The 72,089-nt window shown below is 41.4% G+C and overlaps 4 non-coding genes across 4 annotated transcripts; 2 read left to right on the forward strand and 2 right to left on the reverse strand.

Annotated features, from left to right (window-relative positions):
* The first annotated feature begins 11,154 nt into the window (after positions 1-11,154).
* Positions 11,155-11,258, forward strand: LOC148547859 (small nucleolar RNA R71). Its single transcript, XR_015898684.1, has one exon. It is a non-coding gene; the product is annotated as a small nucleolar RNA R71 (small nucleolar RNA).
* A 13,580-nt stretch (positions 11,259-24,838) lies between these two features.
* LOC148547860 (small nucleolar RNA R71) lies at positions 24,839-24,942 on the reverse strand. The gene has a single exon (XR_015898654.1). It is a non-coding gene; the product is annotated as a small nucleolar RNA R71 (small nucleolar RNA).
* Positions 24,943-35,536: 10,594 nt separating this feature from the next.
* LOC148547861 (small nucleolar RNA R71) lies at positions 35,537-35,643 on the forward strand. Its single transcript, XR_015898096.1, has one exon. It is a non-coding gene; the product is annotated as a small nucleolar RNA R71 (small nucleolar RNA).
* A 9,548-nt stretch (positions 35,644-45,191) lies between these two features.
* On the reverse strand, positions 45,192-45,295 carry LOC148547862 (small nucleolar RNA R71). The gene has a single exon (XR_015898783.1). It is a non-coding gene; the product is annotated as a small nucleolar RNA R71 (small nucleolar RNA).
* Positions 45,296-72,089: the final 26,794 nt, after the last annotated feature.

Genomic DNA, 72,089 nt, shown 5'->3' on the forward strand with positions numbered 1-72,089 from the left:
GGTCGATCTTTTCTGAGTTATTTTGTAATCCTCTTTTTTGGACCTTTGTCAGGTCTCTTTCAGGGATTATTTTTATAACTTGTTTTTGTTGGGGACCGACTTCGTTAGGTCGATCTCTTCTAAGTTATTTTGTAATCCTCTTTCTTGTACCTTTGTCAGGTCTCTTTCAGGGATTACTTTTATAACTTGTTTTTGTAGGGGACCGACTTCGTTAGGTCGATCTCTTCTAAGTTATTTTGTAATCCTCTTTCTTGGACCTTTGTCAGGTCTATTTCAGGGATTACTTTTATAACTTGTTTTTGTAGGGGACCGACTTCGTTAGGTCGATCTCTTCTAAGTTATTTTGTAATCCTCTTTCTTGGACCTTTGTCAGGTCTCTTTCAGGGATTACTTTTATAACTTGTTTTTGTAGGGGACCGACTTCGTTAGGTCGATCTCTTCTAAGTTATTTTGTAATCCTCTTTCTTGGACCTTTGTCAGGTCTCTTTCAGAGATTACTTTTATAACTTGTTTTTGTAGGGGACCGACTTCGTTAGGTCGATCTCTTCTAAGTTATTTTGTAATCCTCTTTCTTGGACCTTTGTCAGGTCTCTTTCAGGGATTACTTTTATAACTTGTTTTTGTAGGGGACCGACTTCGTTAGGTCGATCTCTTCTAAGTTATTTTGTAATCCTCTTTCTTGGACCTTTGTCAGGTCTCTTTCAGGGATTACTTTTATAACTTGTTTTTGTAGGGGACCGAATTCGTTAGGTCGATCCCTTCTAAGTTATAGCAATTCCTCTTTAATAGGGTTGGCCAGACCTCTTTCCAGGGATTCGCTGATAACTTGGGTTGACTTGGTCCGACTTTTTGATGTCGGCCAGTCTCTTTAAGTTATTATATTAGCTATCCGTAAGACCTCGTCAGGTTCTTTTTTTAGATTGCTTTCGATAACTTCTTACATTATTCTGTGTTCATTTTTGCCGATTTGTAGAAAGTGGTTGCCATATCGAGCTCATCCTTTGGGTGAATCGCGTTTTCACCTTTATCGGACGATTTGTCTTTATCGTGGTCGTGCAGTGAAATTGTCTTTCACTTTTTGCCGACCTGTAGCTTTATAATCGGACGATGAATGCTTCAGAATAATGCGTCTTGAAATCTTGTAGAATACCTAGATAATATTTTATTTAAAGGAAAATGCAAATATATACATGTGGGATTTTTCTCATCCTCTTAAGTTGGGTATGGTCTGGGTCTCGACCTGGTGCCTCATTAAAAAACCGCTTCAGGAAAAAGAGCGCATCCACTGGTGAGATCCTTTACCCTTTCTAACTGTAGTACCTTCTTAGGTTGCAGGCATGCCATGACCTTGGAAGCTCCCGTCCGTCGAGTTCGGATATTCTGTAGTAGCCCTTCCTGAGTACTTCTGTGACCCGGTATGGTCCTTTCCAATTGGCTGCCAGCTTTCCCTCTCCGGGTCGAGTTGTTCCTATGTCGTTTCGGATTAAAATGAGATCGTTCTTAGCGAAACTCCTTGGTACTACCCTTTGGTTATATCTGGAAGCCATTCGATGTTTTAGCGCTTCTTCCCTGATCCGAGCTCTTTCCTGGATCTCAGGTAGTAGGTCGAGTTCTTCCCTCTGAAGTTGGGGGTTTGCTCCCTCATTATAATGGACTGCCCTGTGCGATCCTTCCTCAATTTCTACTGGAATCATTGACTCCGTTCCGTATGTTAACCGAAATGGGGATTCCTTTATGGTAGAATGTGGCGTCATTCGATACGCCCATAGGACTTGTGGAAGTTCCTCTGTCCAAGCTCCCTTTGCATCTTGTAGTCTTCGTTTTAACCCTGCTGATATGACTTTGTTGGCGGCTTTGGCCTGTCTGTTGGCTTGAGGGTATTCGACAGAGGTAAACTGGTGCTTTATATTCAAGTCGGATACTAGTTTTCTAAAGCCGGCATCTGTAAATTGGGTGCCATTGTCTGTGGTTATCGAATATGGGACCCCAAATCTTGTGACAATGTTTCTGTATAAAAACTTCCGGCTTCTTTGGGCAGTGGCGTTGGCTAAGGGTTCTGCCTCGATCCACTTTGTGAAGTAATCTACCCCTACTATGAGGAATTTAACTTGCCCCGATCCCTGGGGAAAGGGGCCGAGAAGGTCGAGTCCCCACTTCGCAAAAGGCCAAGGTGCGGTCACACTGATGAGTTCTTCTGGTGGGGCATTGTGGAAGTTGGCATGCTTCTGACATGGTGGACATGTCTTTACGAACTCTGTAGATTCTTTCTATAGAGTTGGCCAGTAAAACCCTGCCCAGAGTATCTTTTTGGCAAGAGCCCTGATGCGCATAAAACTAGTTATGCTACGATTAGGAAATTGCACGATCGGCAAAATTCCTTCCGGCAAGTGCACCGGTTATCGTCGTCAAGTAAAAACTCACAATAGAGTGAGGTCGAATCCCACAAGGATTGGTGGAGTGAGCAATTCGGATTAGAAGTTTGTTCTAGTTGAGCGGAATCAAGATTTGAGATGAGAATTGCGGAATGTAAAATTGGCGGGAAAAGTAAATGACAAGAAAATTAAATGGCTGAATCTTAAATTGCATGAATTAAAGAGCAGAATGTAAATTGCTGGAATAAAAAGGGAATGGGGATGATTGCAAGAATTAAATTGCAGAATGTAAAGAGAAAGTGGAAATCAGAAATGGGGAATTCATTGGGTTAGGAGATATTGAAATCTCCGAATCAAAACATGTAAATCTCTTCCTCAACCAATGCATTCATTGAATTTTGCTTGGCAATCTTATATGATTGGATCCCAATTCCTTGGCTCACCAATGCTCTCTAAAAACAAACAAATTCCCAATCCCTTGGTTTAAATGTTCATAAGAAGAGATGATGCTTGATCACTGATTATACCACACAATTTCATGAACCACAATTTGGTAGGATTACATGTCACAATATCCATCCAAACCCCAATCCAATCCACTGTGAGAAAGCTTCTCTAGCATGAATCCTCCATTCCTTTCCCAAGGCTCCGAAGGATTCCAAGTATGAGTAGTTTCTTTCCCAAGACAACTACTCAATGGAATTAGATCGAGAAGCTTTCTAACAAAATTCAAGAGAAAAGATTGAAGAAGAAGATAAACTATTATTGATTCATTGAATTACAATAGAGCTCCCTAACCCAATGAAAGGGGGTTTAGTGAATCATAGCTCTGAATTCAATTACAAAGAAAAGGAAAACTAGCTAAAAGTGCAAGTAAAAGTCCCTTCTTTAACTTAACTTCTATCCTATTTATACACTTTCTATATTGAGCTTCAGTTGTGCTTCTTGGGCTTTGAGGCCTCTCCTTGCTTTCCTTTTGCCTTGGGTTTATGATCCATAATCTTGATGAGGTTGTTGATCCAGATCCTGTAACATTTATTGAGCCAACTTAGTGATAATCAAATAATGACACATGACTCAATAAATTGAGATTTCAAACTCATCAATCCTTCAGGCCCAATCCCATAAACCATGATATTCAATTGGGTTTCATACCAAAGTAAGTTTAAGTTAATAATTGTGCTCAAAGACTAACTTAAATCACAATATTTTTGGCCCAGAAACCCTTTTCAAGAGTGGCGTTTAAGTTGTAGTTTAAGCTTAAACTGCAACTTAAACGCCAGACACTTCCAGTGAGGCTATTTGTAGAAGCACGTTTAAGCTTCAGTTAAGGTTAAACTGAAGCTTAAACGTGGAAATGGAAGAATGGTAGCCCTGGAGAGTAATGTAGTCGAACACGTTTAACCTCCAGTTTAAGGTTAAACTGGAGGTTAAACGTGGAAAAGGAATGAGGCAATCCTGGAGGTCGAACACGTTTAACCTCCAGTTTGAGTCAAACTGGAGGTTAAACGTGGAAGCTTGGAATGGTGGCCCTGGAGGTCGAACACGTTTAACCTCCAGTTTGAGTCAAACTGGAGGTTAAACGTGGAAGCTTGGAATGGTGGCCCTGGAGGTGTCGAACACGTTTAACCTCCAGTTTGAGTCAAACTGGAGGTTAAACGTGGAAGCTTGGAATGGTGGCCCTGGAGGTGTCGAACACGTTTAACCTCCAGTTTGGGGTCAAACTGGAGGTTAAACGTGGAGATGGAGAGAGCAACCCTGGAGTGAAGAAACTATCGAACACGTTTAAGCTCCAGTTTGAGTCAAACTGGAGCTTAAACGTGGAATGGCCCCTGGTACTCTTCCTGGTTCTGGCGTTTAACCTCCAGTTTGAGGTCAAACTGGAGGTTAAACGTGGAACTCCTCCCTGGGTGTCATACTCATTCTGGCGTTTAACCTCCAGTTTGAGGTCAAACTGGAGGTTAAACGTGGAATGCTCCTTAAGTGAGGCTTTTCATTCTGGCGTTTAACCTCCAGTTTGAGGTCAAACTGGAGGTTAAACTTCAATCCCAGCATTTCTTATCCTTCATGATTTTGGCGTTTAAGCTCCAGTTTAGGCTTAAACTGGAACTTAAACTCCACATGTGATATACAAGCTTCCTTTATTGATTTTGTTGCTTCCTTGCTTAGCCTCTTCTTCCCTGAAATCATCCAAACAATTGCATCAAAGTCTTGCAAAATTTCATGAGAAATCTTTCATTCATAGCATTTAAGTAATATAACTAAAACTCATGGAATTTGCATCAAAATCATATTGTTTGGATGGTTCATTACTTTGTTCTTCATTTAACCATTTTTGGTTACTTTAAGCTCAAGAAAATGCATAAAACAACTAAAACTAACAGAAAAATACTAGTGAAACTAGCCTATGATGCCTTGGCATCACAACACCAAACTTAATACTTGCTTGTCCCTAAGCAAGTCCTGAGTTAATTGAGAAGAAAGTATGAAACAGAAAGCAATTACATTGGCTATATTAGCAAGCATTTGAAGTTCATCAGAAGGGTTTTATGCAGAAAGTTGCAGCATCACTTTTTCATACTTATCAGGTAAGATTATCACTTTTTCATTGCATCCATCAAAAATTGCTATGGCCTCTTGTTATTCTTATGTCCTTGGCACTTTTCTCTTCTTTGTTTTTCTTTTCTTTTTCTTAGAGCTTCTTTTGCTCCTTGTTTGCTTAGTGTTATGTGTTGCACAAGCCTTTGGCAATTTCTTTTTCTTATCAGTGCACTACACATATCCACCTTAGGCATTTTAGTTCACATTTCTTCTTGAGACATTGGTGCCCAGCACCTCTTTGTGTGACTAAATGTTTTGTATTTAGGTTGCTCTTTATAGTGGACTTTTGGTTGATAATCCCGGGTTAGTTAACCCAAGTTACCAAGTGTTGAAACACTCCTCAGAACCTATTCATCCAAGCATATCCTTAATACATAAACACCACAGGCATTTGTCTCAGAAGTTCAAACCATTGGTGCCTAGCTTATTTTCTCAATTTTTTTGCTTTTTGGTTGCCTTTTTCCGTGGCTTTTTCCTTTCCTTTTTCTTTCTTTTTCATGGCCAAAGACATTTATTCATCAAGATCCATAGACAATTTGTACGTCTACATAAAAAATGATAATTCTACATTCTAATTTTAGTGATGTGACTAACAATCAAGCATGCATACCACCACTTAATTCTACTTGATTTGTCACTAATTTAGCCAAGTTACTTTTGTTCAAACTTTTCTTTTATTTTTGAAACAGAACAAGCATGGCACGCACTTGTTTAAGAAGGTGAAGTTATATCCAAACATCTAGGCATTCACTTTATTCAAAGCAATTAACAAACAGACATACTAAAACAAACTACACATTCCAGAAGATTCAACATTTACAGTTTAAACCAGAACACGCATGCTTTTGTTAACCATTTTAAAGAATTATCAAGGAATAACACCACCTTGTGAAATTCCTTGTTTTCTCTTTGTTGTCAGGAAACACTTTGATTTCTCCTTCTTCTTCCTAAATGTTGCTTCTTGCTTTAAGGTTCTTGTTTCCTTTCCTGCAAAGAGTAATGAAGTTGCTTGCTCCTCAAGCACTTAAGTGGTTAGCTCAACTATGTGTGGGTAAGTATCGGAATCTTAAGTTGGTGTGTGAACACCAAACTTAGTCTCCCACTTACTTCTCTGTGTTCTTTGAATCCTTGAGTTATCTTGGAATGATGTTGCTACTAAGGGTTTTAAGCATTTCTGTGACTGCTTAGAATAGTTGTTCCTTTCACATAATTCAAAGGTTGTTGTGTTCAGTTGATCTTTATGGTGGAACACCAAACTTAGAGTCACGCATTCCCCTTTGACTTATGGAGCCATGAATTCATTGTTTGGTGTGAAACACCAAACTTAATTCTTTGCAATGCACAGAAACTACTTTACCCCTTTTATTGAAACAAATAAAAGAAACAGCAAAAAGGTATTACCTCAGGTTGGGTTGCCTCCCAACAAGCGCTTGTTTAACGTCATTAGCTTGACGGTCAGCTTCCTCAGTTGAGGTGATATTTAACTTTGTCCTTCTCCTCCACATCTCCCAAGTAATGTTTAAGTCTTTGACCGTTAACAATGAAGGTTCGTTGCGACTTTTCTTCCATGATTTCTACTTGTCCATAGTTGGAGACCTTGGTGACAAGGAATGGTCCAGACCACCTTGATTTTAACTTCCCTGGAAATAGCTTTAGCCTAGAATTGTAGAGCAATACTTTTTGCCCTTCTTTAAATGTCCTTGGGGCTATGTTGCTGTCATGCTTCTTCTTTGCTCTTTCTTTGTAAATTTTGGCATTCTCATAAGCTTCCGCTCTGAATTCTTCCAATTCTTGAATTTGCAACATCCTTCTTTCTCCAGCGGCTTTGTTGTCCAAGTTCAGAAGTTTCAAGGCCCAGTATGCCTTGTGCTCCAACTCCAGTGGCAAATGGCAAGCTTTTCCATATACTAGTTGGTAAGGAGACATTCCAATTGGTGTTTTGAAAGCTGTCCTATATGCCCAAAGAGCATCATCCAGCTTAATCGACCAGTCCTTCCTTGAAGTTCCCACAGTCTTTTCCAGGATTCTTTTGAGTTCTCTGTTAGATATTTCGGCTTGCCCACTTGTCTGTGGATGGTATGGTGTGGCCACCCTGTGTTTGACTCCATATTTTAGAAGCAATGCCTCTAATGGTTTGTTGCAGAAGTGGCTTCCTCCATCACTGATGATTGCTCTTGGAACCCCAAAACGGCAAAAAATGTGTTTTCTGAGGAAGTTCATGACTACCTTATTATCATTGGTTGGAGTTGCTAATGCTTCAACCCATTTGGAGACATAGTCTACTGCCACAAGAATGTAATTGTTTGAGTATGAGGAGGGAAATGGTCCCATGAAATCTATCCCCCATACATCAAACAATTCAAGTTCCAGAATGAATTGTTGTGGCATTTCATTTCTTCTTGGCAAGTTCCCAGCTTTCTGGCATTCATGGCAGTGCTTCACTAATTCTTTTGCATCTTTGAAGATAGTGGGCCAATAAAAACCACACTGCAACACCTTAGCTGCTGTTCTTTCTCCTGCAAAGTGCCCTCCATAAGTGGAGCCATGGCAGTCCCATAAAACTTCCCTTCCTTCTTCCTCGGATATGCATCTTCTGAGTATGCCATCGGAACATTTTTTGAACAAATACGGTTCGTCCCAGATGAAGTATTTGGCATCATTTACCAATTTCTTCCTTTGATGTTTGTTAAATTCCAAAGGTAAACTCCCAGTGGCCTTGAAGTTTGCTATGTCTGCAAACCAAGGTGCTTTGTGAATTACCATGAGTTGTTCATCAGGAAAACACTCATTTATATGTGTGCTTTGTGTGCTTCCTTCTTCACATGGTATCCTTGATAAATGATCTGCCACCTTGTTCTCTACACCCTTCTTGTCTTTGATTTCAATGTCAAATTCCTGCAACAAAAGAACCCATCTAATAAGTCTCGGTTTAGATTCTTGTTTGGCAAGTAAATATTTTAAAGCTGAATGATCAGTGAAAACAATGACTTTAGATCCAATGAGATACGCTCTAAATTTTTCAAATGCAAAGACTATTGCCAAGAGTTCTTTTTCAGTGGTTGTGTAATTCCTTTGGTTAGCATTCAAGACTTTACTGGCATAATAAATCACATGTACCAAATTGTCTTTCCTTTGTCCTAACACTGCCCCAATAGCAAGGTCTGATGCATCACACATCAGTTCAAACGGTAAGTTCCAATCAGGTGGGGCAATGATAGGTGCAGAGGAAAGTTTTTGCTTCAAAAGTTCAAAAGCTAGCATGCAATTTCCATCAAATACAAAGGGTGTATCAGAGACAAGCAAGTTACTCAAAGGTTTGGCTATTTTAGAAAAGTCTCTAATAAACCTTCTGTAAAAACCAGCGTGGCCCAAAAAGCTCCTAACTGCCTTGACATTACTTGGTGGAGGTAGTTTTTCAATGATTTCCACCTTAGCTCTGTCCACCTCCATGCCTCTATTAGAGATTTTGTGGCCAAGGACTATTCCTTCTGTGACCATGAAATGACACTTTTCCCAGTTTAAGACTAGGTTAGTCTCTTGGCACCTCTTAAGCACCAAGGCAAGGTGGTGTAGGCAGCTGGGAAAAGAATCCCCAAACACAGAAAAATCGTCCATGAAGACCTCAATAAATTTTTCAATCATGTCCGAAAAGATGGACAGCATGCATCTTTGGAAAGTGGCAGGTGCATTGCACAATCCAAAGGGCATGCGTCTATAAGCAAAAACTCCATATGGACAAACGAATGATGTTTTCTCTTGATCACTAGGATCAACTACTATTTGGTTGTATCCTGAATATCCATCCAAGAAACAATAGTAAGCATGTCCGGCAAGCCTTTCAAGCATCTGATCCATGAATGGGAGTGGGAAATGATCTTTTCTGGTGGCTTCATTGAGCTTCCTGTAGTCTATGCACATCCTCCACCCAGTAACAGTTCTTGTGGGTATGAGTTCGTTCTTCTCATTTGGCACCACCGTTATGCCACCTTTCTTGGGAACTACATGGATGGGACTAACCCATGGGCTATCAGAAATGGGGTAGATTACCCCTGCCTGCCATAACTTCCTCACTTCCTTTTGTACCACTTCTTTCATGACGGGGTTCAATCTTCTTTGAGCTTGAATGGAAGGTCTAGCATCTTCTTCTAACAAGATTTTATGCATGCATATGGATGAACTTATCCCCTTCAAATCAGCTAGGGTCCATCCAATGGCATCTTGATGAGTTTGCAGCACCTTGATCAATTCTTCTTCTTGTTCTTGGCTTAAGGCCGAGCTAATGATAACAGGGTGACTCTCATCACTACCCAAGTATGCATACTTGAGATTAGGGGGCAATGCTTTGAGCTCAGGTTTTGGTGCTTCCTTTTCTTCTTTCACTTTCTCTGGCTTGCTTAGCATAGTTGTGTCAGCATCCTTGATATCACTAACTTCAATATCCTTAGTGAACTCCTCCTCTGCCACTTCCTTTATTGTTTCCTCAAAAGTTTCTCGTACTGCAATGTCCACTACATCAACCCTCATGCATTCCCTTAGTGATTCTGATGGATAGCTCATTGCCTTGAATACATTAAACACCAATTTCTCATCATGGAGTCTAAGAGTGAGTTCACCCTTTTGTACATCTATGATGGCTCCAGCAGTAGCTAGGAAGGGTCTCCCCAGAATTATCGAAGCCTTGGCTTCTTCCTCCATATCTAACACCACAAAATCAGCAGGAAATATAAATTCTCCCACCTTCACCAACAAATCCTCAACTATCCCATGAGGGAATTTAAAAGATCGATCTGCCAATTGGAGGGCCATTCTGGTTGGTTTGGCTTCTTCAATCTTCATTCTTTTCATCATTTTTAGCGACATCAAATTGATGCTGGCCCCTAAATCACACAAGGCCTTCTCCACCATGACTTCTCCTATAATACAGGGGATTTGGAAACTGCCTGGGTCCTTCAATTTTTGAGGCAATTTGTGCTGAATGATGGCACTGCATTCTTCAGTTAACAACACAGTTTCCTCATTTCTCCAGCTTCTCTTCTTGGTCATCAATTCTTTTAAGAATTTTGCATAGAGTGGCATTTGCTCTATTGCTTCAGCAAAGGGAATGTTGATTTGAAGCTTCTTGAAAATCTCCAAGAACCTGGAGAATTGGCTATCCTTTTCACTTTTCATCAAACGTTGAGGATAAGGTGCTTTAGGTGTGTAAGGCTTCAAGACCTCTTTTTCTTTTTCTTTTGTTGCAAACGGTGTAACAGATTGTCCTTGTTCTTTGTCTTTCACATTTTCCTTTGCTTCATCCTCTGTGGTTTCCCTTGAAATCTCCTTTAGATTCTTTCCACTTCTGAGGGTTATGGCCTTACATTCCTCCCTTGCAATAGCCTTGGCAGCATGAGAACTGCTTGTCCCAGGGGCTTGCTTAGTCAAATACACAATTTGATTCTCTAGCTTCTGGATGGCAGCTCCTTGGTTTTGCAAGTTAGAATTTACTTCTTCCTTAAAAGCCTTCAATTCAATTATGTCTTGGCTCATGGTTGCAAGCATTCTTTCCATCCGGTTTAATTGATCTTGAAATTGTTGGTTCGGATTAGGTTGGGAATGTTGATTATTTTGGCCATGATATGATGATTGGGGGTAAGTGTTTTGTGTGGCTTGGTATGATCTTTGGTTGGAGTTTTGGTATGTGGAATTGTTTTGTTGGTTGTGGTTGTAAGGTTTGTGGTTTTGTGGTTGGGTTTGTTGGTTTCCCCACCCAAAGTTTGGGTGGTTTCTCCAGCCTGGGTTGTAAGTATTGGCATGTGGATCATATGATTGCCTTTGTTGGTTTCCCACATAATTGGCCTCTTCCCAATCACCTCCTTCAATGCCTTCTTCCTCTTGATCTTGTGTGTGTATTGCAGCCACTTGCTTTGTTTCTAATTGCCTGGTAAGCTCTGCTAGTTGCTTGGCAAACACCTTGTTTTGGGCTAGAATTGTATCAACATGGTTCAGCTCCATGACTCCCTTAGTGTTGTGCCTTTCTGATGCATAGTAGTACTCATTCTCAGCCACTGTCTCGATCACTTCAATGGCTTCCTCCACGGTCTTTTTCTTGTTCAATGAACCTCCTGATGAATGGTCTACAGCCTTCCTTGATTCATACGAGAGCCCATCATAGAAGATGTGCAATTGCACCCAATCATGGAACATGTTTGGTGGGCATTTCCTTGTCAAGTCCTTGAATCTCTCCCATGCCTCGTAGAGAGTTTCACCATCTTGTTGTCTAAAAGTCTGAACCTCAGATCGAAGCCTATTAACCTTTTGTGGAGGGTAGAAACGTGCCAGAAACTTGCCTTCCACCTCATCCCATGTGGTTAGACTCCCCCTTGGGAATGATTCCAGCCACTTAGCTGCCTTGTCCCTAAGTGAAAATGGGAACAAAAGCAGTTTATAAGCATCTTCCTGGACTCCATTAGACTTCACAGTGTCACAAATTCTCAGGAACTTTGTGAGATGTTGGTTTGGGTCTTCATTAGCACTTCCTCCAAAGGAACAATGATTCTCCACAAGTGATATTAGCTGTGGCTTGAGCTCAAAATTGTTGGCCTGAATGGGTGGTTTCTGGATGCTACTACCACAATTCCCTGAGGTTGGGTTTATGTATGAACTCAGAACCCTCCTCTCAGGGATGGCATTGTTTCCATCAGCTCTCTCATGGTTATGAACTTCTCTATCCATGTTAAGATCTAAAGCTTCCTCAAAATTGTCCTCAGATTCTCCTTCAGATTCCTCTTCTCCCACTACTCTCTTCCCTCTTGCTTCCCTTCTAAGTCTATGAAGAGTCCTCTCTGGTTCAGTATATGGAGGAGTTGATGTCTCTCCTCTCCTACCTGTCATACAAGAACACAACTCAAACACAAACAAGTGAAATACTCTTGGTTAATGGAAGAGTATGGTTAGATCAATTGAGGAATTAAATCAAACAGTTAGTGAGTCAGTGAGTTAGTTGCATGAATCTAAAGGCGTAACGAAGGAAAGCATGTAACCAAGTGCAGAAATTAAAATTCAACAAGTATCTAGAACAGAATTAACAACGCAAGAGAAAATTGCTCAATCTAGTTAGCTTCCAATTTGAGAATTGTCAATCGAAAACCAATCCCCGGCAACGGCGCCATAAACTTGATGCGCATAAAACTAGTTATGCTACGATTAGGAAATTGCACGATCGGCAAAATTCCTTCCGGCAAGTGCACCGGTTATCGTCGTCAAGTAAAAACTCACAATAGAGTGAGGTCGAATCCCACAAGGATTGGTGGAGTGAGCAATTCGGATTAGAAGTTTGTTCTAGTTGAGCGGAATCAAGATTTGAGATGAGAATTGCGGAATGTAAAATTGGCGGGAAAAGTAAATGACAAGAAAATTAAATGGCTGAATCTTAAATTGCATGAATTAAAGAGCAGAATGTAAATTGCTGGAATAAAAAGGGAATGGGGATGATTGCAAGAATTAAATTGCAGAATGTAAAGAGAAAGTGGAAATCAGAAATGGGGAATTCATTGGGTTAGGAGATATTGAAATCTCCGAATCAAAACATGTAAATCTCTTCCTCAACCAATGCATTCATTGAATTTTGCTTGGCAATCTTATATGATTGGATCCCAATTCCTTGGCTCACCAATGCTCTCTAAAAACAAACAAATTCCCAATCCCTTGGTTTAAATGTTCATAAGAAGAGATGATGCTTGATCACTGATTATACCACACAATTTCATGAACCACAATTTGGTAGGATTACATGTCACAATATCCATCCAAACCCCAATCCAATCCACTGTGAGAAAGCTTCTCTAGCATGAATCCTCCATTCCTTTCCCAAGGCTCCGAAGGATTCCAAGTATGAGTAGTTTCTTTCCCAAGACAACTACTCAATGGAATTAGATCGAGAAGCTTTCTAACAAAATTCAAGAGAAAAGATTGAAGAAGAAGATAAACTATTATTGATTCATTGAATTACAATAGAGCTCCCTAACCCAATGAAAGGGGGTTTAGTGAATCATAGCTCTGAATTCAATTACAAAGAAAAGGAAAACTAGCTAAAAGTGCAAGTAAAAGTCCCTTCTTTAACTTAACTTCTATCCTATTTATACACTTTCTATATTGAGCTTCAGTTGTGCTTCTTGGGCTTTGAGGCCTCTCCTTGCTTTCCTTTTGCCTTGGGTTTATGATCCATAATCTTGATGAGGTTGTTGATCCAGATCCTGTAACATTTATTGAGCCAACTTAGTGATAATCAAATAATGACACATGACTCAATAAATTGAGATTTCAAACTCATCAATCCTTCAGGCCCAATCCCATAAACCATGATATTCAATTGGGTTTCATACCAAAGTAAGTTTAAGTTAATAATTGTGCTCAAAGACTAACCTAAATCACAATATTTTTGGCCCAGAAACCCTTTTCAAGAGTGGCGTTTAAGTTGTAGTTTAAGCTTAAACTGCAACTTAAACGCCAGACACTTCCAGTGAGGCTATTTGTAGAAGCACGTTTAAGCTTCAGTTAAGGTTAAACTGAAGCTTAAACGTGGAAATGGAAGAATGGAAGCCCTGGAGAGTAATGTAGTCGAACACGTTTAACCTCCAGTTTAAGGTTAAACTGGAGGTTAAACGTGGAAAAGGAATGAGGCAATCCTGGAGGTCGAACACGTTTAACCTCCAGTTTGAGTCAAACTGGAGGTTAAACGTGGAAGCTTGGAATGGTGGCCCTGGAGGTCGAACACGTTTAACCTCCAGTTTGAGTCAAACTGGAGGTTAAACGTGGAAGCTTGGAATGGTGGCCCTGGAGGTGTCGAACACGTTTAACCTCCAGTTTGAGTCAAACTGGAGGTTAAACGTGGAAGCTTGGAATGGTGGCCCTGGAGGTGTCGAACACGTTTAACCTCCAGTTTGAGTCAAACTGGAGGTTAAACGTGGAAGCTTGGAATGGTGGCCCTGGAGGTGTCGAACACGTTTAACCTCCAGTTTGGGGTCAAACTGGAGGTTAAACGTGGAGATGGAGAGAGCAACCCTGGAGTGAAGAAACTATCGAACACGTTTAAGCTCCAGTTTGAGTCAAACTGGAGCTTAAACGTGGAATGGCCCCTGGTACTCTTCCTGGTTCTGGCGTTTAACCTCCAGTTTGAGGTCAAACTGGAGGTTAAACGTGGAACTCCTCCCTGGGTGTCATACTCATTCTGGCGTTTAACCTCCAGTTTGAGGTCAAACTGGAGGTTAAACGTGGAATGCTCCTTAAGTGAGGCTTTTCATTCTGGCGTTTATCCTCCAGTTTGAGGTCAAACTGGAGGTTAAACTTCAATCCCAGCATTTCTTATCCTTCATGATTTTGGCGTTTAAGCTCCAGTTTAGGCTTAAACTGGAACTTAAACTCCACATGTGATATACAAGCTTCCTTTATTGATTTTGTTGCTTCCTTGCTTAGCCTCTTCTTCCCTGAAATCATCCAAACAATTGCATCAAAGTCTTGCAAAATTTCATGAGAAATCTTTCATTCATAGCATTTAAGTAATATAACTAAAACTCATGGAATTTGCATTAAAATCATATTGTTTGGATGGTTCATTACTTTGTTCTTCATTTAACCATTTTTGGTTACTTTAAGCTCAAGAAAATGCATAAAACAACTAAAACTAACAGAAAAATACTAGTGAAACTAGCCTATGATGCCTTGGCATCAAGCCCTCGCTCCGAGATGATTGCCGCAGATGTCGCTGTGTACCTCTTCTAGCACTTCCCGGGTGTGGGAGGTCGGCACACACTTTAGTAATGGCACCGATATCCCTCTTTTGTAAAAGGTGTTGTTTATAATGGTGTAGTATTGTGCTTCCCTTTTTAGCTTCTTTGCTTCGTTTTCTTCTGCGGGGAGCATTCCTGACTTGAGGTAGTTGATTATGGGGATCATCCAGTCTTGGTCCTGGCCTGTTATGGTTAGGACTTTTTCTGTTTCCGAGATTGATGGGTTCTGTAACATTTCCTGGATGAGGCTTCTATTATTGCCTCCTGGTTTGGTGCTGGCCAGCTTTGAGAGTGCGTCAGCTCGAGCATTTTGCTCGCGGGGTATGTGGCAGATCTTGTATTCCCTGAATTGTTCGAGCTGTTGCTTGGTTTTATCCAGGTATCTTTTCATGATGGGATCTTTGGCTTGGTAGCTCCCTGCTATCTGTGATATGACCACTTGCGAATCACTATAGATGTTGAGTTTTCGCGCTCCCACTTCTTCAGCCAGTTTCAGGCCAGCTAGCAACGCTTCGTATTCCGCCTGGTTATTTGAAGCCGGGAATCCGAACTTGAGGGAAAGCTCAACTTGGGCTCCCTAGTTGCTTTCTATTATCACTCCTGCGCCACTTCCTGTTTTGTTTGAAGATCCATCCACATACAGATTCCACTCTATGGGGGCCTCTAGGGCATCTGTGAACTCGGCGATAAAATCGGCTAGTATTGTGATTTGATGGCGGTCCGAGCTTCATATTGGAGGTCGAATTCTGACAGCTCGACTGCTCATTGTAGAATTCTGCCTGCCAAGTCCGTTTTCTGTAGTATTCCTTTTAAGGGCTGATTAGTTCGAACTTTGATGGTGTGGGCCTGGAAGTAGGGGCGGAGTCGCCGAGATGTTAAGATGAGAGTGTAGGCAAATTTTTCTATTTTCTGATAGTTCAGCTCGGATCCCTGTAGTGCTTTGCTAATGAAGTAGATGGGTTGTTGCCCGTTTTCGCTTTCTCGGACCAATGCTGATGCTACCGCCTTTTCTCCTACTGCAAGATATAGTATGAGTGGTTCTCCTTCTTGAGGTCGGGATAGGATAGGTGGCTGTCCTAAGAACTTCTTAAAGTCTTGGAACGCTTGTTCGCATTCTGTCGTTCATTCGAACTGTTTTCCTTTTCTTAAAGTCGCTTAGAAGGGGAGAGATCTTATTGCAGCTCCTGCTAAGAATCGGGATAGGGCGACCAACCTCCCGTTGAGTTGCTGTACTTCTTTCACGCAGGTTGGGCTCTTCATGTTCAATATGGCCTGGCATTTATCTGGATTTGCTTCAATTCCCCGTTGTGTGAGCATGAAGCCTAAGAATTTTCCTGCTTCTACCGTGAAGGTGCATTTAGCTGGATTGAGTCGCATACCATGCTTCCTGATGGTGTCGAACACTTGGGCTAGGTCGGTCAACAGTGTCTGTTCGCTTTTTGTTTTAATTAACATGTCGTCAACATAAACTTCCATGATTTTCCCGATGTGCTCTGAGAAGACTTTATTCATCAATCTTTGATAAGTGGCTCATGCGTTCTTAAGGACAAAAGGCATTGCAATGTAGCAGTAGTTTGCCTTTGGTGTTAAGAACGAAGTCTTTTCCTGGTCCGGTGGGTACATGGGGATTTGGTTGTATCCTGAATACGCATCCATAAACGAGAGATATTTATACCCAGAGGAAGCGTCTACCAGGGCGTCGATACTCGGGAGTGGGTATGGATCTTTTGGGCAAGCTTTGTTGAGATCTGTATAATCGGTGCACATTCGCCACTTCCCATTTGATTTCTTCACCAAGACAACGTTGGCTAGCCATAGTGGGTATTTGACTTCTCTTATAAATCCAGCTTCCAATAGTGCCTGCACTTGCTCTTCCACAGCCTGGGATCGCTCTGGCTCGAGCTTTCTTCGTCTCTGTTGTACTGGTCGAGATCCTGGATAAACTGCCAACTTGTGACACATTAGCTTAGGGTCTATACCTGGCATGTCTGCGGCTTTCCATGCGAACAAGTCGGCATTATCTCGCAAAAATTGTATTAGCAGTTCTTTTAGATCTCCTTTGAGGATTGTGTCGATATTAGTTGTTTTTTCCGAGGTGTCTCCGATCTGAATTTTTTCTATCTCGCCCTCTGGTTGGGGACGGAACTCCTCTCGTTGTTGAGCTCCGCCCAGCTCGATTGTGTGGAACTCTTCTCCTTTGCCCCTGAGGTTGAGGCTCTCGTTGTAACAGCGACGCACCATCCTCTGGTCTGTTTTTATTGTGGCTATTCCTTTTGGAGTTGGGAATTTCATGCACAGGTGTGGGGTCGAGACTATTGTACCGAGTTGGTTGAGCGTGATCCGACCTATAAGAGCGTTGTAGGCTGAGTTTACGTCGACTACGATGTAGTCTATTTTGAGAGTTCTTGATTGGTCTCCTTTTCCAAAGGTTGTATGCAGTGGTATGTATCCTAGTGGTCGAACCGGAGTGTCTCCTAACCCGAACAAACTGTTTGGATATGCTTTAAGTTCTTTTTCTTCTAAGCCGAGCTTATCGAAGGCTGTTTTGAATAAGATGTCGGCAGAACTCCCTTGGTCTATTAATGTCCGGTGTAGGTTGGCGTTTGCCAAGATGATGGTGATAACCATGGGATCGTCGTGTCCGGTAATGATACCGGTTGCATCCTCCTTAGTAAATGTTATCGCTGGGATGTTGAGTGCTCCTTCCTCTCCTTCGACATGGTATATCTCTTTGAGGTATCTCTTACGAGAGGATTTGGAGATTTCTCCTGCTGCGAAACCGTCGTGTATCATATGGACGTGTCTTTCTGGCGTCCGAGGTGATCGTTCTGTTCGTTCGGTATCATCATCCCTTCGTCTCTTTCTCTGCTCGTCATCTCGGGTGGCCAGGAATCGATCTAGTTTTCCTTCCCTTACCAATTTTTCTATGATGTTTTTTAAATCGAAGCATTCGTTAGTGGAGTGTCCTCGGACCCGATGATATTCACAATACTCTTTTCGGTTTCCTCCTCCCTTTTTGCCTTTAAGTGGCCGAGCTGGGGGAATTTTTTCCGTGTGGCAGACTTCTTTATATATTTCGACCAGTGATGCCCTAGGAGGAGTGTAGTTATGGTACTTCTTAATTTTCTCTCCTTGTCTGTCGTCTTTCCTTTTGGATTCTTTGTCTCTGTCACAGTAGGAAGCTCCCGATTTCGAGGACTCTCCTAGACGAGCGTTTTCTTCCATATTGATATATTTTTCTGCTCTCTCCTGAACTTCGTCGAGGGTAGTCGGGTACTTTTTTGATATAGATTGGCTGAAAGGTCCCTCTCGTAGGCCGTTGATGAGTCCCATGATTGCGACTTCTGTGGGTAAACTTTGTATGTCCATGCATGTTTTGTTGAATCTTTCCATGTAGTTGCGAAGGCTCTCCCGATCTCCTTGTTTGATTCCTAATAAACTGGGGGCGTGCTTAGCTTTATCCTTTTGAATGGAAAATCTGGCTAAGAATTTCTTAGCTAAGTCGTCAAAACTTGAGATGGATTTTGGTGGTAAGTTGTCAAACCACCGCATAGCTGTCTTTGTCAAAGTTGTTGGGAAGGCTTTACAGCGAACAGCGTCTGGGGCGTCAGTAAGATACATTCTGCTTCTGAAGTTACTGAGATGGTGGTTAGGATCCGTGGTGCCATCATATAGTGCCATATCCGGGAGTTTGAAGTCTTTCGGAATTTTGGTTTTCATAATTTCCCTAGTGAAGGGGTCTTGCTCTTTGTGTAAGTTTTCTTCGAGATTAGCGCGAGGGGCTTTTGATTTGAGATCGGCTTCCAATTGCTGCAGTTTTTCTTCCAACTCCCGACGTCACCGCATCTCTCTTTGTAGATCCCTTCCGATTTCTCGTTGTTGCTGGGTTTCTCTTTCTAGTTGTTTTAGGCGATTTAAGAGTGCTTCTATGGCTCCTGAACTTGGTAAATCTTTGTCTTTGCTGGTCTCCGGAGTGTCTTGTAGCGTGACATCCGCGTTTTTGTGTGGTGTTCGATCTTCCAGGCCTGAATCGTGGTCGTTGTCATGGTTGTCCGCCATGGTGATGGGATGACTTCTGGGTCCCCGGCAACGGCGCCAATGTTCCGAGGATTACCTGAAACTGGAGGTCGATCTCGGATGAGATCGTCTGTACTGGTCAGAGATGACATGTCCGGCTGGCTAGTGGCGGCCGGAGCTGTTGTGTCCGACTTGTTAGACTTGCTGCACTGCTGATCCTTGGCCACCGGAGGGTGGGGGGTACCTGCAAGAGACTCTGATGCTTTAGTTAGCACGGGTATTAAGCAGGTTTTATGTAGAATCAGAGTATGAGTTATACCTGGGTGCTCCATTGTATTTATAGTGTTGAGATGTGACCTTTGTTGGATAAGATAAGTTGATTATCTTATCTTATCTTTATCTTTGTGTTGAGGTCAGCGTATCTTCAGCGGAACCGCCTTTATCTCTATAGGCTTTTAGGCCGCCTTAGGATTTGGATCGTGTTCCTTCATTTGGGCCCTTTACTGGGCTCTTTTGTCGATTTGGCCGAGCTCTTTGAGAAGAGGTCGGATAGTCAGACCTGAAGAGTTTGGTCGCTTTATCTCCAGTCATCCCAGGTCGGTTATCTCGACCCAGGGTATGAACACTTACTATTTTTCTTTTATTCCTCAACTTTGATTGTTCTTTCCCTTTTTCTTATTAGGATCTTCTTATTTATCTAGTCTCCTGGGGTGTGTCTCAAGCATAGTATTCCTGACAGATAGTTGTCTTCCCACCTTATGGTTGAACCAACTTAGCTAACTTATGACCACACCACAAACTCATGGACTTACTCCATAGTATTAACTCTTCTCTGGTCTTTAAGAACACTCATTCTCTTTTCATTTGATTAAAAGGGAAAAACATACAAGTAAGCAAAGTAAAGATGCAGTGACATAGAGACTAGCCCACAGAGACCTCTTCAACACAAAAACTTAAAAGACAGAATTTAAACAGGTTTAAACTGACATGGAAGCAAGTTCTATTTCATACAAGATCTTCCTTATTTAAAGCATAAAAGATGGACCAAAGAAGGAACTCCACCACCTTTTACTCTTGTGGATGTCCATGCTTTCCTCCTTGTTTGTCTTCTTTGTGTCCTCTTGCATTCCCTCTCATCCGTGCCAATCATGCTTGCTTCCAATCCTCAAGTGCCTTCCTTACTTATTCATGACTCTCTTCCACCCTTTGTCTTTCTTCTCGTGCTAATTCATCCCTCATTTCTTCATAGCTTGTGATTCCTGGATGCAATATAGGTAGCTGTCCTACCAAGTAACCGAGCCTGGCTTGAGTATTTATATGATGCCCAGTCTCGCTCATGTAAACTCCTTCTGCGAATGCCCTTTGCTCGTCCAATAGTTCTGCCTGTTCTATTTGTCTTCGATGCATCTCATGTATATGTGCACCCTGATGTGCTTGGATGTTGATTAGCCTCTGGATGGATTCTTGTTGCTCATTTTGCCTTTGTTCCATCCTGTGAAATGTTTCATTCCATTGTTGTCCTTGACTTAGTTGCTGATCCATCATTTGCTTTTGCCAATCCCCTTGTTGAGTCATCCATCTTGAGAGTGACTCCTCTTGCTGCCCCATCATCTGTAGTTGAAGTTCTCTCTGTGCTCCTTGGCTTTCCAAATATTGTTGAGATAGTCCACCAATGGCCTCCTGCAATTGATGCATATCCAAAGTGGTTGGTGCTTGCCCTTCTACAGCTTGTCCTTCTACTACTTGAGGGGCTGTCCTCTTCCTTTGCTTCCGTTAAGGCAGGGGGGATGCAGTGGCATGCATTCGTTGAACAGTTATTGGAATGCCCTCTTTTATCCACACGGGGTCTTCATCTTCAAACACCACCCCAGCTTTCTTGCACAGTCGGTAAATAGTGCTAGGGTAACCTAACGTTCCTCTTGAGTCGCTTTTCTCTGCCATTTTTCTAATGCCTTCTGCTATGAGTTCATGAACCTTGATTTCTCCTCCTTTGAGTATACAGTGTACCAGTGTGGCTCTCTTGAGATTCACCTCCGAGTTGTTCGCTGCTGGGAGGATGGACCTCCTTACAATCTCGAACCACCCATTTGCTTCCGGAGTAAGATCTGCTCTCTTGATGAACCTTGGTCTCCTATCTGCATATCTTTCCCAGTCAACTCCTGGTACACAAATGTCTTGCACAATCTGGTCATGATTAGGGTTGTTGTCCATTCTTGAATGATAACTCTCTTCTTCAAACGGTATGGACCGCAGTTTTAATACCTTCATGACACTCATGGGGCCAAAATCCACAATCTTTCCTCTCACAAAGCTTGTATATGACTCATCTCCCTTATCATAACGGACCGCATTTGCATAAAACTCTCTTATAAGATTTGCATTCACCTTAATGACCGGATCAGTGAGGAGCTCCCATCTTCTCTTTTCTACCTTCATTGTAATTTCGGGACACTCAGTTTTCCTAACTTGAAATCCTAGCTCATAAATGATTTCCTTATCAACCATCCACCCGTATTGCAATGCATGATGCAAGCTTCTGAATCTCTTTTCATCATACGGGTGTTGCTCCATAGGTTCCTTCCCCTTCTTTTAGAGCTCGAAGATGCCATGATTGAGGGTTAATGTATGGAGTTGGCAAGGGTGTGGAGACTTTCGGTTGTTTAGGGTTGAGTGCAATGAAGGTGGTGAGGGAGAATGTGTTTAATGGGTTAGGAAATGCTTTGCTCCGAAATGGATAAGTGTGAAGAGTGGGTGTAGAGTATGGAGATGGGGTACGGATCAAGGATCACTTTTATAGAGAGGTTGTGAGTGGATGGAGGGTGTGGATTGATGGAGTGGTTGTTTGATGGACGGTTGGGGTTGTGCATGTAGAAAGGACAAGGATCATCACTTTATGATGGAGATTTGATGCCAGGGCATCTTGGCCAGTTTCACTGGCTTTTTCTTTACTGTTTTTAGGTTAGTTTCATGCATTTCTTTAGGAAATAAGCTAGTTTTGGGTAAATATTTACTTATGCCTTGACTCAAGCATACATTGTGCATTTTACATGATTTCATGAGGATTTTGCATAAGTTTAGTGACAAATATTATGTTGCATTACTCATGACTTGGACTAGAGCTTTGATGCACTTTGTTGCTGGATTTCAGGACCAAAAAGAAGCAAGAAAAGGGGAGGTAACTTGCAAGATTAATGAGAAAAGTGATTGCCAATAACACTCTCAAAAAGCCATCAATGCCCACGTTAGAGAGTCACGTTAACCAAGTTAACGTGAACTCTAACGTGGAGAAAAGAAGTTGAGCCAACGTTAGTGACACTCAACATTGTCACTAACGTTGGCAATTACTCATAAGTGGCCACGTTAGAAGCCACGTTAACTAGGTTAACGTGGCCTCTAACGTTAAGGGGGAGGGAGAGAAGCCAGCGTTAGTTACACTCAACATTGTCACTAACGTTGGCCTATGGTGCTAAGTACCATGTTAACTCCCACGTTAACTTGGTTAACGTGGGAACTAACGTAGAGCATGAAGAGTTGTCGACAACGTTAGTGACACTCAACATTGTCACTAACGTTGAAGCAACCACACAACCCCCAAGAGTCACGTTAACTTCCACGTTAACTTGGTTAACGTGGAAGCTAACGATGAGAAATGAAGGATGAGCCAACGTTAGTGACACTCAACATTGTCACTAACGTTGGGATGGCTAAAAGATGGCCACATTAACCTAGTTAACGTGGACTCTAACGTGAGACCTAGGGGCACATTGGAACGTTAGTGACAACGTTGAATGTCACTAACATTCTCGAAGGATGGCAAAGGCCACGTTAGAAGCCACGTTAACCTAGTTAACGTGAGCTTTAACGTGAAGCAAGAAGGGGCACACTGGAACGTTAGTGACAATGTTGAGTGTCACTAACGTTCTCGAAGGTTGACAAGGCAACGTTAAAAGCCACGTTAACTTAGTTAACGTGGGTTTTAACGTGAGGCAAAAGGGGTGCATTGGAACGTTAGTGACAATGTTAAGTGTCACTAATGTTCCCGAACTTGGACTTTCACTAAATGATTAACACTCCTTACACCCTGAGCTTAAGTCTCTACCCACTCCGCACTTTCTCTCTGCTAGCAAAGCCAAGCCCAAATAAAGAAAGAAACTGCTTCAAACTCAAGATCCAAAGGCCCAAGACTTGAAGAGTGAACTAGAAGCTGAGAAGAGTAGTATATATAGGAGTAGCTTTGAATTGTAAAGGAGTTCTGGGGGCTGAAGAACCACTCTCTATATTTTACTTTCTTTGCAATTTCTAGTTTTATGATGTATTCTTCATCTTTGTTTTCATTTTCAAGAGCTATGAACAACTAAACCCCTTTCATTGGGTTAGGGAGCTCTGTTGTAATTTGATGGATCAATACTAATTTTCATTGTTCTTCTTCTATCTTTCCTCTTGATTTTACTTGAAAGCTTTCGATCTTCATCCAATTGAGTAGTTATCTTGGAAGAGAAGCTATTCAAACTTGGATCTCTTTTGAACCTTGGAAGAGGAATGAAGAGATCAAGCTAGAAATGCTTTCTCATGCTGGACCAAATTGGGTTTGGATGGGTATGTGACTGTAACCCTCTCAATACTTGGTTTGGGAAATGCATGTGGTATAATCAGTGACCATACTTCATCTCTTCTCATGAGCAATTGACCAAGGAATTGGCTATTGATCAAGATTTGAGAGATTGAATTGCAAGAAATTGCAATTCAATCACTTAAGATTGCCAAGGAGATCAATGAGTGCATTGATTGAGGAAGAGATGAAAATGAACTTGATCCGGAGAATTGCAACATCTCCTAAACCCAATGAACTCCCCATCTCTAATCTTACCCATTCTCTTTAATTTCTGCCATTTACTTTTATGAGCAAATCCCCCATTCCCATTTACAATTCTGCAATTTATTTTCATTCATTTACTTCCAGTCCTTTAATTCTAGCATTTCTTTTCTGTTATTTACATTCCCGCCATTTTATTTTCTGCAACTCTCAACCCAATTTCTGGATTCGCTCAACTAGAACATTCTTCTAATTAAAGTTGCTTGATCAATCAATCCCTGTGGGATTTGACCTCACTCTATTGTGAGTTTTTACTTGACGACAACTTCGGTACACTTGCCGAAGGAAGATTTGTTGAGAGATAAGTTTTCCCCGCATCAAGTTTATGGCGCCGTTGCCGGGGATTGATTGTGCATCAACAATGATTAGATTGGAAGATCACTAGATTGAGCATTTTATTTTGTGAATTTCTTTTTTTTGTTTGAGTGATTTACTTTTTGTTTTAGCTAAACTTCTTCCCTTCTCCGTCTACTCTTTTGTTTTTCTTTGTTATTTTCAATTCTGTTTGCTAATCCACTAACTGTTTGATATATTGCATCACCCACAACTAACATCAATTCTGACACAAATACTGTCTGCATCTATATTCTTTGCTTGTACTTGTTGGTTGTATGACAGGGAGAAGAAGCGGGGCTTCAACTTCCTTTGATTCTGAACCAGAGAGAACCTTCCTTAGACTAAGGAGGGAGGCAAAAGAAAAATGAGTAGTTGGTGCTGAAGAAGAAGAGGAACAGTTTGAGGAATACTTTGAACCAAACATGGAAGAAAACATGGAAAATCATCATGAAGGAGAGACTCACAACCATGGCAGAGGAGGTGGAGCAAATCATGCTGGGGAGGATAGAAGAGTTTTGGGCTCTTACATTAATCCAAACCCAGGCAATTAAGGAAGTAGCATCCAAAAGCCAACAATCCATGCCAACAACTTTGAACTTAAACCACAGCTCATCACCCTTGTTCAGAACAACTGTTCGTTTGGAGGAGGTGTTCAAGAAGATCCCAACCAACATTTGACCACCTTCTTGAGAATATGTGATACAGTGAAATCTAATGGTGTTCATCCTGACGCCTATAGATTGCTCTTATTTCCCTTCTCACTCAGAGACAAGGCAGCCAAGTGGCTGGAATCCTTCCCAAGGGAGAGCTTGACAACTTGGGAGGATGTGGTGAACAAATTCTTAGCAAGATTCTACCCTCCTCAACGAATCAATAGGCTGAGAGCTGAGGTTCAAACTTTCAGGCAACAAGATGGTGAGACTCTGTATGAAGCATGGGAGAGGTTCAAAGACTTAACAAGGAGGTGTCCACCTGACATGTTCAACGAATGGGTCCAGCTGCACATTTTCTATGAAGGGCTCTCTTACGAGTCGAAGAAGGCAGTAGACCATTCATCTGGAGGGTCCTTGAACAAGAAGAAGACCATTGAGAAAGCCATAGATGTTATTGAAACAGTAGCAGAGAACGACTACTTCTATGCTTCCGAAAGAAGGAACACAAGAGGAGTGATGGAGCTAAACAATGTAGATGCTCTGTTGGCCCAAAACAAGCTCATTACCCAGTAGCTGGCTGACCTCACCAAGAAGATGGAGATGAACCAAGTAGCAGCAATCTCCACTTCATCAACAACACAAGAAGGAGTAAACCAAGAAGCAGAAGGAAGTCAGGAGCAAGCCAACTACATTGGGAATTCACCAAGGAAGAACTATGATCTATACTCCAAGACTTACAACCCTGGATGGAGAAATCACCCGAACTTTGGGTGGGGAAGTGAGCAAGATCAAAACCAAGACCAAAGACGTTACAACTCTAACAACAATGCAGCTCACCAACAATTCACCCAGAGGACATCTCAACACCCCCACAACAACACTTCTCCACACACTTATCAAAACCAAAACAGCACATCTGCTCCGAACCACTCATCAATTGATGACAGGCTCTCTAAGATTGAAGCCTTACTTGAAGGAATATGCCAAGAGATTCAAGAAAATAAGGTGTTCAAAGAGGAGGTGCGAGCCAATATTAAGAACCAGGGAGAAACCATTAGAAAGATGGAATTCCAGGTGGGATATTTAGCTGAGAAGATTCCCAAACCTACTGATAGCTTCCCAAGTGACACTGAGAAAAACCCCAAGGGAGAAGCAAAGAAAGTAAGATGGGAAGATTACAAAATGGTCACTACAAGTGATCAAGAGATTGAAGACAAGCAAGGCAAAATGTGCAAACAACCTGAAGACAACTCAACAAAGGAGGAGGATAGAGATCACAAGGAACCAGAAATCTCACAACAAGAGCTGCTGAAGCTCTATGCACCATTCCCTCAACTGCTCAATGGTGCTGTGGGAAAAAGAATATACTCAAGGTTCCTAGACTTGTTTGCATCTCTGCATGTGAACATACCATTCATCAAGGCAATTCAACAAATGCCTGCATTCATCAAATATATGAAGGAACTTCTTCCCAGGAAAAGCTCACTCAAGGGAGGGCAGACTATAGTGATGAACAAGGAATGTAGTGCCCTTATTCAACCTGAGTTGCCTACAAAAAGAAGAGACCCAGGAAGTTTCCATATCCCTTGTGCCATAGGTGAAAATATGTTCGACAGAGCACTATGCGATTTAGGGGCCAGCATCAACTTACTGCCCTTATCCCTGGTGAAGAGGCTGCAGATCAATGAGATAATGCCCACAGATGTCATTATTAGACTAGCTGACAAAACTCAAAAGCAAGCAATAGGAGTGGTGAAAAATGTGTTGCTAAAGGTTGGGAAGTACTTTCTTCCAACAGACTTTGTCATTCTGGACATGGAAGAAAGTCACACTCACCCAATCATATTGAGAAGACCATTTCTAGCTACGGCCAGAGCACTTATCGATGTAGAGAAAGGGGAGCTAATATTGAGAATCCATGATGAACGACTCAGCTTCAATATTTTCAAACTCTCACAAGAAACAGATCAAGAGGACAAGGAACTAAGCACAAATGATAATGAGACACTGAAGGAGGAAACAAACACTGACGCACAGCCAGTTCGATCTGAGACCCCCTTAACTGACAAACAAGGAAAACAGCAAGTGCCACAGCTTAAGGAAAAGTTGGAGGAACCCAAACCTCTAGAGGCAGGTGAAGACAGCATCACAACTCCTTGGAGAAAAGAGGTCACCAAGGGGAAGGCAACCTCAAAAGAAACAAAGAAGAAGGTACCAAGGAGATGGAGGAACAAGAAGATCCCTACGGAAGACTTCTCTCCAGGGGATAGAGTTGTCTCAGCCTACTTCCCAGATATTCCACCTAATCTCCCTACTGTGCCATCTTAATTACCCAAGGTCTTCACTATCAACAGAATTCTTTCCCTGGAACATGTAGAGATCATTGATCCAACCAGTGGATACAAATCCACAGCAAGAGGGGAGGACTTTAAGCACTACCAACCACCATGATGAAGGAAAAATGTCAAGCTAGTGACGCTAAAGAAGTGCTTCATGGGAGGCAACCCATGTTTTATATGCTTTCAGATGATAATGAATAAGTCAATCTTTATGAGCTTCAATCCAAACTTAGCAAACAATTGGTGAAAATCTTCATATGCAGAATATAGTGAGGAACAAGTTTGGTGTTCAAAGCAAACCAAGTTGCATGCTAGTCTTGGAAGCTTTGAACACAAAACCTTCATCACAGTGCTTCAAACTAAGTTTGGTGTCACCCCATGGTGCCACCAAAATGCATATAAGGAACCACCAATAGTTAGTTAGTTAGTTGAAATTCATAAACAAACAATCAAATCCTTTCTTTCAAGTTATTCTAGCCGTAGAAGTTTTAATTTTCTTATATATTAATTCCCTTATTTCAAATCTTTATAGGAAAGGAAAAGAAGCATAAAAAGGGATTGATTGGACACTTCAATGGGGGAAATTTCGCCACTTAAAGAAGAGGGGCTACACACTTGTTCTAAAGAGGGAATACGTTGGAAAATGTTGCCATGCAACATTGAAAAAAAAAAAAAGACCCCTAGAAGACCGAGCAATCCCCATCATAAAGTGATGATCCTTGTCTTCTAGCCATGCATAACCCCAACCGTCCATCAAGTGACCACTTCATCAATCTACACCCTCCATTCTCTCACAACTTCTCTATATAAACAACCCTTGTCCATACCACCCTTCATTGTCATCACACACCTTCACCACTCTTCATTTCGGTACAATACACCCCCTATCCAATTATAAACATTCCTCCCCTCACTCTCCTCATTGCCATAAAACCCTAAACAACCAAAAGTCTCCACGGCCTTACCACCTTCACATATTAAATCATCATTCATGGCATCTTCAAGTTCTAAGAGAAGGGAGGGGAAGGAACCCATGGAAGAACACCCATATGATGAGAAGAGATTTAGAAGCTTGCATCATGCATTGCAATACGGGTGGATGGTTGATAAGGAAATCATTTATGAGCTGGAATTTCAAGTTAAGAAGACTGAATGCCCCGAAATCACAGAGAAGGTAGAAAGGAGAAGATGGGAGCTCCTCACTGACCCGGTCACTAAGGTGAATGCAAATCTCGTAAGAGAATTTTATGCAAATGCAGTCAGGTATGATAAGAAAGATGAGTCATATACAAGCTTTGTGAGAGGAACAATGGTGGATTTCGGTCCCATGAGTGTAATGAGGGCATTGAAGCTACGGTCTATACCATTTGAAGAAGAAAGTTACCACTCAAGATCGGACAACAACCCCAATTATGACCAGCTTTTACTAGACCTTTGTGTACCAGGAGTTGACTGGGAAAGGGGTGCGGGAAATAAACCAAAATTCATTAAGAGAACAGATCTCACTCCTGAAGTTAAGGGTTGGTTCGAGCTAGTAAGGAGGTCTATTCTCCCAGCTGCAAACAACTCGGAGGTGAATCTCGAGAGAGCAACAATGTTGCATTGTATACTCAAGGGAGGAGAAATCAAAGTTCATGAGATCATAGCTCAAGGAATTAGAAAAATGGCAGAGAAAAGCGACTCAAGAGGAACATTAGGTTACCCCAGCACCATTTACCGAATATGCAAGAAAGCTAGAGTGGTTTTTGAAGATGAGGACCTCGTTTGGATAAAGGAAGGCATTCCAATAACGGTCCGAAGGATGAATGCTGCAGCACTCCCCCTGCCTCAACGGAAGTAAAGAAAGAGGACAGCCCCTCCAGTAGTTGAAGGACAAGTCTTAGAGGGACAAGCACCACAGACCTTGGACATGCACCAATTACAGGAAGCCATTGATGGGTTATCTAGACAATATTTGGAAAGCCAAGGAGCACAGAAAGAGCTTCAACTACAAATGATGGAACAGCAACTAAGCCAAGGACAACAATGGGGAGAAGCATTCAACAGGATGGAACAAAGGCAAAACGAGCAACAAGAATCCACCCAGAGGCTAATCAACATCCAAGCACATCAAGGGGCACACATACATGAGATGCATCGAAGACAAATAGAACAGGCAGAACTATTGGATGAGCAAAGGGCATTCGCAGAAGGAGTTTACATGAGTCAAACAGGACATCAGATAAATACTCAAGCCAGGCTCGGCTACTTAGTGGGACAGCTGCCAATATTGCATCCAGGAATAGCCAAGTATGATGAAATGAAGGATGAGTTAGCACGAAAGGAAAGACAAAGGGTGGAAGAGAGTCACGAGTCAGTGAGGAAGGCACTCGAGGATTGGAAGCAAGCAAGATTGGCACGGATGCGAGGAAATGCAAGAGGAAACAAGGAGGACAAGCAAGGAAAAGAGCGTGGACACCCACAACAGTAAAAGGTGATGGAGTTCCTTCATTGTTCCATCTTTCTCTGTGTTTTAAATAAGGAAGATCTTGTATGAAATAGAACTTGCTTCCATGATATGTTTAAACTTTTTTTCAAATCATGTTATTTTTAGTTTTTGGGTATTGAAGAGAGTCTATGTGCACTGGTCTTTATGTCACTGCATCATTCCCTTATTTACTTGTAAGCTTGTCCCTTTTTTTTATCAAATGAAGAAGAGAATGTTTATGTTTTTAAAAAGACCAGAGTAGGGTTCATATTGTGGAAGTGCATTCATGAATCTTTGGGGTAGTCATAAGTTAGCTAAGTTGGTTCAACCACAAGGCTAGGAGGACAACTATCTACCCTGAAAACTTGACTTTGGATATACTCATGAGACTAAGTTAATAACAAGATTCTAATAAGAGCAAAGGGAAAGAACAATGGAAGTGAAAAACAAAAGAAAAAGAGTAAGCAATAAGGCTAGGCATCAATGGTTTTAATCTTAAGGCAAGTGTCTATGGTGCTCCTGTGTGAGGGATCTACTTGGATGAATAAGCTCTTAGGGGTGCTTTATCACTTGGTAACTTGGGTTAACTAACCCGGGATTATCAGCTGAAAATCCACTATCAAGAGTAACCCTCACTACAGAGCATTTAGTAACCCAAAGAGGTGCTGGACACCAAGGTCTCAAGAAAAGAAAATAAATAAACTATATGCCTGTGGTGTGTATGTATGGGGGAAAGACTTGAGGGAGTAAGTCCTTAGGGGTGCTTCAACACCTAGCACCTTGAACCAACTGGTTCGGGAGTGTTGGCTGAAAGCTTATCTTAAAGAGTTTCCCCCTTACAGAGCACTTAGTCTAAATAACACAAATAACCCTTGAAATAACAATAAAAGGATCAATGAATAAAAGTCTCATGAGATATAAACAAAGTAAGTGTTTAGGGACATGATAAAGGTCTGAAAGCCAGTAATGGAATGAACCTAAGTTGCTATGCATGAAACCACCATAAAATCAGTAATATGACTTCCACAAGAATGACTCATTCCTCTGGATATTCCATTCATCATTCTCTTGTTCCAGTACTTGCTTAGGGACAAGCAAGCTTTAAGTTTGGTGTTGTGATGCCAGGGCATCTTGGCCAGTTTCACTGGCCTTTTCTTTACTGTTTTTAGGTTAGTTTCATGCATTTCTTTAGGAAATAAGCTAGTTTTGGGTAAATATTCACTTATGCCTTGACTCAAGCATACATTGTGCATTTTACATGATTTCATGAGGATTTTGCATAAGTTTAGTGACAAATATTATGTTGCATTACTCATGACTTGGACTAGAGCTTTGATGCACTTTGTTGCTGGATTTCAGGACCAAAAAGAAGCAAGAAAAGGGGAGGTAACTTGCAAGATTAATGAGAAAAGTGATTGCCAATAACACTCTCAAAAAGCCATCAATGCCCACGTTAGAGAGTCACGTTAACCAAGTTAACGTGAACTCTAACGTGGAGAAAAGAAGTTGAGCCAATGTTAGTGACACTCAACATTGTCACTAACATTGACAATTACTCATAAGTGACCACGTTAGAAGCCACGTTAACCTAGTTAACGTGGCCTCTAACGTTAAGGGGGAGGGAGAGAAGCCAACGTTAGTGACACTCAACATTGTCACTAACGTTGGCCTATGGTGCTAAGTACCACGTTAACTCCCACGTTAACTTGGTTAACATGGGAACTAACGTAGAGGATGAAGAGTTGTCGACAACGTTAGTGACACTCAATATTGTCACTAACGTTGAAGCAACCACACAACCCCCAAGAGTCACGTTAACTTCCACGTTAACTTGGTTAACGTGGAAGCTAACGATGAGAAATGAAGGATGAGCCAACGTTAGTGACACTCAATATTGTCACTAACGTTGGGATGGCTAAAAGATGGCCACGTTAGAAGCCACGTTAACCTAGTTAACGTGGACTCTAACATGAGACCTAGGGGCACATTGGAACGTTAGTGACAATGTTGAATGTCACTAACGTTCTCGAAGGATGGCAAAGGCCACGTTAGAAGCCACGTTAACCTAGTTAACGTGAGCTTTAACGTGAAGCAAGAAGGGGCACACTGGAACGTTAGTGACATGTTGAGTGTCACTAACGTTCTCGAAGGTTGACAAGGCAACGTTAAAAGCCACGTTAACTTAGTTAACGTGGGTTTTAATGTGAGGCAAAAGGGGTGCATTGGAACGTTAGTGACAATGTTAAGTGTCACTAACGTTCCCGAACTTGGACTTTCACTAAATGATTAACACTCCTTACACCCTGAGCTTAAGTCTCTGCCCACTCCGCACTTTCTCTCTGCTAGCAAAGCCAAGCCCAAATAAAGAAAGGAACTGCTTCAAACTCAAGATCCAAAGGCCCAAGACTTGAAGAGTGAACTAGAAGCTGAGAAGAGTAGTATATATAGGAGTAGCTTTGAATTGTAAAGGAGTTCTGGGGGCTGAAGAACCACTCTCTGTATTTTACTTTCTTTGCAATTTCTAGTTTTATGATGTATTCTCCATCTTTGTTTTCATTTTCAAGAGCTATGAACAACTAAACCCCTTTCATTGGGTTAGGGAGCTCTGTTATAATTTGATGGATCAATACTAATTTTCATTGTTCTTCTTCTATCTTTCCTCTTGATTTTACTTGAAAGCTTTCGATCTTCATCCAATTGAGTAGTTATCTTGGAAGAGAAGCTATTCAAACTTGGATCTCTTTTGAACCTTGGAAGAGGAATGAAGAGATCAAGCTACAAATGCTTTCTCATGCTGGACCAAATTGGGTTTGGATGGGTATGTGACTGTAACCCTCTCAATACTTGGTTTGGGAAATGCATGTGGTATAATCAGTGACCATACTTCATCTCTTCTCATGAGCAATTGACCAAGGAATTGGCTATTGATCAAGATTTGAGAGATTGAATTGCAAGGAATTACAATTCAATCACTTAAGATTGCCAAGGAGATCAATGAGTGCATTGATTGAGGAAGAGATGAAAATGAACTTGATCCGGAGAATTGCAACATCTCCTAAGCCCAATGAACTCCCCATCTCTAATCTTACCCATTCTCTTTAATTTCTGCCATTTACTTTTATGAGCAAATCCCCCATTCCCATTTACAATTCTGCAATTTATTTTCAGTCATTTACTTCCAGTCCTTTAATTCTAGCATTTACTTTTCTGTTATTTACATTCCCGCCATTTTATTTTCTACAACTCTCAACCCAATTTCTGGATTCGCTTAACTAGAACATTCTTCTAATTAAAGTTGCTTGATCAATCAATCCCTGTGGGATTCGACCTCACTCTATTGTGAGTTTTTACTTGACAACAACTTCGGTACACTTGCCGAAGGAAGATTTGTTGAGAGACAAGTTTTCCCCGCATCAAGATTGCTCGGTCTCCAAGGGTCCCATTTTTTTCAATGTTGCATGGATACATTTTCCAATGACTTCCCTTTTTAGAACAAGTGTATAGTCCTTCCTTTTGTGGTGTCCGAACCTTCTTCCTTTAACTGTCCAATCTATCTCTTTCAATGCTTCTTTTCTTTTCCCTATAAAAGATAAAATAAGAAAAATCAATATCATAAAAATTTTTAAACTTTTCAACTAGAATGATAAAGAGAAGAAAAGATTTTTCTTATTCATGAACTCCAACCAACGAACTAACTGTGTATCCTTATATGCACATTGGTGGCACCATGGGGTGACACCAAACTTAGTTTGGAGCACTGTGATGAAAAGTTCTGTTCAAAGCTCCAAGACTAGCATGCTCTCTGTTGCATTCATGCTTTCTTGGTACGCTTTGAACACCAAACTTGTTCTTCACTATATACTGCAATATAAGGACTTCACCAAGTTTGGGTTGGAATTCCTGAATATTGACTTATTCACTAGTAAAAGCTAATAAAATATGGGTTGCCTCCCATGAAGCGCTTCTTTAGCGTCACTAGCTTGACGTTTCTCCTTCATCAGGGAGGTTGATAATGCTTCAAGTCCTCCCCTCTTGCCTTGGACTTATATCCATTGGTTGTATCAATGATCTCTACATGTTCCAAGGAGAGAACTCTGTTGATAGTGAAGACCTTAGGTAACTGAGATGGTACAGTAGGGAGATTAGGGGGGATATCTGGGAAGTAAGCTGAGATCACTTTATCTCCTGGAGAGAAGCCTTCCGTAGGGATCTTCTTGTTCCTCCACCCCCTTGGTACCTTCTTCTTTGTCCCTTTTGATGCTGCCCTGCTCTTGGCGACTTCTTCTTCTAAGTGAATTTTGTTGTTGTCTTCACATTCCTCTGGTGGTTTAGGTTTCTCCAGCTTCTCCTTGAGCTGTGACGATTGTTGTTTGCCTTGTTCATCATTCAGTGGGGTTTTCAGATGTGTTGGTGGTGCCTTAGTGCTTGTTTCCTCTGTCAGCATCTCATTATGATCATTCCTTGGTTCCTTGTTTTCTTGGTCTGCTTCTTGTGAAGGTTTGAAGACATTAAAGCTGAGTCGTTCATCATGGATCCTCAATATTAGCTCCCCTCGCTCCACGTCTATGAGTGCTCTGGCTGTAGCTAGGAATGGTCTTCCCAATATGATTGGGTGAGTGTGACTCTCTTCCATGTCCAAGATGACAAAGTCTGTGGGAAGAAAGTATTTCCCCACCTTTAACAACACGTTTTCCACCACCCCTCTTGCTTGTTTTTGAGATTTGTTAGCCAGCCTGATGACTACATCTGTAGGCAATATCTCATTGATCTGCAGCCTCTGCACCAGGGATAAGGGTATTAAGTTGATGCTTGCTCCCAAATCGCAGAGTGCTCTATCAAACATTGTTTCCCCTATGGCACATGGGACATCAAAACTCCCTGGATCTTTTCTTTTCGTTGGTAAATGCGGTTGAATGAGGGCACTGCACTCCTTGTTCATTACTATAGTTTGCCCTCCCTTGAGTGAGCTTTTCCTGGGAAGCAGCTCCTTCATATACTTGATGTACGCAGGCATTTGTTGGATAGTCTTGATGAATGGTATGTTCACATGCAGAGATGCAAACAAGTCCAGAAATCTTGAGTATATTCTCTTCTCCACAGCACCATTGAGCAGCTGGGGAAAAGGTGCATTGAGTCTCAGCAGCTCCTGTTTTGAGATTTCTGGTTCTTGGTACTCTTTTTCCTCCTTCTTTACTGAGGTATCTTCAGGTTGTTCTGATAGCTTGCTTGGCTTGTCCTCAGTCTCCTTATCACTTACAGTGACCATCTTGCAATCTTCCCATCTTACTTTTTTGTTTCACCTCTTGGATTCTTCTCTGTGTCACTTGGGAATCCATCTGTGGGTTTGGGAATTTGCTCAGAGAGATACCCCACTTGAGATTCCAACCTCTTGATTGTGTCTCCTTGGTTCTTGAAACTGGCTCGCACTTCCTCCTTGAACACCTTGTTGTCTTGAATCTCCTTGCTTATGCCTTCAAGTAGATTCTCAATCCTTGAGATTCTTTCATCAAATGATGATAGGTCAGGCTGAGTGCGGTTATTCTGCCCTTGATATGAATGTGGGGAGGTGTTGTTATGGGTGTGTTGATATGGTCTAGATGTGAAGTGTTGGTGGGCTGCATTGTTTGGATTTGGGCGTCTTTGATCAAGGCTTTGGTCTTGTTGATTTCCCCACCCAAAGTTTGGGTGATTCCTCCATCCAGGGTTGTAGGTCTTGAAGTATGGATCATGGTTTTTCCTAGTGAATTCCCAATGTAGTTGGCTTGCTCCTGACTATCCTCTGCTTCTTCGTTCACTCCTTCTTGGGTTGTTGATGGAGTGGAGATTACTGCTACTTGGTTCCTCTCCATCTTCTTGGTGAGGTCAGCCAGTTGCTGGGTAATGAGCTTGTTTTGGGCCAACAGAGCATCTACATTGTTTAGCTCTATTACTCCTCTTGTGTTCCCTCTTTCGGAGGCATAGAAGTAGTCATTCTCTGCTACAGTTTCAATGACATCTATGGCTTCCTCAATGGTCTTCTTCTTGTTCAAAGATCCTCCGGATGAACGGTCTACGGCCTTCTTTGACTCATAAGAGAGCCCTTCATAGAAAATGTGTAGCTGCATCCATTCATTGAACATATCTGGTGGGCACCTCCTTGTTAGGTCTTTAAACCTCTCCCATGCTTCATATAGAGTCTCACCATCTTGTTGCCTGAAAGTTTGGACCTCAGCTCTCAGCCTATTCATTCGTTGAGGAGGGTAAAATCTTGCTAAGAATTTGTTCACCACGTCTTCCCAAGTTGTCAAGCTTTCCCTTGGGAAAGACTCCAGCCACTTAGCTGCCTTATCCCTGAGTGAGAATGGAAATAAGAGCAGTCTATAGGCATCAGGATGAACACCATTAGACTTCACTGTGTCACATATTCTCAGGAAGGTGGTTAGATGTTGATTGGGGTCCTCTTGGACACTCCCTCCGAACGAACAATTGTTCTGAACAAGGGTGATGAGCTGTGGCTTCAGTTCAAAATTGTTGGCATGGATGGTTGGCTTTTGAATGCTACTTCCACAGTTTCCTGGGTTTGGATTGATGTAAGAGCCTAAAACTCTTCTATCCTCCCCAGCATGATTTGCTCGACCTCCTCTGCCATGGTTGTGAGCCTCTTCTTCATGATGGTTTTCCATGTTTTCTTCCATGTTTGGTTCAAAGTATTCCTCAAAGTGTTCCTCCTCTTCTTCAGCACCAACTACACATTTTTCTCTTGCCTCCCTCCTTAGTCTAAGGAAGGTTCTCTCAGGTTCAGAATCAAAGGAAGTTGAAGCCCTACTTCTTCTCCCTGTCATACAACCAACAAGTACAAGTAAAGAGAATAGGTGCAGAAAGTATATCTGTCAGAATTACTGTTAGTGTCAGTGATGCAATATATCAAACAGTTAGTGGGTTAGTGAGCTGAATAGTAAATAACAAAGAAAAAGTAGGGGGGAAAGGAAGAGATTAACTAAAACAAAAAGTAAATGACTCAAACAGAAATTTAAATCAAACAAAAATAAAATGCTCAATCTAGTTATCCTCCAATCTAATCATTGTTGATGCACAATCAATCCCCGGCAACGGCGCCATAAACTTGATGCGGAAAACTTGTCTCACAAAAAATTTCCTTCGGAAAATGTACCGAATTTGTCGTCAAGTAAAAACTCACAATAGAGTGAGGTCGAATCCCACAAGGATTGATTGATCAAGCAACTTTAATTAGAGGAATGTTCTAGTTGAGCGAACCCAGAATTTGAGTTGAGAATTGCAGAAAATAAAATGGCGGGAAGGTAATTGACAGAAAAGTAAATGCTAGAATTAAAGAGCTGAAAGTAAATGACTTAAGGTAAATTACAGAATTGTAAATGGGAATTGGGGTAATTGCTCATAAGAGTAAATAACAGAAATTAAAGAGATTGGGTAAGATCAGAAATGGGGAGTTCATTGGGCTTAGGAGATGTTGCATTCTCCGGATCAATTTCATTTCCATCTCTTCCTCAATCAATGCACTCATTGATCTCCTTGGCAATCTTAAGTGATTGAATTACAATTTCTTGTAATTCAATCTCTCAAATCTTGATCAATAGCCAATTCCTTGGTCAATTGCTCATGAGAAGAGATGAAGTATGGTCACTGATTATACCACATGCATTTCCCAAACCAAGTATTGAGAGGATTATAGTCACATATCCATCCAAACCCAATTTGGTCTAGCATGAGAAAGCATTTCTAGCTTGATCTCTTCATTCCTCTTTCAAGGTTCAGAAGAGATCCAAGTATGAATAGCTTCTTTTCCAAGATAACTACCCAATTGGATGAAGATCGAAAGCTTTCAAGTAAAATCAAGAGAAAAGATAGAAGAAGAATAATGAAAACTAGTATTGATCCATCAAATTACAACAGAGCTCCCTAACCCAATGAAAGGGGTTTAGTTGTTCATAGCTCTGGAAAATGAAAACAAGGATGGAGAATACATAATGAAAACTAGAAGTGCAGAGAAAGTAAATACAGAGAGTAGTTCTATGCTAAGAGGCTCCCTATAATTTTCCAGCTCTCTAAATAATTCAAAGCTACTCCTATATATACTACTCTTCAGTTCTTCTAGTTGATTCTTCAAGTCTTGGGTATGGGCCTTTGGATCTTGAGTTTGAAGCAGTTCTCTTCTTCATTGGGCTCAGCTTTATTTGCAAAGAGAAACTGTGAAGTGGGCAGAGACTTTAGCTCAGGACGTTAGTGGTGTTAACGTTTAGTGAAAATATGGGTTCGAGAATGTTAGTGACATTCAACTTTTTCACTAACGTTCCTTACCTAAGTAAGAGCCACGTTAACCTCAACGTTAGTGGCACAAACGTTGCCACTAACGTTGCCTCTTTGTCCTTTGCGCACGTTATTGGGACTCAACTTTCCCAATAACGTTGAGAAGCCTCTCCCTTCTCTACGTTAGAGTCCACGTTAACTTAGTTAACATGGCTCTTTTAACGTAGGCTTGCCAACCTTTGATAACGTTAGTGACACTTAACATTGTCACTAACGTTCCAATGTGTCCCTTAGCTCCACGTTAGAGTCCACGTTAACTAGGTTAACGTGGCTTCTAACGTGGCCATGCTAGCCATCTCCAACGTTAGTGACAAAGTTGAGTGTCACTAACGTTGGCTCAACATTCCCTTATCCACGTTAGCTTCCACGTTAACTAAGTTAACGTGGGAATTAACGTGGCTCATGGTGGCATGTGTGGGCTTCTTCCAACGTTAGTGACAATGTTGGGTGTCACTAACGTTGGCGTCACCTCCCTTCTTCACGTTAACTTCCATGTTAGCTAGGTTAACGTTGGAGTTAACGTGGCTTCTTGGGGATAGTGTGTGTTCATCCTAATGTTAGTGACAATGTTTGGTGTCACTAACATTGTCGACCACCTAGTCTCTTCACGTTAGCTTCCACGTTAACTAGGTTAACGTGGAAGTTAACGTGGCTTTGTGTGACTTGGCTAACGTTAGTGACAATGTTGAATGTCACTAACGTTGGCTTCCCCTTTTTCTTCTTAACGTTAGAGGCCACGTTAACTAAGTTAACGTGGACTCTAACGTGGCCACTCATGATCTTGGTCCAACGTTAGTGATAATGTTAAGTGTCACTAACGTTGGCTCCATTTCTTTACTTCCACGTTAGAGTTCACGTTAACTTCGTTAACGTGACTCTTAACGTGGGCAATGATTGGTTCAAGAGCGTTATTGGTAATCACTTTTCTCATTAACTTTGCAAGTTACTCCCATTCCACGTTAGAGTTAACGTTAGTGTAACTAACGTAGCTACTAATATGGTTCTTCTTTGCTTCCTTTGTCCTGAAATCAAGCAATAAAGTGCATCAAAGTTCTAGTCCAAGTCATGGGAATTGCAACATCCAATTTGTCCTTAAATTCATGCAAAATCCTCATGAAATCATGTAAAGTGCACAATGTATGCTTGAATCAAGATGTAAGTGAATATCTACCCAAAACTAGCTTATTTCCTAAGGAAATGCATGAAACTACCCTAAAAACAGTAAAGAAAAGGTCAGTGAAACTGCCCAAAATGCCCTGGCATCATACCACGAAGATTCTGATTAAGAAATCTAAGAGATACTCATTCAATATGATGTAGAACGGAGGTGGTTGTCAGGCACACCTTCATGGATTGAGGAAGGTGATGAGTGTCACGGATCATCACCTTCTTCATAGTGAAGCGCGAATGAACATCTTAGATAGGAACAAGCGTGTTTGAATGGAAAACAGAAGTAATTGCATTAATTCATCGAGACACAACAGAGCTCCTCACCCCCAACAATGGATTTTAAAGACTCATGCCGTCAAAGAGTACAAAGTTCAGATCTAAAATGTCATGAGGTGCAAAATAAGCCTCTAAAAGTTGTTTAAATACTAAACTAGTAACCTAGGTTTACAGAAAATGAGTAAACTAAGATGGATAGTGCAAAAATCCACTTCTGGGGCCCACTTGGTGTGTGCTGGGGCTGAGACTTAAGCTTCTCACGTGCCTGGGCTGTTTCTGGAGTTGAACGCAGGTTGTAACCTGTTTCTGGCGTTGAACTCCAACTTGTAACTTGTTTCTGGCGCTGAACGCCAGACTGCAACATGGAATTGGCGTTGAACGCCAGTTTACGTCAAATATCCTTGAGCAAAGTATGGACTATATATATTTATGGAAAGCCCTGGATGTCTACTTTCCAACCCAATTGGAAGCGCGCCAATTGGACTCCTGTAGCTCCAGAAAATCCATTCCGAGTATAGAGAGGTCAGAATCCAACAGCATCAGCAGTCCTTTTTCAGCCTGAATCAGATGTTTGCTCAGCTCCCTCAATTTCAGCCAGAAAATACCTAAAATTACAGAAAAACACACAAACTCATAGCAAAGTCCAGAAATGTGATTTTTATTTAGAAACTAATAAAAATATAATAAAAAGTGACTAAAACATATTAAAAACTACCTAAAAACAATGCCAAAAAGCGTATAAATTATCCACTCATCACAACACCAAACTTAAATTGTTGCTTGTCCCCAAGCAACTAAAAACAAAGTAGGATAAAAAGAAGAGAATATACAATGAATTCCAAAAACATCTATGAAGATCAGTCTTAGTTAGATGAGCGGGGCTATTAGCTTTTTGCTTCTGAACAGTTTTGGTATCTCACTTTATCTTTTGAAATTCAGAATGATTGGTATCTATAGGAACTCAGAATTCAGATAGTGTTATTGATTCTCCTAGTTCAGTATGTTGATTCTTGAACACAGCTACTTTATGAGTCTTGGCCATGACCCTAAGCACTCTGTTTTCCAGTATTACCACCGAATATATACATGCCACAGACACATAACTGGGTGAACCTTTTCAGATTGTGACTCAGCTTTGCTAAAGTCCCCAATTAGAGGTGTCCAGGGTTCTTAAGCACACTCTGTTTTTGCTTTGGACCTCGACTTTAACTACTCAGTCTCAAGTTTTCACTTGACACCTTCACGCCACAAGCACATGGTTAGGGACAGCTTGGTTTAGCCGCTTAGGCCAGGATTTTATTCCTTTAGGCCCTCCTATCCACTGATGCTCAAAGCCTTGGATCTTTTTTATTACCCTTGCCTTTTGGTTTTAAGGGCTATTGGCTTTTTGCTCTTGCCTTTTGGTTTAAAGAGCTTTTGGCATTTTCTGCTTGCTTTTTCTTTTTCTTGCTCTCTCTTTTTTCTTTTTTTTTCTTTTTTGCAAGCTTTGTTCTTCACTGCTTTTTCTTGCTTCAAGAATCATTTTTATGATTTTTCAGATTATCAAATAACATTTCTCCTTTTTCATCATTCCTTCAAGAGCCAACAATTTTAACATTCATAAACAACAAATTCAAAAGACATATGCACTGTTCAAGCATTCATTCAGAAAACAAAAAGTATTGCCACCACATCAAAATAATTAAACTATTTTAAAATTTGAAATTCATGTACTTCTTTTTCTTTTTCAGAAAACAATTTTCATTTAAGAAAGGTGATGGATTCATAGGACATTCATATCTTTAAGACATAGACACTTAGATACTAGTGATCATATAGTAAAGACACAAACATAATTAAACATGAAGCATAGTAAACGAAAAACAGGAAAATAAGAACAAGGAGATTAAGGAATGGGTCCACCTTAATGAGGGCGGCATCTTCCTCTTCTTGAAGAACCAATGGTGCTCTTGAGCTCCTCTATGTTTCTTCCTTGTCTTTGTTACTCCTCCCTCATAGCTCTTTGATCTGCAGTCAAATGCTCTACCACTGAACTATGGACCCTTGAGATGAACCTCTCCATCTCTTATGACTCGGAGGTGGAAGCAACTGCCTTTCTTTTTCTCTTTCTAGAGGTCTCTCCAGCCTAGGTGCCATAAATGGTTATGGAAAAACAAAAAGCAACGCTTTTTTCCATACTAAACTTAAAAGGTTTGCTCGTCCTCGAGCACAAAAAGATAGAAGGGAGTAGAAGGAGAAGTGTGAATGGGTGGGTATGGGAGAAAAATCGTTTGAATTGGAATGGTGAGGTAGGTGGGGATCTTGTGGGGTCCACAGATCAAGTGGGGTCAAGGACTTAACATCCTTGCTCCAATTAGGCGTGTAAAACGCCCTTGCTGTGCAATCCTGGCGTTTAACGCCAGACTGCTGCTTGTTTCTGGCGTTAAACGCCCAAATGTAGCCTATTTCTGGCGTTTAACGCCAGGCAGATGCTTGTTTCTGGCGTTAAACGCCAGCTTGGTGCTTGTTTCTGGCGTTAAACGCTATACTACTCTCCTCCAGGGTGTGCTATTTTTAATGCTGTTTTTCATTCTGTTTTTGATTTTTCAATAGTTTTTGTGACTTCACATGATCATCAACCTAATAAATCACGAAATAACAAAAAGAAAATAAAATAGATATGATTAAATAACATTGGGTTGCCTCCCAACAAGCGCTTCTTTAATGTCAATAGCTTGACAGTGAGCTCCCATGGAGCCTCACAGATAATCAGAGCAAGGTTGGAACCTCCCAACACCAAACTTAGAGTTTGGTTATGGCCTCCTGATGCCAAGGCATCTTAGGCTAGTTTCACTAGCATTTTTCTGTTATTTTTAGTTGTTTTATGCATTTTCTTGAGCCTTAAGTAATCATTTGGGCCAAATAGTCATGCTTGTCTTAAATCATTCAAACATGAAGATTTTGATGCAAATTCCATGAGTTTTTAGTTATATTCCTTGAATGCTATGAATGAAAGATTTCTCATGAAATTTTGCAAGACTTTGATGCAGTTGTTTGGATGATTTCAGGGAAGAAGAGGCTAGGCAAGGAAGCAAAAAATCAATAAAGGAAGCTTGAATATCACATGTGGAGTTTAAGTTCCAGTTTAAGCTTAAACTGGAGCTTAAACGCCAAAATCATGAAAGCTGAGGAAAGGAAGGAAGTGGCGTTTAACCTCCAGTTTAACCTTAAACTGGAAGTTAAACGCCAGAAATGGGAAATGCACCAGGGAGCCATTTCCACGTTTAAGCTCCAGTTTGACCTTAAACTGGAGCTTAAACGTGTTCGACCAAGTTTTCTCCTCCAGGGTTGCTTTCTCCATTTCCACGTTTAAGCTCCAGTTTAACCTTAAACTGGAGCTTAAACGTGTTCGACACCTCCAGGGCTACCTTTCTCCCCTTCCACGTTTAAGCTCCAGTTTAACCTTAAACTGGAGCTTAAACGTGTTCGACACCTCCAGGGCTACCTTTCTCCCCTTCCACGTTTAAGCTCCAGTTTAACCTTAAACTGGAGCTTAAACGTGTTTGACCTCCAGGATGGCTTTCTCTAGTCCCACGTTTAAGCTCCAGTTTAACCTTAAACTGGAGCTTAAACGTGTTCGACCTCCAGGGCTGCCTTTCCTATCTCCACGTTTAAGCTTCAGTTTAACCTTAAACTGAAGCTTAAACGTGTTCGACTACTTTACCCTCCAGGGCTGCCTTCTTCCATTTCCACGTTTAAGCTTCAGTTTAACCTTAAACTGAAGCTTAAATGTGCTTCCACAAAAGGCATCACTGGAAGTGTCTGGCGTTTAAGCTGCAGTTTAAGCTTAAACTGCAACTTAAACGCCACTATTGGAAAAGGTTTCTGGGCCAAAAATATTGCAGTTTAAGTTAGCTTTTGAGCACAAACATTAACTTAAACTTACTCTGGTATGAAACCCAATTGAATATCATGGTTTATGGGATTGGGCCTGAAGGATTGATGAGTCTGGAATTTCAATTTGTTGAGTCATGTGTCATTACTTGATTATCACTAAGTTGGCTCAATGAATGTTACAGAATGTGGATCAGCAGCCTCATCAAGATTATGAATCATAAACCCAAAGCAAAAGGAAAGCAGGGAGAGGCCTCAAAGCCCAAGAAACACAACAGAAGCTCAATATAGAAAGTGTATAAATAGGATAGAATTTAAGTTAGGAAGGACTTTGAACTTTTCATTTTGCTAGTTTTCATACCTTTGTAATTGAATTCAGAGCTATGACTCACTAAACCCCCTTTCATTGGGTTAGGGAGCTCTATTGTAATTCAATGAATCAATAATAGTTTATCTTCTTCTTCAATCTTTTCTCTTGAATTTTGTTAGAAAGCTTCTCGATCTAATTCCATTGGGTAGTTGTCTTGGGAAAGAAACTACCCATAATTGGAATCCTTCGGAACCTTGGGAAAGGAATGGAGGATTCATGCTAGAGAAGCTTTCTCACAGTGAATTGGATTGGGGTTTGGATGGATATTGTGACATGTAATCCTACCAAATTGTGGTTCATGAAACTGTGTGGTATAATCAGTGATCGAGCATCATCTCTTCTTATGAACATTTAAACCAAGGGATTGGGAATTTGTTTGTTTTTAGAGAGAATTGGTGAGCCAAGGGATTGGGATCCAATCATATAAGATTGCCAAGCAAAATTCAATGAACGCATTGGTTGAGGAAGAGATAAACATGTTTTGATTCGGAGATCTCAATATCTCCTATAACCCAATGAATTCCCCATCTCTGATTTCCACTTTCTCTTTACATTCTGCAACTCAATTCATGCAATCACCCCCATTCCCTTTTAATTTCAGCAATTTAGCTTCTGCTCTTTAATTCATGCAATTTAAGATTCCGCCATTTCAATTTCTTGCCATTTACGTTTCCCGCCAATTTTACATTCCGCAAATCTCATCTAAATCTTGATTCCGCTCAACTAGAACATACTTCTAATCCGAATTGCTCACTCAACCAATCCTTGTGGGATTCGACCTCACTCTATTGTGAGTTTTTACTTGACGATAACCGGTGCACTTGCCGGAAGGAATTTTGCCGATCGTGCAATTTCCTAAATCGTAGCATAACAAGTTTATGCGCATCAAGTTTATGGTGCCGTTGCCGGGGATTGGTTTTCGATTGACAATTCTCAAATTGGAAGTTAACTAGATTGAGCATTTTTCTTGCTTTGTTAATTCAGTTCAAGTTACTTGTTGAATTTTTAATTTCTGCACTCTGTTACACGTTTTCTTTCTTTATGCCTTTAAATTCAAGCAACTAACTCACTGACTCACTAACTGTTTGAATTAATTCCTCAACTGCTCTAACCATACTCTTCCATTAACCAAGAGTATTTCACTTGTTTGTTGCCTGTGCTGTGTTCTTGTATGACAGGTAGGAGAGGAGAGACATCAACTCCTCCATATACTGAACCAGAGAGGACCCTTCATAGACTTAGAAGGGAAGCAAGAGGGAAGAGAGTACTGGGAGAAGAAGAATCTGAAGGAGAATCTGAGGACAATTTTGAGGAAGCTCTAGATCTCAACATGGATAGAGAAGTTCACAACCATGAGAGGGATGATGGAAACAATGCCATTCCTAGAGGAGGGTTCTTAGTTCATACATAAACCCAACCTCTGGGAATTGTGGTAGCAGCATTCAGAAACCACCCATTCAGGCCAACAATTTTGAACTCAAACCACAGCTAATATCACTTGTGGAGAATCATTGTTCATTTGGTGGGAGTGCTAATGAAGATCCAAACCAACATCTCACAAAATTCCTGAGAATTTGTGACACTGTGAAGTCCAATGGAGTCCAGGAAGATACCTATAAACTGCTCTTGTTCCCATTTTCACTTAGGGACAAGGCAGCTAAGTGGCTGGAATCATTCCCAAGGGGGAGTCTAACAACCTGGGATGAGGTGGAAAGCAAGTTTCTGGCACGTTTCTACCCCCCACAAAAGGTCAATAGGCTTCGATCTGAGGTTCAGACGTTTAGACAACAAGATGGTGAAACTCTCTACGAGGCATGGGAGAGGTTCAAGGATTTGACAAGGAAATGCCCACCAGACATGTTCCATGACTGGGTGCAATTGCACATTTTCTATGATGGACTTTCTTATGAATCAAGGAAGGCTGTAGACCATTCATCAGGAGGTTCATTGAACAGGAAAAAGACTGTGGAAGAAGCCATTGAAGTGATCGAGACAGTGGCTGAGAATGAGTACTACTATGCTTCAGAGAGACACAACACTAAGGGAGTCATGGAGCTGAACCATGTTGATACAATTTTAGCCCAAAACAAGGTGTTTGCCAAGCAACTAGCAGAGCTCACCAGGAAATTAGAAACAAAGCAAGTGGCTGCAATACACACACAAGATCAAGAGGAAGCAAGCACTGAAGGAGGTGATTGGGAAGAGGCCAACTATGTGGGAAACCAACAAAGGCAATCATATGATCCACATTCCAACAACTACAATCCAGGATGGAAAAACCACCCAAACTTTGGGTGGGGGAACCAACAAACCCAACCACAAAACCACAAACCTTACAACCACAACCAACATAACAATTCCACATACCAAAACTCCAACCAAAGATCATACCAAGCCACACAAAACACTTACTCCCAACCATCATATCATGGCCAAAATAATCAACCTACCCAACCTAATCCGAACCAACAATTTCAAGATCAATTAAACAGGATAGAAGGAATGCTTGCAACCATGAGTCAAGACATAACCGAATTGAAAGCCTTTAAGGAAGAAGTAAATTCTAACTTGCAAAACCAAGGAGCTGCTATCCAGAAGCTAGAAAATCAAATTGTGTATTTGTCTAAGCAAACCCCTGGGCCAAGCGTTTCTCATGCTGCCAAGGCTATTGCAAGGGAAGAATGTAAGGCCATAACCCTCAGAAGTGGAAAGAATCTAAAGGAGATCTCAAAGGAAACCACAGAGGATGAAGCAAAGGAAAATGTGAGGGACAAGGAACAAGGACAATCTTTTACACCGTCTACAACAAAAGAAAAAGAAAAAGAGGTCCTGAAGCCTTATACACCTAAAGCACCATATCCTCAACGTTTGATGAAAAATGAAAAGGATGGCCAATTCTTCAGGTTCTTGGAGATTTTCAAGAAGCTTCAAATCAACATTCCGTTTGCTGAGGCAATAGAGCAAATGCCACTCTATGCAAAATTCTTAAAGGAATTAATGACCAAGAAGAGAAGCTGGAGAAATGAGGAAACTGTGTTGTTAACTGAAGAATGCAGTGCCATCATTCAGCACAAATTGCCTCAGAAATTGAAGGATCCAGGCAGTTTCCAAATCCCCTGCATCATAGGAGAAGTCATGGTGGAGAAGGCCTTGTGTCACTTAGGGGCCAGTATCAACTTGATGTCTCTAACAATGATGAGAAGAATGAAGATTGAGGAAGCCAAACCAATAAGAATGGCCCTCCAATTGGCAGATCGAACTTTTAAATTCCCTCATGGGATAGTTGAGGATTTGTTGGTGAAAGTGGGAGATTTTATATTTCCTGCTGATTTTGTGGTGTTAGATATGGAGGAAGAAGCCAAAGCTTCAATAATTCTGGGAAGACCCTTCCTGGCTACTGCTGGAGCCATCATAGATGTACAAAAGGGTGAACTCACTCTTAGACTACATGATGAGAAATTGGTGTTTAACATATTCAAGGCAATGAGCTATCCATCAGAATCACTAAGGGAATGCATGAGGGTGGATGTAGTGGACATTGCAGTACAAGAAATCTTTGAGGAAACAACAAAGGAAGTGGCAGAGGAGGAGTTCACCAAGGACATAGAAGTTAGTGACATCAAGGCTGCTGAAACAACCATGCCAAGCATGCCAGAGAGAGTGAAAGAAGAGAAGGAAGCACCAAAACCTGAGCTCAAAGCATTGCCCCCTAATCTCAAGTATGCATACTTGGGTAGTGATGAGAGTCATCTTGTTATCAGTAGCTCTGCCCTGAGTCAAGAACAGGAAGAAGAATTGATCAAGGTGCTACAAACTCATCAAGATGCCATTGGATGGACCCTAGCTGATTTGAAGGGGATAAGTTCATCCATATGCATGCATAAAATCTTGTTAGAAGAGGATGCTAGACCCTCCATCCAAGCTCAGAGAAGATTGAATCCCGTCATGAAAGAAGTGGTACAAAAGGAGGTCATGAAGTTATGGCAGGCAGGGGTAATCTACCCCATTTCTGATAGCCCATGGGTTAGTCCCATCCATGTAGTTCCCAAGAAAGGTGGCATAACTGTGGTGCCAAATGAGAGGAACGAACTCATACCCACAAGAACTGTCACTGGGTGGAGGATGTGCATAGACTACAGGAAACTCAATGAAGCCACCAGAAAAGATCATTTCCCACTCCCATTCATGGATCAGATGCTCGAAAGGCTTGTAGGACATGCTTACTATTGCTTTCTAGATGGATACTCAGGCTATAATCAGATAGTAGTTGATCCTAGAGATCAAGAGAAAACATCATTTGTTTGTCCATATGGAGTTTTTGCTTATAGACGCATGCCCTTTGGATTGTGCAATGCACCTGCCACTTTCCAAAGATGCATGCTGTCCATCTTTTCGGACATGATTGAAAAATTTATTGAGGTCTTCATGGATGATTTTTCTGTGTTTGGAGATTCTTTTCCTAGCTGCCTACACCACCTTGCCTTGGTGCTTAAGAGGTGCCAAGAGACCAACCTAGTATTAAACTGGGAAAAGTGTCATTTCATGGTCACAGAAGGAATAGTCCTTGGCCACAAAATCTCTAATAGAGGCATTGAGGTGGACAGAGCTAAGGTGGAACTCATCGAAAAACTACCTCCACCAAGTAATGTCAAGGCAGTTAGGAGTTTTTTGGGACACGCTGGTTTTTACAGAAGGTTTATTAGAGACTTTTCTAAAATAGCCAAACCTTTGAGTAACTTGCTTGTCTCTGATACACCCTTTGTATTTGATAAAAATTGCATGCTAGCCTATGAACTTTTGAAGCAAAAACTTTCCTCTGCACCTATCATTGCCCCACCTGATTGGAACTTACCTTTTGAACTGATGTGTGATGCATCAGACCTTGCTATTGGGGCAGTGTTAGGACAAAGGAAAGACAATTTGGTACATGTGATTTATTATGCCAGTAAAGTCTTGAATGATAACCAAAGGAATTACACAACCACTGAAAAAGAACTCTTGGCAATAGTCTTTGCATTTGACAAATTTAGATCCTATCTCATTGGATCTAAAGTCATTGTCTTCACTGATCATTCAGCTTTAAAATACTTACTTGCTAAACAAGAATCCAAACCAAGACTTATTAGATGGGTTCTTTTGTTGCAGGAATTTGACATTGAAATCAAAGACAAGAAGGGTGTAGAGAACAAGGTGGCAGACCATTTATCAAGGATACCATGTGAAGAAGGAAGCGCACAAAGCACACATATAAATGAGTGCTTTCCTGATGAACAACTCATGGTAATTCACAAAGCACCCTGGTTTGCAGACATAGCAAACTTCAAGGCCACTGGGAGTTTGCTGTTGGAATTTAACAAGCATCAAAGGAAGAAATTGGTAAATGATGCCAAATACTTCATCTGGGACGAACCATACTTGTTCAAAAAATGTTCGGATGGCATACTCAGAAGATGCATATCAGAGGAAGAAGGAAGGGAAGTCTTATGGGACTGCCATGGCTCCACTTATGGAGGACATTTTGCAGGAGAAAGAACAGCAGCCAAGGTGTTGCAGTGTGGTTTTTATTGGCCCACTATCTTCAAAGATGCAAAGGAACTAGTGAAGCACTGCCATGAATGCCAGAAAGCGGGGAACCTGCCAAGAAGAAATGAAATGCCACAACAATTCATTCTGGAACTTGAATTGTTTGATGTATGGGGGATAGATTTCATGGGACCCTTTCCCACCTCATATTCAAATAATTACATTCTTGTAGCAGTAGACTATGTCTCCAAATGGGTTGAAGCAATAGCAACTCCAACCAATGATAATAAGGTAGTCATGAACTTCCTCAGAAAACACATTTTTTGCCGTTTTGGGGTTCCAAGAGCAATCATCAGTGATGGAGGAAGCCACTTCTGCAACAAACCATTAGAGGCATTGCTTCTAAAATATGGAGTCAAACACAAGGTAGCCACACCATACCATCCACAGACAAGTGGGCAAGCCGAAATATCTAACAGAGAACTCAAAAGAATCCTGGAAAAGACTGTGGGAATTTCAAGGAAAGACTGGTCGATTAAGCTAGATGATGCTCTTTGGGCATATAGGACAGCTTTCAAAACACCAATTGGAATGTCCCCTTACCAACTAGTATATGGAAAAGCTTGCCATTTGCCACTGGAGTTGGAGCACAAGGCATTCTGGGCCTTGAAATTCTTGAACCTGGACAGCAAAGCTGCTGGAGAAAGAAGGATGTTGCAAATTCAAGAGTTGGAAGAATTCAGAGCTGAAGCTTATGAGAATGCCAAAATTTACAAAGAAAGAGCAAAGAAGAAGCATGACAGCAACATAGCCCCAAGGAAATTTGAAGAAGGACAAAAAGTATTGCTCTACAATTCTAGGCTGAAGCTATTTCCAGGGAAGCTAAAATCAAGGTGGTCTGGACCATTCCTTGTCACCAAGGTCTCCCAATACGGACAAGTAGAAATCATGGAAGAAAAGTCACAACGAACCTTCACTGTGAACGGTCAAAGACTCAAACATTACTTGGGAGATGTGGAGAAGAAGGACAAGATTAAATATCACCTCAACTGAGGAAGATAACCGTCAAGCTAATGACGTTAAAGAAGCGCTTGTTGGGAGGCAACCCAACCTGAGGTAATACTCCTTTGCTGTTTCTTTTATTTGTTTCAATAAAAAGGGTGAAGTAGTTTCTGTGCATTGCAAAGAATTAAGTTTGGTGTTTCACACCAAACAATGAATTCGTGGATCAATAATTCAAAGGGGAATGTGTGACTCTAAGTTTGGTGTTCCACCATAAAGATCAACTGAACACAACAACCTTTGAATTATATGAAAGGAACAACCATTCTAAGCAATCACAGAAATGCTTAAAATCCTTAGCAGCAACTTCATTCCAAGGAGAACTCAAGGATTCAAAGAACAGAGAAGTAAGTAGGAGACTAAGTTTGGTGTTCACACACCAACTTAAGACTCAGACACTTGCTCATACATAGTTGAGCTAACCACTCAAGTGCTTGAGAAGCAAGCAACTTCATCACTCTTTGCAGGAAAGGAAACAAGGATCTTAGAAAGAACATGAAGCAACAACTAGGAGAAGAAGGAGAAATCAAATTGTTTCTTGGCAACAAAGAGAAAACAAGAAATTTCACAAGGTGGTGTTGTTCCTTGACAATTCTTTAAAAAGGGCAAACAAAAGCATGCTTGTTCTGGTTTAAACTGTAATTGTTGAATCTTTCTGGAATGTGAAGTTACTAGTATGTTTGTCTGTTTATTGCTTTGAATAAAGTGAATGCCTAGATGTTTGGATATAACTTCACCTTCTTAAACAAATGCTTGCCATGCTTGTTCTGTTTCCAAAAATAAAAGAAAAGTTTGAACAAAAGTAACTTGGCTCAATTAGTGACAAATTAAGTAGAATTAAGTGGTGGTATGCATGCCTGATTGTTTAGTCAGATCACTGGAAATAGAGTGTAGAATTATCATTTTTTGTGTAGAAATTGAAAACTGTCTATGGATCTTGATGAATAAATGTCTTTGGCCATGAAAAAGAAAGAAAAAAGAAGAAGAAAAAGCCACTGAAAAAGGGCAACCAAAAAGCAAAAAAATTGTTTGAACTTCTGAGACAAATGCCTGTGGTGTTTATGTATTTAGGATATGCTTGGATGAATAGGTTCTGAGGAGTGTTTCAACACTCGGTAACTTGGGTTAACTAACCCGGGATTATCAACCAAAAGTCCATTATCAAGAGCAACCTAAATACAAAACATTTAGTCACACAAAGAGGTGCTGGGCACCAATGTCTCAAGAAGAAATGTGAACTAAAATGCCTGTAGTGGATATGTGTAGTGCACTGATAAGAAAAAGAAAATGCCAAAGGCTTGTGCAACACATGACACTAAGCAAACAAGGAGCAAAGGAGCTCTAAGAAAAAGAAAAACAAAGAAGAGAAAAGTGCCAAGGACATAAGAATAACAAGGGGCCATAGCAGTGTTTGATGGATGCAATGAAAAAGTGATAATCTTACCTGATAAGAATGAAAAAGTGATGCTGCAACTTTCTGCATAAAACCCTTCTGATGAACTTCAAGTGCTTACTAATATAGCCAATGTAATTGCTTTCTGTTTCATACTTTCTTCTCAAGTAACTCAGGACTTGCTTAGGGACAAGCAAGTATTAAGTTTGGTGTTGTGATGCCAAGGCATCTTAGGCTAGTTTCACTAACATTTTTCTGTTATTTTTAGTTGTTTTATGCATTTTCTTGAGCCTTAAGTAATCATTTGGGCCAAATAGTCATGCTTGTCTTAAATCATTCAAACATGAAGATTTTGATGCAAATTCCATGAGTTTTTAGTTATATTCCTTGAATGCTATGAATGAAAGATTTCTCATGAAATTTTGCAAGACTTTGATGCAGTTGTTTGGATGATTTCAGGGAAGAAGAGGCTAGGCAAGGAAGCAACAAAATCAATAAAGGAAGCTTGAATATCACATGTGGAGTTTAAGTTCCAGTTTAAGCTTAAACTGGAGCTTAAACGCCAAAATCATGAAAGCTGAGGAAAGGAAGGAAGTGGCGTTTAACCTCCAGTTTAACCTTAAACTGGAAGTTAAACGCCAGAAATGGGAAATGCACCAGGGAGCCATTTCCACGTTTAAGCTCCAGTTTGACCTTAAACTGGAGCTTAAACGTGTTCGACCAAGTTTTCTCCTCCAGGGTTGCTTTCTCCATTTCCACGTTTAAGCTCCAGTTTAACCTTAAACTGGAGCTTAAACGTGTTCGACACCTCCAGGGCTACCTTTCTCCCCTTCCACGTTTAAGCTCCAGTTTAACCTTAAACTGGAGCTTAAACGTGTTCGACCTCCAGGATGGCTTTCTCTAGTCCCACGTTTAAGCTCCAGTTTAACCTTAAACTGGAGCTTAAACGTGTTCGACCTCCAGGGCTGCCTTTCCTATCTCCACGTTTAAGCTTCAGTTTAACCTTAAACTGAAGCTTAAACGTGTTCGACTACTTTACCCTCCAGGGCTGCCTTCTTCCATTTCCACGTTTAAGCTTCAGTTTAACCTTAAACTGAAGCTTAAACGTGCTTCCACAAAAGGCATCACTGGAAGTGTCTGGCGTTTAAGCTGCAGTTTAAGCTTAAACTGCAACTTAAACGCCACTATTGGAAAAGGTTTCTGGGCCAAAAATATTGCAGTTTAAGTTAGCTTTTGAGCACAAACATTAACTTAAACTTACTCTGGTATGAAACCCAATTGAATATCATGGTTTATGGGATTGGGCCTGAAGGATTGATGAGTCTGGAATTTCAATTTGTTGAGTCATGTGTCGTTACTTGATTATCACTAAGTTGGCTCAATGAATGTTACAGAATGTGGATCAGCAGCCTCATCAAGATTATGGATCATAAACCCAAAGCAAAAGGAAAGCAGGGAGAGGCCTCAAAGCCCAAGAAACACAACAGAAGCTCAATATAGAAAGTGTATAAATAGGATAGAATTTAAGTTAGGAAGGACTTTGAACTTTTCATTTTGCTAGTTTTCATACCTTTGTAATTGAATTCAGAGCTATGACTCACTAAACCCCCTTTCATTGGGTTAGGGAGCTCTATTGTAATTCAATGAATCAATAATAGTTTATCTTCTTCAATCTTTTCTCTTGAATTTTGTTAGAAAGCTTCTCGATCTAATTCCATTGGGTAGTTGTCTTGGGAAAGAAACTACCCATAATTGGAATCCTTCGGAACCTTGGGAAAGGAATGGAGGATTCATGCTAGAGAAGCTTTCTCACAGTGAATTGGATTGGGGTTTGGATGGATATTGTGACATGTAATCCTACCAAATTGTGGTTCATGAAACTGTGTGGTATAATCAGTGATCGAGCATCATCTCTTCTTATGAACATTTAAACCAAGGGATTGGGAATTTGTTTGTTTTTAGAGAGAATTGGTGAGCCAAGGGATTGGGATCCAATCATATAAGATTGCCAAGCAAAATTCAATGAACGCATTGGTTGAGGAAGAGATAAACATGTTTTGATTCGGAGATCTCAATATCTCCTATAACCCAATGAATTCCCCATCTCTGATTTCCACTTTCTCTTTACATTCTGCAACTCAATTCATGCAATCACCCCCATTCCCTTTTAATTTCAGCAATTTAGCTTCTGCTCTTTAATTCATGCAATTTAAGATTCCGCCATTTCAATTTCTTGCCATTTACGTTTCCCGCCAATTTTACATTCCGCAAATCTCATCTAAATCTTGATTCCGCTCAACTAGAACATACTTCTAATCCGAATTGCTCACTCAACCAATCCTTGTGGGATTCGACCTCACTCTATTGTGAGTTTTTACTTGACGATAACCGGTGCACTTGCCGGAAGGAATTTTGCCGATCGTGCAATTTCCTAAATCGTAGCATAACAAGTTTATGCGCATCACCTCCCAACACCAAACTTAGAGTTTGAATGTGGAGGTTTTGTTTGACTCTGTATTGAGAGAAGCTTTTCATGCTTCCTCTCCATGGTTACAGAAGGAGAACCTTGTGTCTTATAGTTTGCAATGTCTGCAAACCACAGAGCTTCCTGAATAGCAAACAATTGCTCATCCGGAAAGGTTTCAGAGATCTCAGTAGGAGGGAGGGATGCTCCTGCTACTGGTTCTATTCGGGACAGGTGATCAGCTACTTGATTCTCTGTTCCTTTTCTGTCTCTTATTTCTATATCAAACTCTTGCAGAAGCAACACCCATCTTATGAGCCTGGGCTTTAAATCCTACTTTGTGAGTAGATATTTAAGAGCAGCATGTTCAGTGTACACAATCACTTTTGATCCTACTAAGTATGATCTAAACTTGTCAATGGCATAAACCACTGCAAGAAGCTCTTTTTCTGTGGTTGTGTAATTTTTCTGGGCATCATTTAAAATGCAGCTAGCATAATGAATGACATGCAGAAGCTTGTTATGCCTCTGTCCCAGTACTGCACTAATGGCATGGTCACTGGCATCACACTTTAGTTCAAATGGTAATGTCCAGTCTGGTGCAGAAATAACTGGTGCTGTGACCAGCTTAGCTTTCAGAGTTTCAAACACCTACAGACGCTCTGTGTCAAACATAAATGGTGTGTCAGCAGCTAGCAGATTGCTCAGAGGTTTTGCAATTTTTGAAAAATCCTTTATAAACCTCCTATAGAATCCTGCATGCCCCAGAAAGCTTCTGATTGCCTTAACATTGGTGGGTGGTGGTAATTTTTCAATTACCTCTACCTTAGCTTGATCCACCTCTATTCCCTTGTTCGAAATTTTATGCCCAAGGACAATTCCTTCAGTCACCATAAAGTGACATCTTTTCCAATTTAGAACCAGGTTAGTCTCTTGGCATCTTTTCAGAACAAGTGCTAGATGGTTAAGACAGGAGCTAAATGAGTCTCCAAATACTGAGAAGTCATCCATGAAGACTTCCAGAAATTTCTCTACCATATCAGAGAAGATAGAGAGCATGCACCTCTAAAAGGTTGCAGGTACATTGCACAGACCAAAAGGCGTTCTTCTGTATGCAAATACTCCAGATGGACATGTGAATGCTGTTTTCTCTTGGTCCTGAGGATCTACTGCAATTTAGTTGTAACCTGAATAGCCATCCAAAAAGCAGTAGTATTCATGACCTGCTAGTCTTTCTAGCACCTGGTCTATGAATGGTAAAGGGAAGTGATCCTTCCTGGTGGCTGTATTGAGCCTTCTATAGTCAATACACATACGCCACCCTGTAACTGTTCTTGTAGGAACCAGTTCATTTTTTTCATTATGAACCACTGTCATACCTCCCTTCTTAGGGACAACATGGACAGGACTCACCCAGGGGCTATCAGAAATAGGATAAATAATCCCAACCTCTAGTAACTTAGTGACCTCTTTCTGCACCACTTCCTTCATGGCTGGATTTAGCCGCCTCTGTAGTTGAACCACTGGCTTAGCATCATCCTCCAATAGGATCTTGTGCATGCATCTTGCTGGGCTGATGCCCTTAAGGTCACTTATGGACCACTCAAGAGCTGTCTTGTGTGTCCTTAGCACTTGAAGTAGCACTTCCTCTTCTAGGGGATTTAAAGCAGAGCTTATGATCACCAGAAAAGTGTCACCTTCTCCCAGAAATGCATATTTCAGGGATGGTGGTAATGGTTTGAGCTCGGGTTTAGGAGGTTTTTCCTCTTCCTGAGGAAGTTTCAGAGGCTCTTTCAATTCCTCTGAATCCTCCAGATCAGGCTGAACATCTTTAAAAATGTCCTCTAGCTCTAATTCGAGACTCTCAGTCATATTGACCTCTTCCACTAGGGAGTCAATAATATCAACGCTCAGGCAGTCGTCTGATGTGTCTGGATATTGCATAGCTTTGACAACATTCAACTTAAACTCATCCTCATTGACTCTCAGGGTTATCTCCCCTTTTTGAACGTCAATGAGGGTTCGTCCAGTTGTTAGGAATGGTCTTCCTAGAATGAGAGTTGCACTCTTGTGCTCCTCTATTTCCAGCACTACAAAGTCAGTAGGGAAGGCAAATGGCCCAACCTTGACAATCATGTCCTCAATTATGCCTGATGGGTATTTAATGGAGCCATCAGCAAGTTGAAGACAGATCCGGGTTGGTTTGACCTCTTCAGTCAAGCCAAGCTTTCTGATGGTGGATGCAAGGATTAGGTTGATGCTTGCCCCAAGATCACATAAAGCTGTCTTGGTGCAATTACCCTCTAATATGCATGGTATCATAAAGCTCCCGGGATCTTTAAGCTTTTCTGGGAAGCTTTTCAGAATGACTGCACTGCATTCTTCAGTTAGGAGAACTCTTTCAGTTTCTCTCCAATCCTTCTTATGACTCAAGATGTCTTTCATGAACTTGGCATAAGAGGGTATTTGCTCAAGTGCCTCTGCAAACAGAATTTTTATTTCAAGAGTCCTGAGATAGTCTGCAAAGCGAGTAAATTGCTTATCCTGCTCCTCTTGGCGGAGTTTTTGAGGATAAGGTATCTTGGCTTTGTACTCCTCAACCTTGGTTGCTGTAGGTTTATTTCCTACAGAAGTGGTTGGGAAAGCCTTTTTAGAGGGGTTGTTATCAGCACTTGTGTGTGTCTGATCTCTCACTGGCGTTTGAATGCCAGGGTTGGAAGCTTGATTGGCGTTGGACGCCAACTTCCTATCTGTTTCTGGCATTTGAACGCCAGAACTGAGCTTCCATTGGGCGTTTGACGCCAGCTCCTTGCCTGTTCCTGGCGTTTAAACGCCAGAACTATGCGTGGGTTGGGCGTTTAACGCCAGCTTTGCACCCTTTTCTGGCGTTTGAATGCCAGAGTTATTCCTCTCTGGGCTCTTACTGTCCACAGAGGGATTTTGGATAGTATTTTGCTCATCCTCTGTCAGTTGTTCTTTTCTTGGCTTTCTGCTGCTCTGAAGTGAGGTATTTAATATTTTCCCACTTCTTAATTGAACTGCTTGGCACTCTTCTGTTATTTGTTTTGATAACTGCTGTTTTGTTTGCTTCAACTGTACTTCCATATTCATATTAGCCATTCTTGTGTCTTGTAGTATCTCCTTGAATTCGGCTAGCTGTTTTGTTAGAAAATCTAATTGTTGATTGAATTCAGTAACTTGTTCTGCAGGACTGAGTTCAGCAGTTACTGTTTTAGCCTCTTCTTTCATGGAAGACTCACTACTTAGGTACAAATGCTGATTTCTGGCAACTATATCAATGAGCTCTTGAGCTTCTTCAATTGTCTTTCTCATGTGTATAGATCCACCAGCTGAGTGGTCCAAAGACATCTGAGCTTTCTCTGTAAGCCCATAATAGAAGATGTCTAACTGCACCCACTCTGAAAATATTTCAGAGGGATATTTTCTTAGCATCTCTCTGTATCTCTCCCAGGCATCATAAAGAGATTCATTATCTCCTTGTTCAAAGCCTTGGATGTTCAGCCTTAGCTGTGTCATCCATTTTGGAGGGAAATATTGATTCGGGAATTTTTCTGATAGCTGTTTCCATGTCCTTATGCTAGCCTTAGGTTGGTTATTTATCCACCTCTTAGCTTGGTCTTTTACAGCAAATGGAAACAATAATAATCTGTAGACATCCTGATCTACTTCCTTATCATGTACTGTGTCAGTAATTTGTAAAAACTGTGCCAGAAACTCTGGACTGCTCATTTCCACTTAGATCCATGATGGAGAAAAGGAAATGATGTGGATTGCAAATATATATATATATATATATATTTAGATATTAATAATTCGAAAATACACAAGAAAAACAAGAAAAATCACAAAACAAGAAAAACTAAAGATCAAACAAGGAAAATAAACAAGAACAACTTGAAGATTAAGAAAGAACAATGAACACAATTTCGAAAATTTAAAAGAAAATAAAAACATGCAATTGACACCAAACTTAAAATGTGAAACTAAACTCAAACAGAAAAACTCAATTATTAGTAAAAATAAAAATAAAATAAAATAAAATAAAAAATAAAGTTTCGAAAATTTTTTTTTTTAAAAAGAAAATAAGGATTCTAAAATTTTAACAAGAACAATAATAAAAGACTCTGACCCAAAAGACAAAATCTTCCAAATCTAAGCAACAGGATGAACCGTCATTTGTTCAAACTCGAACAATCCCCGGCAACGGCGCCAAAAACTTGGTGCACGAAAATTACTTCACACTATGTAATTCCGCACAACTAACCAGCAAGTGCACTGGGTCGTCCAAGTAATACCTTATGTGAGTAAGGGTCGAATCCCACGGATATTGTTGGCTTGAAGCAAGCTATGGTTATCTTGTAACTCTTAGTCAGGATATAATATCAATAATAATTCTTAGTTTTAATTGTAAAAGTCAAGGGGCATAAAATAAATACTTGTTACTCAATAATGGAGAATATGTTGGGGTTTTGGAGATGCTTTGTCCTCTTTATTTCAGCTTTTCTCTTGTACTCCTCTCCACACACGCAAGGCTCCTTCCATGGCAAGCTGTATGTAAGGTGTCACCGTTGTCAATGGCTACATCCCGTCCTCTCAGTGAAAATGGTCCAAATGCTCTGTCACAGCACGGCTAATCATCTGTTGGTTCTCGATCATGTCGGAATAGAATCCCTTGATTCTTTTGCGTCTGTCACTACGCTCAACAATCGCGAGTTTGAAGCTCGTCACAGCCATTCAATCCTTGAATCCTACTCGGAATACCACAGACAAGGTTTACACTTTCCGGATTCTCATGAATGCCGCCATCAATTCTAGCTTATACCACGAAGATTCTGATTAAGAAATCAAAGAGAAACTCATTCAATCTGATGTAGAACGGAGGTGGTTGTCAGGCACACGTTCATGGATTGAGGAAGGTGATGAGTGTCACGGATCATCACCTTCTTCATAGTGAAGCACGAATGAACATCTTAGATACGAACAAGCGTGTTTGAATGGAAAACAGAAGTAATTGCATTAATTCATCGAGACACAGCAGAGCTCCTCACCCCTAACAATGGAGTTTAGAGACTCATGCCTTCAAAGAGTACAAAGTTCAGATCTAAAATGTCATGAGGTGCAAAATAAGTCTCTAAAAGTTGTTTAAATACTAAACTAGTAACCTAGGTTTACAGAAAATGAGTAAACTAAGATGGATAGTGCAAAAATCCACTTCTGGGGCCCACTTGGTGTGTGCTGGGGCTGAGACTTAAGCTTCTCACGTACCTGGGCTGTTTCTGGAGTTGAACGCCAGGTTGAAACCTGTTTCTGGCGTTGAACTCCAACTTGTAACTTGTTTCTGGCGCTGAACGCCAGACTGCAACATGGAACTGGCGTTGAACGCCAGTTTACGTCGTCTATCCTTGAGCAAAGTATGGACTATTATATATTTCTGGAAAGCCCTAGATGTCTGCTTTCCAACCCAATTGGAAGCGCGCCAATTGGACTCCTGTAGCTCCAGAAAATCCATTCCGAGTGTAGAGAGGTCAGAATCCAACAGCATCAGCAGTCCTTTTTCAGCCTGAATCAGATTTTTGCTCAGCTCCCTCAATTTCAGCCAGAAAATACCTGAAATTACAGAAAAATACACAAACTCATAGTAAAGTCCAGAAATGTGATTTTTATTTAAAAACTAATAAAAATATAATAAAAAGTGACTAAAACATATTAAAAACTACCTAAAAACAATGCCAAAAAGCATATAAATTATCCGCTCATCAGTCATCACCATCATATTGGCCAACGCAAATCTCCACCACACACTGGTAGACCAGGGAAGCTCCACCGACATACTGTTCAAAACTGCCTTCGACAAACTCGGCCTAGAAGAAAAAGAACTTATAGCATACCCGAACAGCCTGTTCGGGCTGGGGGACACCCCAATCCAACCACTAGGGTACATCTCACTACACACGACCTTTGGAAAAGGAAACCAGTCAGGAACGCTCCAAATAAACTACATCGTGGTCGACGTGAGTTCAGCCTACAATGCCTTAATAGGTCGGACAACATTAAATCAGCTCGGCGCAGTAGTCTCGACTCCACATCTATGCATGAAGTTCCCAACCACAGAAGGAATAGCTACAATAAAAGCAAACCAGAAGACGGTGCGCCGCTGTTATAATGAAAGTCTAAACCTCAAAGGCAGAGGAGAAGAATTCCACACTATCGAGCTCGGTAGAGTTTGAGGGCAGGAAGAACTCCGTCCACAACTCGAAGGCGAAGTAGAAAAGGTCCAGATCGGAGATGTCCCAGAAAAAATAACCAATAACGGCACGGTCCTAAAAGGAGACATAAAAAAATCACTCGTACAGTTCCTATGAGATAATGTCGATTTCTTTGCATGGAAGGCCGCAGACATGCCGGACATAGACCCTAAGTTAATGTGCCACAAGCTGGCAGTTTACCCAGGATCTCGGCCAGTACAGCAGAGACGTAGAAAGCTCAGGCCAGAACGATCCCAAGCTGTGGAAGAGCAGGTACAAGCTCTACTGGAGGCAGGATTCATAAGAGAAGTCAAATACCCACTATGGCTAGCTAACGTCGTCTTGGTAAAAAAATCAAATGGGAAGTGGCGGATGTGCACCGACTACACTGATCTCAACAAAGCCTGCCCAAAAGACCCTTATCCACTCCCAAGTATCGACACTCTGGTGGATGCCTCCTCCTGATACAAATACCTCTCGTTTATGGACGCCTATTCGGGATACAACCAAATCCTGATGTACCCACCTGATCAAGAAAAAACCTCATTCTTAACCCTGAAAGCAAACTACTGCTACATAGTCATGTCATTCGGACTCAAAAACATAGGAGCCACTTATCAAAGATTAATGAATAAGGTCTTCACAGACCACATCGGGAAAGTCATGGAAATCTACGTGGACGACGTGTTAATAAAGACACAAAGTGAGGAGTCGTTACTGTCCAACCTCACCCAAGTATTCGACACTATAAGAAGGCATGGCATGCGACTTAACCCTGCAAAATGCACCTTCGCAGTAGAAGCCGGCAAATTCTTGGGTTTTATGCTCACACAAAGGGGAATTGAAGCAAATCCAGATAAATGCAAGGCTATACTCGATATGAAGAGTCCGACCTGTGTCAAAGAGGTACAACAACTCAACGGAAGACTGGCAGCCTTGTCCAGATTCCTAGCTGGATCGGCAATAAGATCCATACCCTTCTATGCCACTCTAAGGAAGGGAAAGAGATTCGAATGGACAACGGAGTGCGAGCAGGCCTTCCAAGATTTCAAAAGATTCCTGGGACAACCACCTATCCTAACTCGGCCACGGGAAGGAGAACCACTTGTATTGTATCTCGCAGTAGAAAATCGGGCAGTAGCCTCAGCACTGGTCCGAGAAGATGACAGTGGGCAACAACCTGTATACTTCATCAGCAAGGCACTACAAGGATCCGAACTAAACTACCAAAAAATAGAAATATTTGCCTATGCTCTCATATTAACATCTCGGAAACTTCGTCCATATTTCTAAGCCCACATTATCAGGGTTCGGACTAACTAGCCAATAAAAGGCATTCTGCACAAAACAGATTTAGTAGGAAGAATCTTACAATGGGCAGTCGAGTTGTCTGAATTCGACCTTTAATATGAAACTCGGACAGCCATCAAATCGCAATATTTGGCCAACTTCATTGCAGAATTTACGGACACCCCAAAAATCCCTACAGAATGCAATTTCTATGTACACGGTTCCTCAAACAAAACTAAAAGTGGTGCGGGTGTGATAATTGAAAGCAATCAGGGAACCCGAATCGAACTTTCCCTCAAATTCGGGTTCCCTGCCTCAAACAACCAAGCTGAGTATGAGGCACTACTAGCTGGTTTGAAGCTGGCTAAGGAGGTTGGAGCTTGAAAGCTCATCATCTTCAGTGACTCACAGGTGGTCACTTCACAAATAGCAGGGAGTTACCAAGCCAAGGATCCCACCATGAAAAAGTACTTGGACAAAACCAAAGAACAGCTCGGATAACTCGGGGAATATGAGGTCTGCCACATACCCCGGGAACAGAATGCTCAAGCTAATGCACTCTCAAAACTAGCCAGCACCAAACCAGGGGGCAACAATAGAAGCCTCATCCAAGAGATGCTGCAGAACCCGTCAATCTCGGAAGAAGAAAAGGTCCTAGCCATAACAGGTCTGGATCAAGGATGGATGACTCCCATAATTAATTACCTCAAAACAGAAACACTCCCTACAGATAAAAAGGAAGCAAAGAGGTTAAAACGGGAAGCACAACACTACACTATCATAAATAATACTCTATACAAGAGAGGGATTTCAACACCACTATTAAAATGCGTGCCGACTTCCAATACAAAAGAAGTTTTAGAAGAAGTACACAGTGGCATCTGTGGCAACCATCTCGGAGGACAGGCACTCACCAAGAAAGTACTCCGAGCCGGATTTTATTGGCCGACCTTACAAAAAGAAGCGACAGAATTCGTGAAGACATGTCCACCATGTCAGAAACATGCCAACTCTCACATCGCCCCGCCAGAGGAGCTCATCAGCGTAACCTCACCCTGGCCATTCACAAAATGGGGACTCGATCTTCTCGGACCCTTCCCTCAAGGATCAGGACAAGTCAAATTCCTCATAGTGCGGGGTAGGCTATTTCACAAAATGGATCGAGACAGAACCCCTAACTAACGCCACGGCTCAAAGAAGTCGAAAATTCCTATATAGAAACATTGTCACAAGGTTTGGGATTCCCTACTATATAACCACAGACAATGGCACTCAATTTACAAACGCAGGCTTCAGAAAGTTGGTGGCAGATCTGAACATCAAACACCAATTTACATCCGTGGAACACCCCTAGGCCAATGGACAAGCAGAAGCTGCTAACAAAGTCATATTAGCCGGGTTAAAACGGAGATTACAAGATGCAAAAGGAGCCTGGGCTGAAGAGCTCCCACAAGTCCTATGGGCATATCGGACAACTCCACACTCCACTACAAGGGAATCACCTTTCCGATTAGCTTACGGGATGGAGGCAATGATCCCAGTGGAAGTCGAGGAAGGATCACCCAGAGTGATCTACTACAGTGAAGAGGCCAATTCTCAACTTCAAAGGGAAGAACTCGACCTACTTCCAGAAATCCGAGAAAGAGCTCGGATCAGAGAAGAAGCATTAAAACGTTGAGTGGCTTCGAGATACAATCAAAAGGTAGTGCAGCAAGGTTTTGTCGAGAACGACCTCATCCTAATCCAAAATGATATCAGAACAACTCGACCTGGAGAAGGAAAGCTGGCAGCAAACTGGAAAGGATCCTACTGAGTCATAGAAGTGCTTGGAAAGGGCTACTACAGGCTGTCCGAACTTGAAGGGCGAGAGCTTCCAAGGTCATGGCACGCCTGCAACCTCAGAAGGTATTATAGTTAAAGGTAATAAAGATCTTAGGATAAGGCGCACTCTTTTTCCTAAAAAGGTTTTTTAATGAGACGCCAAGCCAAGATCTACAAACTGCCCGACTTAAAGGGATACAATGCCCACGTGTATATATCTACATTTTTTTTAATAAAGTTTTTAGATTTTCTACAAATCCTCAAGACGCATTAATCTGAAACGCTAAACATTCATCGCCCGATTATAAAGCTACAAGATCGACAGAAAGTGAAAATCAAATTCGCTGCTTGATCACGATAATGACCAAAGAAGATGAAAACTAAATTCATCAAAAGGCCGATCAAACGAGGATCAAACCCAATTTCTACAAAATCAGCAAGATGAAAAGGCGACAAAAATAGAATAATGCAATAAGTTATCAAAAGTGATCCATAGAAAGGACCTGATGAGGTCTTAATAAAAATAGGTTGCTAAAAATAACTTAAAGACCGGCCGACGTAAAGAAGTTGGACCAGTCAACCACAATAACCAAAGTTATAAAAAGTAAATCCCTGGAAAGAGGCCTGGCCAGTCCTAAAAAAGAGGATTACTAAAAATAACTTAAAAGGGACCGACGAGACGAAGTCGGCCCAAAACAAAAAGTTATAAAAAGTAATCCCTAAAAGAGACCTGACAAAGGTCCAAGAAAGAGGATTACTAAAAATAACTTAAAAAGGACCGACGAGACGAAGTCGGCCCAAAACAAAAAGTTATAAAAAGTAATCCCTAAAAGAGACCTGACAAAGGTCCAAGAAAGAGGATTACTAAAAATAACTTAAAAGGGACTGACGAGACGAAGTCGGCCCAAAACAAAAAGTTATAAAAAGTAATCCCTAAAAGAGACCTGACAAAGGTCCAAAAAAGAGGATTACTAAAAATAACAAAAAGGGGCCGACGAGACAAAGTTGGCCCAAAACAAAAAGTTATAAAAAGTAATCCTTAAAAGAGACCTGACAAAGGTCCAAGAAAGAAGATTATTAAAAGTAACTTAAAAGGGACCGACTTTGTCTCGTCGGCCCAAAACAAAAAGTTATAAAAAGTAATCCCTATAAGAGACCTGACAAAGGCCCAAGAAAGAGGATTACTAGAAATAACTTAAAAGGGACCGACATGATGAAGTCAACCCAGAACAAAAGTTATAAAAGTAATCCATAAAAAGAGATCTGACAAAAGATCCAAAAATGAATTACTAGAGATAACTCAGAGGAGGACGACACAACAAAACCGACTCGGTAAGCTACCAAAAGTTATAATCCATAGAAAAAAATACTTACCAAGGTCCGAGCGGAAGCAAAAGCACGACCAAGTCTAAGAAGTTGGACAATAGAAGGCAGGCGCTATAAGGGATCCAAGTCGGACCCAGAAAGCCATGACTTCACAAAAATCAAATTACTAATACCATATCAGAAGGCACAAAGAAGACTAGTTGTACAAAGCTAGCTTCAACCCAAATGGAAAACAAAACACAAAGGCAATCAAAAGAGATTGGACAACAAGGCTCCAACACTCTCAAGATTTCCTAAGTTTTCAGAAAATACAGAAAAGCATATCTCAAAGAGGAATAAAATCGCTATAATAAACAAGACCTAAGAGGCCACCTGAAGTCGACACTCAAAAGGCCTACAAAGCTATCTTGATTTTTCAAAATAAAGTTGCTAAAAAAGCAACTAAAGAGTATCAAGAAGTCAGAACCACCAATTACAAAATTTAAAAATTTCAAAGCCCACAAGCCGGGATGTATACAAAACATCCAGAATAGTCAGAGAGGATCCAGAGAGTTCCCAGTTACAGTATCTTGGGGTGAAGGAGGACGAGTCTGAAGGGGCACCGCATCCACCGTCCCATCATCCCGGTTCAGGATCTGACAATCAGGATCCGACTCAGGATGAACAACTGCAGAGGTTGAAGAAGTCGGCGCAACGGAGACCTTGGCGGTAGGCACAGGAGGAGGCTCGATGTAGTCATCATCATCGGGGTCATCAGGGACAATTTTACCATGCTTCACAATGTTGTCCAAGCTGAAGAGAGAGAGGTCGAGATCGGGCGCAAGGACTCGAACTTGAACCTTCAAATTCTCATAATTAGCTCGGGCAGACTCCAAATCTTCCCTAAGACGCATCATCTCCCTATAGGTCGTGACATAGCTCTCCTTATGCTTCAACGTCGTATCCTCAGCCAACTTTGCAGAACCCGCTAAGGCAATAGCTCTAGTCTTTTCACCCTCCAACTCTTTCTCCAACTTGGTCACCTTTACCTCGAGCTCCTCCTTTAAACCCTTAATCCGATGAAACTCTGATTTGGCCTCCTCCATAAAGGCCTTCGTTGCATGGATAGGAAGATCTTAGGCAGTTCGGTACAGAGCCACCCCCATATGTTCCATCTTGATGCTACTCCGAGTTATGAAATCCAAATGACGAAGAAGAAAAACATCATCCATAGAAAGGGCACCATAGGGACCAATCTGCTGGTCGACAAACCAGGAGTGTCTAGATTGAAAGGCTCAACAGTCCGAGGTCCTTTTAAAGGAGGAACGGCCGTAGGAGAAGAAACGGCAGCAGAAGACTTGGGAGGGTCGAGCACATAGACCCGAGGGGTAGGAATCATTCTCCTCGGTCCAGGAGAGCTCGGTACTGATGGCTTCGGCAGAACATGAGAGGATCCTTCCCCAGCCACCTTGGCTGAGATGTTCTGGGCAGCAGTAGCCTTCTTCGCCTTTTTGAAGGCCCTCATGGAGTCATTATTTTTAACCATTTCTGAAAAACAAAATCAACCATAGAAGCATATTACAAACTGGAAAAAGAAGAAAGCAAATTAAAAATAGAGCAAAATATAATGAATACCCAGCACAGTTCGGACAAGAGATGGATTCCCCAAAAACTTCTTAGTATCAAGATGGGGAGGTTCCCCCCAAATATCCTCCAAGACATTTACAAAAGCTTGCTCGACTCGTCCAACATTTCCCAAGTATACCTAGACACCACTACGTTCTTCTGCCATTCTCAGGGAAAGCGGGGCTCGCCATTCTCATCCAAAAAGAAAGGACGAGCTCCTTCAACAGCTCGGATCTTAAAAAAGTAATTCTTAAAATCCCTGAAAGACTCATCATACATGGAAAAAACTTTATGTCCCTGGGCAGACCTAAAAGAAATCCAAGAAGCCTTCTTTTTGGTAGTCCCAGGCTTGGTCAACACAAAAAGATACAGAAAAAGAGTTTGAGAAGGTTTAACATCAAATTCTTGACAAACCAACTAAAAAATCTTGATGAAACCCCAAGAATTTAGATGAAGCTGAGATGGGGCCACATTACACGACCATAATAGGTCGGTCTCAAAAGGAGTGAAGGGAAGGGTAATGTTCATCTGGCTAAAAAAAAGTCGTATGCGTAGAAAAAGGGACGCTCCCCCTGGGTCAAAACAAGGAAGTAAACCTTTTCATCAGAATCAGGTGCTACCAACTCATAGTTGTTCTCCTGATCCCTACTACTACAGATTCGGTGATGTTTTCTAAACTCCACACAAAATTCAGAGTTGGCTAGAAAAACACACAGCAACACAAGGGAGTCCAACCAGTCGGACATCCCCTCAGGAACCTTAGAAAATGCCTCGACAATATTTTTGCGAGAAGACATGGCCAACTAGTCCTACAAACAAGAAAAGAAAATGGATTACTAACTAAATACAGCTCGGACAATATCAAAACAACTCAGACAATATGACTTAGTGCAATACAAACAGTAAAAGAAAAGCCCCAAGACACACACCAAGGTCCAGGGGCATCCTTTGGAGGCAGTAACACAGAGTAAAAGACTCAGAAAGACTACAGAGGCTAAAACATCCCAGCAAAAAACTCGAGGCAACGCTTCAAGAAGAAAGACGCAAATCAAAGCAAGATTATCAAAAGACCATTGTCCTCTACAAAGTTATCCAACAAAGAAAAAACCCTCTCCCAACCAACACTCCGCGAAGAAAAAACCAAATAAAGCCACCTCTCAACTATAGTTTCAATCCATCAGCAAAAGGAACTGACAAGCAACAGAACATGCCAAGGGGAAACCACAAAAGACGCAACCTTTTTTCAGAATCAAACAAGCCATTATCCCAAAAGGCTACAAAATCTACAGAAACAGGCAAAAAACATGCAAAGCTCTAAAAAGCTTCAATCATCAGAAGAAATACCAGAGAAATACATAAGGTCAAAAAAGAAGCCAGAAAAATACGTCACAGAGATAAACAAAAAATGTGAAAAGGTTTAAGCTTTCTGTTCCGAGGGTTACCTGAAACTATAGGTTGATCTCGGACGAGATCTTCTGTGTTAATCAGAGATGACGTGCCCAGCTTTGAGTGGAGGCCGGAGCTATCGTATCCGACTTGTTGAGCTGGGCTACACTGCTGATCCTTCGTCACCGGAGGGTGGGGGGTACCTGCAAGGGACTCCGATGCTTAAGTTAGCAAGGGTATTAAGCATGTTTTTAGTAGAATCAGAGTATGAGTTATACCTGGGTACTCCAGTGTATTTATAGTAGTGTGGAGTGACCTTTTTAGATAAGATAAGTTAGTTATCTTATCTTATCTTATCGTATGGGTGAGGTCATCTTATCTTCAAGGGAACCGCCCTTATCTCTGTAGGCTTGGGCCACCTTTGGATTTGGGTCGTGTTCCTCTATCTGGGCCCTTTATTGGGCTTTTCTGGCGATTTGGCCGAGCTCTTTGAGAAGAGGTCGGATAGTCTGACTTGAAGAGGTCGGTCGCCTTGTCGCTGAACATCCTGGGTCGGATAGCTCGACCCAGGGTATGAACAGTGCCCCTGCTCGAGTTCGGTCTTTCTTTAGGAGGTCGAGCCTTCGTTTTGGGGCTTCAATCCTTCTTTGGTGAAGCCGAACTCGAGCACCTTTCGACTTCTTCTTTGTAGAGTTTTTTTTTAATACAGAACATTTTCTTCTAAAAGCGCGCGCTTTTGTATTAATTGATTTTTAATACCCTCATTAATTGATTTTTAATACCCCGTTTCTCTTGGATATTTTATTTTGAACTTTACACACAGAAATGGTTTTTCTTCTCTGTGTTAGTTGTAACTTCCCCCTTTCCTCTCTCACTTTCTGTTTTCGCCTGAATTTTGCGTTTTTTGCGTTTTCTTCCTGCGACGTTGCTTGGTGACTATCAGTGATTTGCTTTGAAAGGCGATTCTAGATTCCATTCTCCGTCTTCAATTGCTTTGAAGCTTTCTCCTTTTTCCCAGTTGGTTCCATTTCCTATTCTTTTACTTTGTTGCTTTGCATTATGTAATTTCTGGTTTTGACTTTAAAAAGTTTGAACCTTTTGTATCGCCGTGCATCTGCTTGTTTACTATTGTGGGGGTTTTTCTTGCTTTTGGAATAATCCTTCTGTACTCTAGGGTTCGTACTGCTTATTTTTCTTCTTTTGCGAACTGCATGAACCTACTTGCTTTTTCGAAAGATTGCTCCTTTGATGTCTTACGCCGTGTGGATAGTTTTCTTTGCTGATGAATTTCGTAAAGGATCTTGATGCTTTCTTATTTCTCTGAGAAAGGTTGTGTTTTTGAGGGCTTCTTCTTGATACGTTTTGTTATTTGGTTGCTTCATTTGTTGATCAAACTGAGACGGTAGGTCTGGAGCTTTTGATGGTTTTATCTATGACTCGTGGCTTTCTACTCAAAGTGTCGTTTTAGTTGAAAAAAGGGGTCATTATCTTCCTGTATCGAGGTGTAGGCTTGTAGGTTTTCCTGAGTCCTTGTTCTGTTAACTGCCTCCAAAGGATTTCCCTGGATCTTTTTGGTGTGGGTCCTGGGGTTTCCTTTTGTCGCTTGTACTAAGCTGGATTATGTTTGGCCGAGTTGTTTTGATTTTGTCCGAGATGTTTTTTTAGTAATCCAATCTTCTTTTCTTATTTGTAGGACTAGTTGGCCATGTCTTCTCACAAAAATATTGTCGAGGCATCTTCTAAGGTTCCTAAGGGGATGTCTGATTGGTTGGACTCCCTTGTGTTGCTGTGTGTCTCTTTAGCCAATTCTGAATTTTGTGTAGAGCTTAGAAAACATCATCAAATTTGTAGCAGTGGAGATCAGGAGAACAATTATGAGTTGGTAGCACCTGATTCTGACGATAGGGTTTGCTTCCCTGTCTTGACTCGGGGGAATCATCCCTTTTTCTATGCATATGACTTCTTTTTTAGCCATGAACATCACCCTTCCCTTTACTTCTTTTGAAACTGACCTGTTATGGTCCTGTAACATTGCCCCCTCTCAGCTTCATCCAAATTCTTGGGGTTTTATCAAGATTTTTCAGTTGGTTTATCGAGAATTTGCTGTTACTCCTTCTCAAACTCTCTTTTTGTATCTTTTTGTGTTGACCAAGCCTGGGACTACCAAGAAGAAGGCTTCCTGGATTTCCTTTAGGTCTGCCCAGGGGCACAAGGTTTTTTCTATGTATGATAAATCTTTCCGAGATTTTAAGAATTACTTCTTTAAGGTCTGGGCTATTGAAGGAGCTCGGCCTTTCTTTTTGGATGAAAATAACGAACCCCGCTTTCCTTTAGAGTGGCAGAAGAACGTAGTGGTGTCCCGGTATACCTGGGAGATGTTGGACGAGGCCGAGTAGGCCTTTGTAAATGTCTTGGAGGATATTTGGGGGGAGCCTCCCCATCTTGATACCAAGAAGTTCTTGGGGATCCTTCCCTTATCCGAACTGAGCTTGGTATATCTTTTGTATCTTTATTTTTACTTTGCTTCCTTCTTTTTCTAGTTTGTGACATGCTCTTATGGTTGATTTCTATTTTTCAAAGATGGCAAAAAACAACGATTCTATGAAGGCCTTTAAAAAGGCGAGGAAGGCTAGGGCGGCTCTAAACGTCTCGACCAAGGCAGATGGGGAAGGTTCCTCTCAGGTTCCGCCGAAGCCATCTGTTCCGAGCTCGCCTGGACCGAGGAGAATGATCTCTACTCCTTGAGTCTGTGTAGTTGATCCTCCGCAGTCTTCTACCGCTGTTTCTTTCCCTCCGGTCGTTCCTCCTTCCAAAAGACCTCGAACTGTTGAACCCTTCAAACTGGATGCGCCTGATTTCGACGCTGTTGGGTTTGTCGACCAGCAGATCGGTCCTTATGGTGCCCTCCCTATGGATGATGTATCTCTCCTTCACCATTTAGATTTTATAACTCGGAGTAGCATTAAGATGGCACATATGGGAGCTGCCCTGTACCGAACTGCCCAAGATCTTCCTCTTCATGCCACCAAAGCCTTCATGGAGGAGGCTAAGCAGGAGTTCGACCGGATGAAGGGTTTGAAAGAGGAGCTCCAAGTGAAAGTGACCAAACTGGAGAAGGAGTTGGAGGGCGAGAAGGCTAGTTCTGTTGCTTTGGCGGCTTCTGTGAGGTTGGATGAAGACACAGCATTGAGGCACAAGGATAGCTATGTCATGTCCTACAGAGAAGTGATGCGTCTTAGGGAGGAGTTGGAGTCTGCCCGGGTTGATTATACCGAGCTCCAGGGTCACCTTGTAGGCAGCGTAAATGCTGCTTATGAGAACCTGAAGGAGCAGGTTCGAGTTCTTGCACCCGAGGTCGACCTTACTCTCTTCAGCCTGGACAATGTTGTAAAGGATGGCAAAATTGTCCCTGACGACCTTGATGACGATGATGTTGAACCCCTTCCTGTGCCTGCCGTCAAGACTTCTGTAGCGCCGACTTCTTCAGCTCCTTCATCCGAGGTTGGTCATCCTGAATCGGAACCTGGTTGCCAGATCTTAAACAGGGATGACGGGATAGTGGATGCAGTGCCTCTTCAGACTCGCCCTCCTTTACCCCGTACTGATGCTGCCGATAAGCCTTCAGATCTTAAATGAATTTTCTGAATGTTTGTGTAAATAGCCCGGCTTGTGGGCTTTTTGAACTCTTTATTTTGTAATTGGTGGTTGCTGGCCCCTTGACACCTTCTTAGTTGCTTGTTTAGAAACCTGTTTTTGAAAAACAAAATGGTTTCCAAGCTTTTGGGGCTGGTTCTGGTAGCCTCTTGAGCTTGTTATTATTATAACTTCATGTTTTTCATATCCTGTTTGTTTTTATCTGTCTTGGTACCTTTTTTAGGTCTTTTGGAAGTGTTGGAGCCATGTTGCTCGACCTCTTTGGATTGCCTTTGTGTTTTGTACTTGTGGCTTGATTCCTTTGAGGTTATGGATGTTTAGATCCACTGGTATGTCTGCTTCCTCGCTTTATCCTGGAGTTATTTTTAGTGATCCATTTTGTTTGGACCTTTGTGAGGTCTCTGTTGGGAATTACTTTTTATAACATTAGGATTTTGGGCCAACTTCATCATGTCGGGCCCTTCTAAGTTATTTTTGTAATCCTCTTTCTTAGACCTTGTTCAGGTCTCTTTCAGGGATTATTTTTATAACTTTTATATTTTAGGCCGACTTCATCATGTCGGGCCCTTCTAAGTTATTTCTAGTAATCCTCTTTATTGGACCTCTGTCATGTCTCTTTCAGGGATTACTTTTATAACTTTTATGTTTTGGGCCGACTTCATCATGTCGGGCCCTTCTAAGTTATTTCTAGTAATCCTCTTTATTGGACCGCTGTCAGGTCTCTTTCAGGGATGACTTTTATAACTTTTATGTTTTGGGCCGACTTCATCATGTCGGGCCCTTCTAAGTTATAGTAATCCTCTTTTATAGGGTTGGCCAGACCTCTTTCCAGGAATTTTCTTATAACTTTGGTTATTGCGACT

This window comes from Arachis ipaensis, chromosome B8 (genome assembly GCF_059453495.1).
Source record: "Arachis ipaensis isolate K30076 ecotype BB chromosome B8, ASM5945349v1, whole genome shotgun sequence".
Taxonomy (NCBI): Eukaryota; Viridiplantae; Streptophyta; class Magnoliopsida; order Fabales; family Fabaceae; genus Arachis; species Arachis ipaensis.